At 37.4% G+C, this 72089-nt stretch overlaps 2 long non-coding RNA genes across 2 annotated transcripts; one reads left to right on the forward strand and one right to left on the reverse strand.

Moving 5' to 3' along the window:
* The first annotated feature begins 24452 nt into the window (after positions 1–24452).
* On the forward strand, positions 24453–39090 carry LOC137065112 (uncharacterized). Its single transcript, XR_010901596.1, has 4 exons — positions 24453–24841; positions 25565–25760; positions 31851–31914; positions 38692–39090. It is a non-coding gene; the product is annotated as an uncharacterized lncRNA (long non-coding RNA).
* LOC137065113 (uncharacterized) lies at positions 35090–38770 on the reverse strand. Its single transcript, XR_010901597.1, has 3 exons — positions 38645–38770; positions 37457–37543; positions 35090–35547 (listed from the first exon to the last, which is right to left on the reverse strand). It is a non-coding gene; the product is annotated as an uncharacterized lncRNA (long non-coding RNA).
* Positions 39091–72089: the final 32999 nt, after the last annotated feature.

The raw sequence follows: 72089 nt of genomic DNA on the forward strand, positions 1-72089 counted from the left end.
AACAATCATGTTTCCCGGGGAAATAAAAACCCTCCAGCAAGGTAAAAATGTGAAACGCAGTAGCCCACTTTACAGGTTGTCACCAGTTTTGCAAGATAAAATCCTAAGAGTAGGTGGCAGACTAAGCAGATCAGCTATGCCTGAGGAGTCGAAGCATCCTGCTATCTTAGCAAAGGACCATCATGTTGCACATCTGATTTTAAGATCAATTCATGTAGATGTAGGTCATAGCGGCCGTAATCACATGTTGTCAAAGTTGCGAGAAAAATATTGGATTCCAAAATCGCAAACAGCCATCAGAAAAATTCTGTCTCAATGCACAGTTTGTAAACGTCAGCACGGCATTACAAGCACACAATACATGGCTGATCTTCCCCGTGACAGACTTTTGCCAGATGAACCCCCATTCACAAATGTGGGCATTGATTATTTTGGCCCATTTGAAATCAAAAGAGGAAGGACATTGATTAAAAGATATGGGGTAATCTTTACTTGCCTGACCTTAAGAGCTGTTCACGTTGAGATTGCTAGCTCTTTGGATACGGACTCGTGCATTCATGCACTAAGAAGATTTATTTCTAGAAGGGGTCAGGTTCAAACAATCAGGTCTGACAATGGAACAAATTTCATTGGGGCAGAAAGGGAGTTGCGAACAGCCATACAAAGTTTGAATAATGACAGGATTCAAACCACATTGCTTGCAAAAGGTGTACAGTGGATTTTCAATCCCCCAACTGCATCCCACCATGGAGGAGTTTGGGAACGACAAATACGGACTGTCAGAAAAATTCTGAACTCCACTGTAAAACAGCAGTCTCTCGATGAAGAAAGTCTTCAAACGCTCTTATGTGAGGTGGAGGCAATAATCAATAGTCGTCCCATCACTAAGGTCTCCAATGACCCAAATGACTTAGAGGCCCTCACTCCAAATCATTTGCTGCTGCTCAAAGTAAAGCCGTCCATGCCTCCTGGGGTATTTGACGAAAAAGACCTGTATTCCAGACGTAGGTGGCGCCAAGTTCAGTATATGGCTGACCTATTCTGGAAGCGCTGGATCAAAGAGTACTTACCAGACCTGCAAGAAAGACAAAAGTGGCAAAGCCTAAAGAAAAATCTCAAGCCTGGGGACATTGTATTGGTTGCAGACAATTCTGCACCACGAAACTCTTGGGTTATGGGACGTGTGCTACAAACATTCACAGACAACAAGGGTCTTGTGCGGCAAGCCCAAGTGAAAACCAACACGAGCACTCTTTTACGGCCTGTTACTAAGCTTTGTTTACTTTTAGAGGCAGATTTATAATCACGTACACATAATCCTGTATGTAGTATCTGGTATGAGTCCGATGCGTTAATTCAGGTCTTATTGGAACATTTTTACTCCAATTTAGTGAAGAATATTTTTGCATCTTTAATTTACTTGGCTCTTTAGTAAATAGATTGGTAATTGTTTTGTTGAACACAAAGACAATTAGGGGCTGGTATGTAAGAGCCAATTTAACATTGCAATAAAGTTTATATTATTATTGCAGATTTTTTGCCATTAATAACTGAAAGTATTATGTAACGTTCTTTGAGAAGCAATTCTGATATTTCCTGTGGTTTATATATTTCAATATTATTTCCTATGTTTATAATGTATAATTTTGTTCTGTTTCTTTAATGGTTTACGCCCACTTCGCGTGCGCTGAAGATTGAGTTTAGGAAGAAAGAAGGGAGAAACAGTTTTCTTACCGTCTCGTCGATCTTGTCAATTATGGATAAATCTTGTGTTTAAACGTTTAAGGTAATACAAGATAAGGTTTGACAAGTGTCATAGGATACAGGAAACAATAGGATTTGTACATTTTTGTATTTTTTGTGTTTGATTATTAAACTCCCACTGGTTTACGGATTTTGACTGACTTTTTGACGAGTAAGAAGAACCCATCTTTTTCAGCCACTATAGTACAAGTAAAGTTAAGGACTTTGCATCAACAGATTTTAACATTTGGGGGAAAAAAATAGGCAAAACAAAAGGGAGAAAAAAGTCTGTGATGGACTAATCCACTTGTTTTTATGTGATTGTGATGAATTTGCAATTCAAATTGCAATTCAAATGTAAAAATGCCATCGAATGTGAGCATTTGCACACTCAAGTTGGTTACAATGACAAACTGTAGTGAGGTCGGGACCTCGATTGAGATGACGATCATGCAGATTAGCTTCTCTGAGACTGTTTCTGACAGTTTATGCAGAAATTCTTTGGTTATGCCAAACGATTATTGCAGCAGCTGTCCGCGTGGCTGGTCTCAGACGATCTTGGAGGTGAAGATGCTGGATGTGGAGGTACTGGGCTGGTGTGTTTACATGTGGTCTGAGGTTGTGAGGCTGGTTGGATATACTGCCACATTGTCTAAAAACGCCTTTGGAGACGGCTTATGGTAGAGAAGTAAAAATTCAATTAACGGGCAACAGCTCTGGTGGACAGCATGCCAATTGCACACTCCCTCAAAACTTGCGACACCTGTGGCATTGTGCTGTGTGATAAAACTGCACATTTTAGAGTTGCCTTTTATTGTGTGCAATAATCATGCTGTCTAATCAGTATCTTGATATACCACAACTGTGAGGTGGATGGATTATCTCAGCAAAAGAGAAGTGCTCACTAACACATATTTAGACTATAAGCAAGCTATAAATAAGCTTTTTTAAGGTTTATTCTGCTTAAAAATCTCAACACTGTGGTGTTTTCAAAAACACTGAAATGACAACAATGGCTCAACCAATGGCATGAGTGTTGGGCGGGGCTATCGGTTTGGCCAGCCATTGGCAGATAGGCAGCAAATGTTAGAGAAACCTGGTGGAAAAGTCACTATTTTTGATTTTCTGTTCTTTGTGAAAGAGAGAAAAGCGATTTTAGATTAGCAATCTAATACATTTACACTTTCTTTCAGATCCTGGTTGTGGTTATTTGATTGAGTTTCTAGCTCTGATTTAGTGTTCTTCCCCAGCCCCAAAGATGGTTTCCTCGCGATGAGCTCTCGATCACAAGTCGATCGATTAGACAGCAAGGTGGTGTGTACAGAGTGGAAAAATTTACTTCATAATTTTCCTCCACAGCTGCACGTTGTGACCTAGACCTCTCCTCGTTGTTCCAAATAGATGCGCACACTCCTTAGCCCTTCGACTTCTCCCTTCACCACACTTATCAAACAAAGGCCTTCTATTTCTTCCCAGGCCCTAATGATGTACTCCAGCAGCTTGTGTGGCTAGAATTTCAATTCCAGCCCCGTGGCAGACGTCTTCTGAGGCAGAGCGGAACACAAACGAGGGCTGTGTCCATCCGAGGGTGCGAATTATACACATCTCTTATCAAAATAAGGGATTCGGCCATGACAGGCCCACTCGCTTTGATGCCGCAGAGAGGCTTCGCCGCACACTCCAGCGTAATTGTTCACTTTGAAATAATAGCTTAGTGATGTTTACAGCTCAGATCTCGAAAAGTCAGCGCGTGAGAGAGGAAATCTGTTTTGGAGGCGTGCTCGTTTGAAGAACTTGTAAACAAGGCTCGGGGTCTGAGATGGATATCTGTTAAATGATCCCCTCTGTTTTGGCCCTTGTAGTGGTTTTATCATTGCCTCTTATCAATCTCAGCAGATGTCGATCAAACGAGCGCCTGCTTAGTGCCGTTTCGATGGCAGATCCATAGTTGCTGGAAGGATTTTGATTTATGCTTTTAAGGTATTTCCCCTCGCCGAACCAGGAACACATCCTGGAGCTGCGTGTGGAAGGCAGCTGGTGTTGTTGATAGTGTGTCAGAAATATCCTTTGTCATTTATGCACAACCTTCAAAGTCATGCAAAACACCCTCCACCCATTGCTTCCACGCTCTTATTTTCTTCGGAAGGTACATTTCTAGATCCCACAGACTTGCTTCGGGAAGAATCAGAGGTAATTGTGAGTTTTCAGTGTGTACTAATTGGGCCATTTCTACAGTTTAGTTGATTTTGGACTCTGTTAAAAAATAATAATTATTATAAATTATTATTGTTTGTCTTCTCAGGGGGCGAAAATCTCTGTCTGTCATAAAAACTAGTCAAGCTCAGGTTAGTAAACATTAATTACATTAATTACCGTCCGTTCCACATTGCAAAGTTAAAAAATGGCATTTAACGTCAGGGGCGGATTTAGAAATCTAAACGCACCCTAGCGGCAGCAAATCTAATCTGCCGTGAGTGTCGTCTAGCAACTCTCAATATCTTCTGAGCTGTAAAAACAAACTCTGGTCAGGCCAATCACATCGTGTATAGAGTCGGTGGGCGGGGCTTAACATAATAACGGCATAATAAGTTGCGCTTGCTTCTGGTAAACACAGAAACTGGCGAACGGCGGTCTTCCGAATCAGCTTTGACCGCGACTCTGGAAGACTTGGAGTTAAGCTTTTCTCTGAGAAAATAACAAAGAATGGCACTGAAGTCATTCTTAAGAAGGGAAGATGTGTTCTGAGTTTTGCCGACTGGATACGTCGAAAGTTTAATCTTTCAACTAGCTCTGCCTCACCTTCGTTGCTCTGGTTGGTTGTAGCGCTATCCAATCACGTGCAGAGGGAGTTTGAAAGACAACCGTTTATCCCGCCCCTCGGATTGAGCCCTGTCTATGGTGAGTTTCCAGACCAAACATCTTGATGTGGGTCTGGCTTGTCAGGCTAGGATTTAGTGATTTGGGGGCTAAATATAGGACGGGGTCCTATACAATAGAACACACATTTACTTGGATCATCCTTGAGGTTCCTTTCTCTGTTGTGATGCTTGCTGCTACATGGCGGTGTCCCAAAGTTGTCAACTTTTTCTAAATTTTTTCATGTTCATGTAATTATGGCTTTTAATGTTGTTTGAGATCCCAAATAGCAACAATAGGCAATAGCTAAATGACACATGGAGCTGTCCGAGCAGTGTGATGTGGCTTAGACTTGTCATGTCATCCCCAGTGCGATTACGGTTTTTACGTTTAAACAGGTTGTAGCGGTATTACAGTAGGTTGGACAGTAGGTGTTGCTTTAGGGCAATATTCACTGTGCAACTGCCTCCACAGTGCTGTTATTTTAAGGGCCCTTTTTTTAAAGGTCTAAGCACATAGTCTAAAGCGCACGGTGCAAGTGCTCTTTGGGCATGTCCGAATCCACTTTTGCTAGTTTAATGACGGCCAAAATGGTCAGCATGGTCTAAAAGGGTTGTCCCTATTCTCTGTAACACATATTAGGTACATATTAGTCTTATCAGTTGTGTACCTTAGGGTACCGCCCCAGTGACAGAAATGTACCTTGTTTCTGACAGTGTAATACAGAGCACTTTTTTGCAAAATTAATAATTCAGCCACAATGCAGTAAAAAAAACACAACAACAACAAGGAAGAGGTTACACTCTAAACCATCAAGAGTTCAAAACAGACACAAACACACACACACACACACATGTAAACACTCAGAGACACACACAAACCACAATAATATACACATACAAATGAACTGGTATGGCTGTTATTAATGTGGTAAAATTGAGCCAAAACTCTCAAAAAAGAGGTTAAAATCAGACCTATTATGCGGTGATAAAACATACGTGTTCATTTTTGTTACATTTTCATTGAATTTTGATGTTATATGTTCAAAATGTTCTCCTCTGTGCTCAGGTTTTGAATGTAGTAAAATTAATGCAAAAACTGACATTCAAATCAACATAAAAACATTTTTAAAAATCTAAACCTTGACAAAAAATAGTCTTTGAGAATGTCTAAGTATAAATCCAAATCCACAACTAATTAAAAATAAGTATTTATGTTTATAAACACTTAAGAATTTATAAGCCACTTTATATAGTTACATAGGAACCTAGTGGTCATAACAGGGCATTACATCAGTTTTTCTTTTTTTACTGACACCAGAGGGCAACAATAACTACCTCCAAAAATGATTTATCTTGAATGCCCTGTCTCTGTTTTAACATGGAATACTGTTTTCATTGAAAAATAATAAATAAATAAATAAATACAAAATTATTGTTTTATTATTTTTTAAGGGGAAAATAGCTAATAAACAATGTAATGGGGGTTACATTTTAAGGCTTCGGTCACTTTTGACCAGGAGGAGGACAAGTGTGACCCTTAAACGAAAAGGGAATAACATAGTTTAATATGAAAAAAACGGTGGAGTATCCCTTTAATGCATTAGTTAACATAAACTAACCATAAACAACACCTATTAATATTCACGTTAACAGTGCAATTAGTTAACAATAGTTAATGCTTTAACATTAACTAACCATGATCAATGCCTGTAGCTTTACTGTTTTTGTTAGGTTATCGTACTGTACATATTTACATTAGTTTACGTAGCAGTTGGCACACACTACAGATGAACATGTTTAACTCACCGTCTAAAGGTAAAAACTCTAAAGGTAAAAATTGCTTACATTTGCCTGACAGGTGCTTCAAATTATTATTATTTTAAATAATTGTCAGGTAACCATTATGAATTTGTGTTATATTGCCTGAGGAAGATCGAAAGATCGAGACGTGGCATTAATAAATCACTTTTAATTGCAAGTTGATAGTATGCGGGACTTCCCTTTTCATTTGTTGATAATTGGACTTTTTCTGTCCTGCTCTCCTACGCACCTATCATACACAGGTGGGCGACGTTTATGTGATTGAGTTTTTTTATTAAAATCCACCAGACTGTGGGAGTAACCCAACCTAAGCTATCTTTCTCTGCCGATGGTTGTGTGATGTCACAGGACTGTTATTTGATGCAGGAGATCGCCTGCGCATTTATCCATTTAGCAGACGTGGTTGTGCAGCTGTCCAAGCGACCCCTGAAACACACTTACTGGTTCGTTGTCCGTGAGAATTACAGCCCAATTAGTCACTCAAACTGCTAAATATTTCATAAAGTCATTAGCGTGGCATCATTCTGGGGGTAATTTTCGTGAATGACAATGATTACCACAAATTACCTTTTCCTATTGGTGCATATATCAATTTTTAATGTCACACACGCCACGCCAACATGGTTATGTCAGCTAAATCGCTAATTGTTTAAATCTGATTACCATCAGATAACAGGCCACACATTGACACTGATAATTTAATGATTTTGTGCCATATAAATCAAACAATTTGAAACACAAAGGACATAGTTAATAGTAAACAACTATTTAGTGGTGAAAAACAGTTGTTGCTTCCAAAAAAACGAAGTCGTTTATCTACTTTTATCACCATAACATGAATAAATCATACAATCTGAATCAAATCAGTCAGTCAAGAGAAACACTTCATTTCAAAGAGGAATCTCAGGAAGGAAACCAGTTTCAGAGGAGGATATTATTATTAATATTAATAATAATATTACAAAGACTTTTTATATTATGCACTTTAAGACAAAGAGCATTTTTTAAGAAAATAAATGGTTTACGACATGTTTACTTTACTGTACAGATTGAATTTAGTACTGATTGTTCATCAGTAATGTGTATACACACTGATCAGGCATAACATTATAACATTGTGATCCTAATATTGTGTTGATCCCCATTTTGCTGCCAAAACAGCCCTGAGCTGTCGAGGCATGGACTCCATTAGACCCCTGAAGATGTGCTGTGGTATCTGGCACCAAGATGTAAGCAGCAGATCCTTCAAGTACTGTAAGTTGCAAGGTGGGGCCTTGTTTGGATTGAGATCTGGGGAATTTGGAGGTCAAGTCAACACCTCAAACTCATTGTTCTCCTCAAACCATTCCTGAAGCATTTTTGCTTTGTGGTAGGGCGCATTATCCCGCTGAAAGACACACAGCCACCAGGGAATACCGTTTCCATGAAAGGGTGTACATGATCTGCAACAATGCTTAGGTAGGTGTCAAAGTAACATCCACATGGATGGCAGGACCCAAGCTTTCCCAGCAGAACATTGCCCAAAACATCACACTACTGCAGCTTGATCGGACCACACAGGCCAGCCTTCGCTACCCTTGTGCATCAATGAGCCTTGGCCGCCCATGACCCTGTCGCCGGTTCACCACTGTTCCTTCCTTAAACCACTTTTGATAGTGACCACTGCAGACTGGGAACACCCCACAAGAGCTGCAGTTTTGGAGATGCTCTGACCTAATTGTCTAGCCATCACAATTTAGACCTTGTCAAACTCACTCAAATCCTTACACTTGCGATTTTTCCTGCTTCAAACACATCAACTTTGAGGACAAAATGTTCACTTGCTGCCACCCACTAAAAATTGCTGTGATGAAGAGATAATCATTTATTCACTTTACCTGTCAGTGGTCGTTATGACTGATCGGTGTACATTCTCTTAAAGGGTTAGTTCACCCAAACATTAGGCTTATCATTGGGCTTACCATTGGACGATGCTGTTCACTTGATCACCACATTCAGGCATTCTGCTGGAAGTGCTAGGACGCACTGCACTTTTTGCACTCCGTCAACAGCGCAGGAGTCTGACACAGGATTGAAGAAATTGTTAAATATTTTCGTTATTTTGTTTTTTTTTGCCAAGCGGCAACCTCCCCCAGTTTCTGTTGAAGCCAATACGGAAGTAACTTAAACTGTAATTCGTTGACTGGCCACTAGGGACATGCTCCAGAAGGGAGAAGAATCTCATTGAGCTCCATGTTAAAATGCCCAACTTTACAGCAGAAAAACACATGTCTACAGCCTGGTACAAATTGAGGTTTTGGTCTATACGGCTAATTTTGCCCTTCATGACAACTGTGAGGGGGGTGATTTAAAAAAAATCATTTGTTTACATTATATAAAGCCTTAAAGTTCTGCATAATTAAGGGCATGGCCACTTTGAGTGACAGGTGGATAGCCATTTTGGATAGTCACCTAAGCTCCGCTCTCGCCCCTCCTCTTTGCCCATTTTCTGTTATCTGTGATGCGCTAGCTCGTCTCTACTTTACGCTTCAGAACTGCTCTTCGGAATCCTATGGGTGACGTCATGGACACTACGTCCATATTTTTTTTTTTACAGTTTATGGATTTTGCGCACAAAAAGCATTCTCGTCGCTTCACGTAATTAAAATTGAACCACTGGAGTCACATGGACGATTTTAACAATGCCAATGTTCCGACCTGTCTGGGCCTTGAAAGTGTTAATTAAATAGCTGTCTATGGAGGTGTCAGAGAGCTCTCGGATTTCATCAACAATATCTTCATTTGTGTTCCGAGGATGAGTGAAGGTCTTACGGGTTTGGAACGAAATGAGGGTGAGTAATTAATTTCAGAATTTTTATTTTTGGGTGAACTATACCTTTAAGGTATCATCTATCGAAATTCTACAATCATACAACAAATCCCCCATGCTTATGAACAACATGCTTGAACGGTAACTAATATAATTCATAACTGCAATGGAGTTGTACATGCGGGTAATTGCACAGGCACTTCAGGCAATTATAGTACAGAATAATTAATGTAATACATAAAAAGTGATTCACTTACAAATTTTTTGAGGACTATGCCATGTCTCAAAGTAAATGAAATGTGAAGTTTCTGAGAAATGTTTTAAAATGGAAATTGCCCTCTGAAACTGACCTACAGCCAAATTACATAATCCATATTTGAGATTATGCAATATGCATAGTTATTTAAATGCAACATTTTAGGACTTAAAAATACCATCTTTGCACTCTAACAATTGTAAATTCTGTGCAGAAATCGTGATTGACACCACTGCGCTGCTTCAGTAGGAACGGGGCAGATGACTTCACTGAGGGCTGCTCTCCAGGATGGGCTGTGACATTTCCTCCTGCGTCTCTGCTCTCATCCAAGGCCTGAACGCCCCGGGTCAGAATCTCTTAGATGGAGTTTATTTCTGTTGGTCAGTTGGCCTTTAAGAACACAGGGTCCTTTGAACAAACAGGCCTCAGTGGCGATTCTCTATCTCTCTCATTTCACTCTCAATGGGAAACATTTTAGAGCTGGCAGTGTTTATCTCCTGGTAGCTGCTCCATTGAAGGTACGTTCCAATGGTGTACAAAATAGTGCTTAAGCATAAGCATTAAAAACAAACTTCCAAACAAAATGGGCGTTTGTGACTGCAACAGCATAACTGTGATGTATTTTAAATGCAACACTTATTCAAAATTTGGATTTTTGGTCTTATATTTATGTTATTTAAACACTTAATGAGCTGTAGCCTATTAAAGACGCGTTCTCAGTGAATACATGAATACAACTATTTTTTCATGGATTTTTCTTTTCTTGATTTAGAGTCATGCAACGTTATAGTGCGTAGGAACTATCAATTAAGGTGTTAGTTAAGTGGGACGATTATCAGTGTTGCGCATAGTGTTTTTCGCAAGCCTGCAGTCTCCCTCTAATTTACTGAAGCTTTCGCGCCTCGATCGCCCCCGGTGACCGGTCCCAGTATCGCCGCCCCTCTTTGTTTTCTAATGGACGCAAGACAAACTAAACAATAAAATTACACTTCAAATATTTTTTCCCCAAAGTTAGTTTATGTCACTGAAGGCAGTTATCATCACGATGATTTCATTTCAAGTGTTCGTTTTTAAAATAAGTTTAGTTTTAGTTAGTTATCTGACGCTTTAAAAACGGGGTGTGTGACGTCATGATTGACAGCTGAGATCGATGTCTTCTCTGAGTGTAGTTGTCACTGAGGCACTAACGGACTTTTTTCTGAATTTTTGGGAGCAGATTGGAGCTTTAGCTTTAATTTCTACATTTCCATAACTGTTTATTTCACACCAACATAATTAATATTATACTATAGCATACTAAGGATTTTCTTCTACTGGCCCAGTGGTTCAAATTTTTACTTGATCTACCAACATTTGTACTGGCCCCATCACAATAAAAGTAATAACTAGTAATTGCTTTTGTTGTTTTTGATCCATGTGACCTTAATAAATAAGGTTGACTCCAGAAAAACTTATTTAAAAAATATATATTGTTAAAGAAAGTCTGTAATGAAATACGAACAAATAATAGAATTAAGAGCAACAGCACAAATACAGCAGAACAAATTAAACAATTTTTTTTTCATGTAGGTCTAATCTAGATTTTCAGGTAGGCTACAGAAATAGCAATCAAATGTAAAATATCACTGCATAGTCTTCACTGTATAGATTAACCCTTATTAAACTTATTCAGTCAAGAGCAGTGAGTGATTTAAAAAATAATAATAATAATAATAATTTTTTTTCCTGCCTGTTTTTTGTGATCTCGTCTTTTATAAGAACCAGAGATTGTATAATAGGAAAAAACGGTTCCCTGCCATTGACGAATATTTTCTGGATTTCCTTGTTTTCACTGTTATACAGTAGGGGATGACAGGACACATCTGAACGATTACAGAATCTCCTGATCAGAACACAGGGGAAGAAGAAACAGAAACGTGCTCTCATATAATGTGATGCATATGAAAAATAATATGATCATCAACAATAAACGGCAACTAAATCAAAACTGCTGTTATTGAATGAAATGTCGCCCCAGGAAGCGATACAGGACTGAAGCCTTGATTGATCAAATCGATCTAGCGCTAACTCCATCTGTGTCTTGATTAGGGATGGGCATGATTAATCAACGATTGATAGTTGATCGTTAAGAATTTCCTCTATCACGTTAATTTGTTATCGATTAATCAAATGCATTTTTAATTTATTTTTTAATGCAGGTTGTTAGTGCGAGTCTTGAAGCAATTAAATGAATTTCACTGTGTGGCAGCAATTAAACATTTTACCACCAGGGTGCAATGTTTTTCACCATACTCGGTTATCAGAGATCTTCCGTTTTCGAGCCGCGCAGAGAACGCGTGCAAATAGAATAGAAAAATATGTTTATATGTCATTTTGACACGAATGCACATTAATAAATGACATTATGAAAGTCTTTGGGTTAACATAAATGCAGATAAAGGCCCAATTGTAAAAAAAAAATATATATATCGATTTTGAAAAATTCGGTAGCATATTTTGCCGTCAATGTCTTTGCTGTATCAGTAGAAGTAAGTAAGGCTATAGGGCTTCCCTGTTCGTCACCCAGCAGCAGCGCCGCGTCAGACACGCGATGTGTGCAAAGACATGATAGAAAACGCAGGAAATAAAAACTATATATGTCTGGTTTGGCTTACTGAATGTAGATTACTGTCTGCCACAAGTTGATCTTGTAATAAAGGTCTCCTCGAGGAAAAACACACTGCATTTTTGTATTCATTGCATTTTTTTTATTTTTAAAAGTGAAATAATTAATCTTATAATAAAAATGTTAATGATTAATCGATAGTCGATCATTAATTCTCCCGACGATCGACTAAGAAAATTTAACCGAATGCCCATCCCTAGTCTTGATCATCATTCTGAATCAGATCTGGATGTAACATTAGTATTTTACAAAAACACGATTTTTCTCAGGTTTTTTCATGAAACGTACCCCTAGTAAAGTGTTGAGTAAAAAAGAATGCATGACGCTAGAATAAAGCAGGTCTGTTCTTTCTTTTGATATATTTGCATTATCTGATATTCGGTGGGCCATGAAACTTGAAAATGTTTGCAGTGACTGGCAAACTTCATGTTTACGTCCATTTAAAAGACATAACCGACCTGTTTTACAGTGATACTCGGGGAAAAAAAATTCACGAGCTGTGAGTGGCGTGCCGTGGGTACGTTTACGCTAGTGTTGCTGGGCTGTGCGAGAGCCAAACTGATCAAGTGAGACTTTCTTGTCTATGAATGCTTGAATATTTAAATAGGCAAAGCTTAAAAATGCACAAATTATCTTCAGTAAAGATGCAGCACTGCCCCGAGCGGGCAAGTGACAGTTCTTTCAACTCGCCGGAGTGTCTTTCACACTGGCCCCGGGCCATCGGGCAGTCCTTATTGTCGAGCCCTGGCATAGACATCACATAATATAATATTTATTACTTTCAGCAGTGTTTTATGTATTTTCAGGGTTTCCTGTAAATGATTCTGGGATATTGAATTTATGCCACTATATATGGGGAGACTTTGGGTTTGGGTAGGTGGAAATTACATTTAAAAAAAGATCATATTCATCCCTTGAGACCCATTTGAATAACTAAATAACTGTATGCAGGGTGCTTGAGCACACAGGGCCTGAGTTATACACTTTCAAAGAATTTATAACCAAAAAAAATCAAAAAGTGCTTCTCTTTTTTTGTTGATTGCAGCTCAGACAACACATACTTGCGTGTTTATCAGTGTTTTATGTAACTTCAGAATTTCCTATAAAATGGTGCATTGTAATTCTGATTATATACTATCAACATCTTTACATATATAATTTTATATTTCTTGATCGTTTATGTTGTAATTGTCATTCGCAATGTGATTTTACTTTCCCTGATTAAACCTTTTTTTTTATTTATTTTGAAATAATGTTTTGCTTAACAAAGTTTGCAATGTTGTGATTGACCTTGTAGCTGGTTGGTTTGGTTCATGGCTTATAACTTTATAAGCGTTTATAGGCGTTTTAAATTCAATTTGGGGAAAATGAATGGGAAAATTTGTTCTACAATCAAGTTCTCTAAAATAGTGTTGAGTACTGTTTTTGCCCTTACGGCAAAATTAATTTTACTCAAATCCACATCATAGTTAGTAAGGTTGAGCGATTTTATCGGTTCTGCGATATAAATCGTTATTTTTCCCCCCCAAGAAAGTATCTTTTATTTTATTTTTTTAGCCGTGAGAATCGATACATAAGTCCCATTTAAATCCCATAGGGTTAAAATCATCTTTTATTCCAAACTTACTTCATATCCCTTTATAATTCATAAGTCAAGTGTTTTACATAACCTTTTGTGATCTCGTGACTTCGGGTCAAAAAATCTGACAGAAAATAAAGGCTATGTTGAATAGCATTGAATTATTGGCCTAATCTGTTATGAAAACACCCAACATGGCATAAAGAACACAGACCAACCATATACTTCTTCCTCATTAGTTCCATATATATATATATATATATCATAGACCGTAAAAAAATATGGACGACTCGACATCATCCGTTTCCGCTTGGCAGATTTGAAGCTTTCAGGCGGCCTGCACGGCGCGGACATCTTGGGGTGTGAGTCCGCACAGTAGCGATTTCGGGACTGGAGTTGCGCAGTAGAGCGCAGGAAGTAGAGCAGGAAGTACAGCTGCGATATCAAAAGCCCGCCCACACTCTCACAGATGCAGAACAATTTATTATGTTGGTTTGAAATAAACAGTTATGGAAATGTAGAAATTATAGCTAAAGCTCTAATCTGCTCCCAAAAATCCTGAAAAAGTCCGTTAGTGCCTCAATGACAACTACACTCAGAGAAGCCGTCAGTCTCAGCTGTCACTCATGACGTCACCCCCCCCCCCCCCGTTTTTATAGCATAAAATAACTAAAACTAAACTTATTTTAAAAACGAACACTTGAAATGAAATCGTGATGATAACTGCCTTCAGTGACATAAACTAACTTTGGGGAAAAAATATTTGAAGTGTAATTTTATTATTTAGTTTGCCTCGCGTCCATTAGAAAACACAGAGGGACGGCTATACTGGGACCGGTTACCGGGGGCGATCAAGGCGCGAAAACTTCAGTATCTGAGAGGGAGACTGCAGGCTTGATATATTTTCCTCATATTTCAATATATATGTATGTATATGTGTGTGTATGTGTGTATATATATATATATATATATATATATATATATATATATATATATATATATGTGTGTGTGTGTGTGTGTACGTATATTGACCTGTGCTAGTGCACATTCAGTATTTGGTGCCCTCCGGCTGCCAGTATGAATTGAAAACACAGCACATCAGAGTATACAGCGCTCATAATGATACCTCTGTGGATTTTGGATAAAGATTGAATAAATAATAGTTATCTGTAAAGAAATTTGACTCAAACATATGAGAATCTATCAATATTTCTCCACATCTGCACACATTTGAAGTAAAAGCCCTGAGGGAAGTTGTTTTGTCGCGAGTCTTCATGATGACCACAGAGGAGTTTTTTATGAATTGTAGCAAATGACGTGCATATTACAGTCAAAAGGTACCGACACCGATTTTCATATTCATAACTCCTGGCACACATTAACACAATACGGTCAATATAATACTTTGAGAATAAAACAGGTAAAAAAAAACTCCAAATGTTCTTTTTTACTTTTTAAAACAATACTGGACTTTCTTTTCTTTTCAACGGATTGTAAGCTACAGTTTCACTAATTTTCTCAACACATCTTTGATTCATTTTATCCAGCATTTGCAAGCTATAGACACTCTGTCCAGTCAGAGACATATATTGTGTAATTGATGTTTTTACTTTTCACTTCAATTAATTCAATCCAAGTAAATGGAACACTCACAAGAAGTCACTAAAATCACCCTGTCCCCTTTAAATCTTTCAGAAAATTATGTAAGTGTATCGAATTATATCGTATCATTGGCTGAATATTGTGTATCGTGAGATTAGTGTATCGCTACAGCCCTAATACTTACATTCTTACACCGGCTTTCCTGAATGGATAACTGAATAATCGCTCATATCCAAAAAAAATTGGAGTAATTTGTTTAATTTCTGAATGAATTTCTGACGCTAAGCATGCAAAAAGAATTAGTGACAATCAAGTCACTAATGCCAATGTGGACGAATGGCTAAACCACACACACAGAAATGCACAGCTAGCCGTGGATTATCCCTTATGTATTTGTCAACTTTGTCCGTTTCTGTGAAAAGGGCACTGTGGCGCGCCCAACGTTTTCTTCCATGTGAAGCGTGTGTAATCTGTTAGATCATCCCTTTTCTGCATTTCACCTGAGTAAGTGTCGTATTCTCACCTCATTAGCAACATAATGTTCATAGCGAATAACGTTCAGATCTGCGCCGCTAAAACCACTCGTGGGGCCAAATCCTTTCTCATCTTTCCGTCTGCCTCTCTTTTTATCTTCACCTCACAACCTTACTTACAATACAGCTACCTGATGCATGCAGCCCCAGAGATAATTTATGGTAATTGATGGCCGGTTTTGCTGCGTGACCCGGAGCAGTGTTCAAGATAATTATGAGCTGTAGTAAAGACTCTACCTTACTCAGTGAATACATGCATAAAACTCAGGTTAATGAGCTGATTCAATAAAAAGGGTCCACTGCCACCCGAGTTGAAGGATGTTTCTTAGAAATCACAAGAGGTCATAGCATTTGGAGAATCTCATTAGGTCACGAATTGATTAATCCTGTATCATGGCGGATTACTGTAAAGGACATATCAATTGGGTTTTCAGCAAGAAGTTTGTTCGTTACAGTAATTGCAAGAAAACAAAAAAACGTGTATATATGTTTTTGTATATATATATAGAATACTGCAAAAAAAAAGGCATTTCTTATCTTACCAAAACTCTTCATTTTGAGTTATTTTTTCCCAAAATAAGACCATTACTTTTGCTTGTCTAGTAAATACTTCTTGGTTTAAGAATGTTTAGACGTTTGAACTAGAAACGAGACAAAAATACTAAGTAAGAAAAGCATTTTTGCAGTGAACCTTTTAGGGGTTCCAACTACGTAGCGCCGATTCAAACTTTTAAGGTTCTATATATAGAACCTTTTCTTCTAATAACCGAACTTTAGCTCTGGAGACTTCCTAAAACTCAGTGATTGTACATACCTCAGTGTGCCCCGAACCTTAATTCAATGGACGACTTGAGCAGGACGTTTCTCAGTGATATGCTTCTTGTTTTGATGTACATTGAGATGTTACAACTGTAATTCCTCACCATTTCCAAGTGCGTGTCCATCAATAGACAAGTCTGTATATTTATAATTTAAGTTTGCTAAATCATTTTGAATACTTTCATATTTTTGGTAATTCAACTAAATGAATAGTAGACTAAATGAATAATAGTATGAATAGTAGTAAATGAATTTGGTTGAAAGATTCAACCAAACAAATAGTAGCTAATTAATGTCTACCACAGAAAAAAATTGCAATGTAAAAGCATACAAATCACACAGTATATAGGCTACTGTCATGACAACTTGCCCTAGTTAATATGCAGGCTACAAAAAAGCTCCTTCATATCTGTAGACCCTTGACTAATAAGACAAAGCCTTTATGTTCCAGTGACTGCAAACATTTAAACTAAGTGTTCAATGGTCCCTTGTTAGCACATCGCTCTGTTCCGAAATGCCGCTGTTTGACTAGATACAATAAAAAGTTGGTCTCTTTGAGACAAAGATGCTAAATGTTACTGTATTCTGCTTTTAAATCAAACCTTAATGATCTTACTTAATTTGGAAATCATGTGATTTTAGTCCATTAAAGGGATGTATTGAGCTATTTGATGTTTTTTTACTTTGAAATTAGTGCAACAAAATTAGTTTTCAAATAGGTTCTGCCATGATTTATAAAATGACACAATATCCTAATTTTTCTTTGTCCTAAACCAGGGGTTTTCAAACTTTATGATGCCAAGGACCCCCAAATATGATGAACCTTTTATGAGGGACCCCCTTCCGAAAATCCATCTGTAAATTTTTATGTATGGAAAAAAACACAACAACATTTAAACTGTTAGTAAGTGTGACAGTATAAAAACAACATATTGTTTCCAAACTTAAATTGGCTATAGTTAATGTTGGATGTATAAACCTGAAGAACATTTTCAATTAAAAATGATTTGCAACTTTCACAATAAATGTAAGTAAGCAGCTCACATACTGCATTGAGAATGCTGCCTTACAACCCCAGAGAGCAAGATAAAGGAGACTATAGTGAGATGAACTCACTAAAGATGCAGGGATACAAATCTGGGAAGTGTGTATACGCCAAGAAATGAGAGAAACATTTAGAAATGAAACCGAATATTTGGTAGATTTTATCCATTTTTGCTTTGTCTTTTTATTCTCTCAAATGTTCTGGGGCCCCCTTAGGACCTCCTGGAGGACCCCTGGGGGTCCCCGGACCCCAGTTTAAAAACCCCTGTCCTAAACAGCCACAACTAGTATTTTGTTAGCCCCATTATGCTAGTCCAATGAAATCTCACATAGCTATTAAAATATCGGATTATCTGTGATTTTGCTGTTTTGTGGAGCAAATGTTCCTTTCAGTGAGAGCAGAAGAAATATTTGATGTTTAAAAATGTTTGAAAATTTTCAGACTTTGGAGTAGTTTGGAAGAAAGTGCTAAAACACTGCTTTTGTACTTTCATTGTTGAGTTAAGAAAATAGTTGAAATTATAATTACAGCCAGAGTATAATGGCGTACATTTCACTGTGTTGTTGTACTCCAATGCACCAGATGAAAATATCAAAACACACTACATAAAGGGAAGTTATGGTTGTCATGGCAATAGCAGCAGTGGTGGTGGTGTTAGCAGTTAGCAGTGGATTTGTTAATGGGCAGTCCTTCAAACAAAGACACTGCTCATTAGTAGGCATTACCAAGCTAACATTGGCTATTGATTCCCACACTTATTAGCATGTTCTATAACTCACTTGCCAGTCCTGTCTCAAACAGTTTTCTCACTGTCTTGTTGCCCATACAGTCATAGCATATTTTTTTTTTTTTTTTTTTTTTAATGAATTAATTTACAGCCAAGGTTTTTTTTTCTTTCCGATTCTAACTTTTTAGAGAGGCTCCAAATTGTTATTCAGGTGTAATTGTCATTGCTGATTTCCAATTAGCCTGTCTGTTCCAAGGAGCCAAGGTTTGGCTGGTTAGCACTGATGAGATAAATGCGAATGCTAAAAGATTAGTATATTTTCCAAGTTATATTAAACTTCTTCCTTGTATTAAACCTTGTTCTGTTTAATAAGATACAATCTCTTATCTGAGAAGGCTTAATGGAATGCTAAAGGTCATGATGGCTAGCTCTGCTAGCAAGCACCCTTGCACCCATTAAACACAGTAGAACAGCGGCGATTGGAAATCGAAACTCTGGGCTCAGAAACCCTGAGGGCCGCATGAAAAGCAAATGGAGCAGGGGGTCTTCGGACAAACGCAGCGGGGTGTATCCAACCACCACATTGACGTTGATGATTTTCATTCTTTCAGTGTGCAGATCACTGTTTATGTGTATTGATGTCTCTTGATGCCAATGGTGATTGGTGTGAGTTGTATTAGTTACCAGCCTAAAAGGTTAACCAATTCTTGCTATAGTCTTACTGTATAGTTTGCTTAAAATAAAGCACCTAAGTGGGATCCAAGAGTTCAAATTGTATATCTTAATTTTTTGATATGGAACCGTTTATATTTATCTTTTTTTTAAAAAAGCTTTTAATAAGTAGCAATAGCTGAGACTGCGCTGATTTTGTTTCAAATGCAAAAATTGAAACTCTTCAGACTTTCAGACCCTGAAGGTTTAGTTCACTCTAAAAATGAAAATTGTCATTTACTTGCCTTAATGTCATTCCAAATTTGTAAGACTGTTGTTTACCTTCAGAACATAAATTAAGATATTTTGGACACACTTTACAATAAGGTTTCATTAGGTGATGAATTAACTAACATAAACCATGAGCAGTACATTTGTTACTGTATTAGTTAAAGGTGCACTATGTAGTATTTTTGCATTAAAATATCCTAAATAAAACAGGCCAGTTATATATTTTGTTCAGTTGAGTTCTTACAATATCCTAAAGATTTCCAACTATTTGCAAATTGTGAGTAAATTGCTCTTTTAACCAAGGAGCAGGGACGTCTGAGAGTTGCCTGTCATTTGCGTCATATCTGCGTTACCCTCGGTTTCCGGTATTTTTTATAGAAACGCTTTACTCTTAGCAGTGTGAAAGAGTGTCACAGCAGCCGCTGAGCGAACGCACAGAGTAACGTCATAACATCGTTTTAAACACACTTGTATTTAATGTATCTGATATGATAAACAGAGCAGCGTTACCTCATACTCATGACCGGAAAGCGGAAATGGTGCTTCAACACATGGTTCTGCTCCGCTTCATACTACAGTAACGTTAATAATCACATTCATGAACATGATTTCTGCCCAAGTCCTACCCTGATGCTTTTCCACTGGCTGTGAGGTGCAGACCACAGTCCCAAGATTATGTCCTCAAATTGACGTCATCAAATTACGCCTTTATTTTGAATAGGCACCCTCTAGCGGACGGAATATTTACATAGTGTGGCTTTAATCTTTGCTGATGTTAATTAATAAAAAACAGCTGTTTATGTTAGTTCACAGTGCATTACCTAATGTTAATAAGAATTTAATATTGTATAGTGAATATTGAAATTAAAATTTAACAAAGAATAATAAATGCTTTCTAAGTGCAGTTCATTATTAGTTCGTTAACTAATCAACCTTATTGTTAAGTGTTACTGACTTTGAAATTTGAGTGATTTCTATACATCCAATGACAGTCTATATGCAACTACCACTTTGACGCTTCAAAAAGTTCATAAAAATATTGTAAAACTAATCCATTGAGTGGTTTAGGACAAAGATTCTGAAGAGAAACGCTTTACATGATGAACAGGTTTAATTTAGGATTTTATTCCAATTAACATTCATCAACTCACACATCAGTGGTGGTAAATGGAAGCTCAGGGATGTTCTCTTGACATGTAAGAACCAATGAAATTCATTCTTGTTACGCAGCATGTTTAAGCTTCAAGAACCAATGAGGTTTGTTCTCATGTCACATATATCATATCATATGATATATCACGTCACATCACTTCACGTATATCATATCATATAGCATGACCTAAACACAAGTTAATATGATCTTCTGTTTATGTTCCCTGATAAATGTTTAATGTGACACTGAATAGAAGCTTACATTTAATATGTTCAGTTTCTTAAGATATTTTGGACAAAAGTTAAACCACTTGATTTATATGGATTAGTTTTACAATCTCTTTATAAACTTTTTGATGAGTGGTAGTTGCATGGATTTTCAGTGGAGAGACAGAAATCGCTTAGATTTCAACAAAGTTAATAAAGCAAACAATGCAGATAAAATGTACAAATGCTGTCATTGGGTTGGTACCTTTTCAAATGGTACACTTCTGTTCCTTTTAGGTTCTAATATTTACCTTTTATGGTACATATGCACCCCTTAAGGTAAAGAAGTGTACCTTTTGAAAAGGTATCACCCCGGTGACAGCTTTATTTTCTGAGAGTGTGGATCCAACCCGTATCACTTCTGGACTGCCAACACCGAACAGCAAAAAGTTATTTTTAGTTTATGTAAATCACAGGACTGGACAACAAGCATTAATTGTAGGATTATTTAAAAAAACTATTTATTTAAGTTAAACTAAAAACATTGATTGAAGTTAAATGAACACCATTGATTGGTGAACACCATTGATTGGTGTTCATTGATACAGGGTTGAGTATTTTGGGTTTTACTTGTTTCAATAATATGGAATCATATGGTACATCATATGGTACAGCTTTTCTTGGAGTGTATAAATGCAAAAAAGGACACATTTTCACACTCCACTTTATGGCATAGAATACTTAATATGGTTAAAAATGTGGTTTAAATTGATTAATGTAGCATGCACATCAATAAGTAAAAAAAAAAAACTTTTAATCCTACATCTACAGGTATACTGGGGCAAATGAATTCACCCCAACAATGTGTAAAGCGAGATGAGCATACAGAAGGTACGTCATCACTTAACCTGGCCTCATGTGCTCATATATTGTGCCTGTCCAGGTTCAACTCGGCTGCCATATTTATTGTGGACATACTTGTCCTGTCACAACAACTATAGGTCACTCGGGAACTCTTACAGTATGTCGCTTGTCTGGATTGACTAGCATTTTCCCTTGGGACAAGGTTTAAATAAGCTCTCGTGTGCAATAAGATGTTGCGGGGATGCTGAGAAGGGTATGGTGCTGTACAGGACCCTCGAGACCAGCAGCCGGGTCAGCGAACTACAGCTGAGACCCAGGGTCTGTTAATACAATAGGGATTTCATCTCAATCACAAGACCCCGCTCATACTAATGAACTCCAGAGAGTTCAGCGCTGACCACATGGAGCGGTTGACAGGGCATAACACTGTACAAATAAACTGAAGGACTGTGTGTGTGTGTGTGTGTGTGTGTGTGTGTGTGTGTGTGTGTGTGTGTGTGTGTGTGTGTGTGTGTGTGTGTGTGTGAGAGAGAGAGAGAGAGAGAGAGAGAGAGAGAGAGAGAGAGAGAGAGAGAGAGAGAGAGAGAGAGAGAGAGAGAGAGAGAGAGAGAGAGAGAGAGAGAGAGAGAGAGAGAGAGAGAGAGAGAGAGAGAGAGAGAGAGAGGCCAAACTGAGTATGGTGGAAAGAAGAGTAGGATTTTTATACCTGGTATACCTGGTGTGAGCTTTGCCATTTCCTCAAATATGAAATTGTGACAAAAAAGAAATATGCCTGGCATTTGGAAAAGCTGCTGAATCCAGGCCTCTGTATAAGTGAGAACACTTACTCAACTGTTACAAAAAGTTCAGATAATGTGAAAGGGACTGCTAGCCCATTTTGCTGAATGGTGAAAGCTGGTGCTCTGGCAGTAAAGAACGTGTCCTTATTTTCTGTTCTGACTGACAGAGAAACTTACGCAATTATACATAATGGATTTATATATGATGTGCAAAATGGAGGAGAGCGTAACTTTATTTTTGGATGAAAATAGTTTAAAGGTTGCTTTCTCAGTTTAGAAGAATGAGACGTTACTGAGAGCTTAAATTTAGCTTAGTTTATATATATATATATATATATATATATATATATATATATATATATATATATATATATATATATATATATATATATATATACACATACATACATACATACATACATACACACACACACACACACACACACACACACACACACACACACACACACACACACCTGAAGGATTATTAGGAACACCATACTAATACAGTGCTTGACCCCCTTTCGCCTTCAGAACTGTCTTAATTCTACGTGGCATTGATTCAACAAGGTGCTGAAAGCATTCTTTAGAAATGTTGGCCCATATTGATAGGATAGCATCTTGCAGTTGATGGAGGTTTGTGGGATGCACATCCAGGGCACAAAGCTCCTGTTCCACCACATCCCAAAGATGCTCTATTGGGTTGAGATCTGGGGACTGTGAGAGCTATTTTAGTACAGTAAACTCATTGTCATGTTCAAGAAACCAATTTGAAATGATTCCAGCTTTGTGACATGGTGCATTATCCTGCTGGAAGTAGCCATCAGAGGATGGGTACATGGCGGTCATAAAGGGATGGAAATGGTCAGAAATGCTTAGGTAGGCCATGGCATTTAAACGATGCCAAATTGGCACTAAGGGGCCTAAAGTGTGCCAAGAAAACATCCCCCATATCATTACACCACCACCACCAGCCTGCACAGTGCTAACAAGGCATGATGGGTCCATGTTCTCGTTCTGTTTACGCCAAATTCTGACTCTACCATCTGAATGTCTCAACAGAAATCGAGCCTCATCAGACTAGGCAACATTTTTCTTGGTCATTGGTGACTGGTGACAGTCTTCAACTGTCCAATTTTGGTGCATTTGTGCAAATTGTGTTACCCAGTGGGGTCTTCTGCTTTTGTAGCCCATCCACCTCAAGGTTGTGCGTGTTGTGGCTTCACAAATGCTTTTCTGCATACCTCGGTTGTAACAAGTGGTTATTTCAGTCAAAGTTGCTCTTCTATCAGCTTGAATCAGTCGGCCCATTCTTCTCTGACCTCTAGCATCAACAAGGCATTTTTCGCCCACAGAACTGCTGCATACTGGAAGTTTTTCCCTTTTCACACCATTCTTGTAAACCCTAGAAATGGTTGTGTGTGGAAATCCCAGTAACTGAGCAAATTGTGAAATACTCAAACTGGCCTGTCTGGCACCAACAACCATGCCACGCTCAAAATTGCTTAAATCACCTTTCTTTCCCATTCTGACATTCAGTTTGGAGTTCAGGAGATTGTCTTGACCAGGACCACACCCCTAAATGCATTGAAGCAACTGCCATGTGATTGGTTGATTTAGATAATTGCGTTAATGAGAAATTGAACAGGTGTTCCTAATAATCCTTTAGGTGAGTGAATATTATGTGTGTGACGGTCATGGTTTGATTCGAGAATATGCATGAAGAGGCATGATTGCACAAACCAATCATAGCGCAATGGAGACATTGCCTCCTTTTGTCTGACTTTCCCCCATTCATTCTCAATTACCCCCCACTAAACCCTGCATGCATTAGGGTGTCTGTTTTACATGAATGGGATCAGAGGAGGCATGAGATGTGGACTCCCGCTGTAACTTCACCTGCGGGTGTCGCTGTTGGACACTGTTACTTTATAAAAACAAGTAACTTTTACACTTTATAATATCACATTTTGTAATATTGTGGTGTGTTTTGTAATATTAATTATTTTCCCATGCAGTTTTGTTTAGGAGACACTGCCTCCCTTGAGGAAATGCCCCTTATTTGTGGATGCCGATACTGTGCAGGCCAGGGTTGCCGGTCTGTACAACAAAAGTAGCCCAAAATACTCCAATGCATGTTTCTCCTCAGGCGGCCGAATTCTCAGCTAAATTTGCACGTCTGGGGGGTTTTGAGGGTGGTGGAGCACCGAAATCATATGTAGAGGGTGGAAATAAACCTGCAGAATTTAAAAGTACTACTTGCACTTAAAAGTAGCCTAATGGACTTGACAACACGTGCGTGTACACAGAGTAGCTGCAATGTTAAACTAACACATGACCAGGTTTTTGCCCACAGGTCCAGCATCAGTGAAGATCAGAGTGGGTATTGGATTGATTCCCAAGCTATGGCACCAGAAGTAACACAAGCCGGTCATTACAGGTGAGAGATCAAACTGGATTTCATGCATTCAGTGCACATCAATAACATCTCTCCCGTGGTCTCTTATGCTGTTGGCTGATGTGATTATATTGTGCTCTTGGGGGTTAGTTCAGATGGGCTGAGTCAGATTTGTATGGAGGCAGTATGAGTTCTCACCAGGTGAGATGTGTTTTCTGGCATTAATAATGTAACTTCTGAAGAAAGAACTGCTTTATGGGCTGCTTTGAGACTATTTTCTCTTGAGCGTGTGTGTAGAATTGTTTTCCTCCACCTATCCTGGTGAGGACTTCAACCTAAATGCAGACTCATGGGGACTGTCATTGTGGGGACATAAATGAGGAAACAAGCTTCTTAATCATACAGAATGAGTGTTTGAAAATGTAAAAGAACAAAGTTTTGTTTGCTGGGAAGGGTTAGTGTAAGGGGAACGAATATACAGTTTATACAGTGCATAAACCATTGTGTTTATGGAGATTCCCCACAAAGATGGTGACCTTGCATTATGATTTCCAAAACTTTGAACCATGGTAAAATCACTAACACACATCAATAAGGCACCAATGCTAACTAATTGCTCTTATTACAAATATCACACAATATTATGGTAGCATAAAATAAACATACATTTTTCCTATATTCTATTCAGATACAGTTTGTTTCACACCTGTCTGACATACATTTTACCACAGGGTGTAAAATTCCTCTAAAATCCTGTTGTTTCAGATATGATTCCAATACAGATTGGTGCTGATGGGGTCGGATAGAGGCAGGAAACCGGATCCTTATTCTTTAATCTCTCTGACCTGACTCTTCTCCTCCGGGTCACAGTATGGCGAAAGGGACCGATCATTCTTGCAGTTCTCCATGGAAAACCAGGGTTCAGAGGTCAGAATACAGCTGAAAGAAGTCATATCCACCGGTAAGCGTAGTAGCTGTCAAACCAATAATTTGTTTTGTCATGCATCCGTTTAAGTGCCCAGACAACCTCTGTCCCCAAACAACCTCTTAAACCATTACAATTCCATGTCAGTTCAGCACAAGCAGTTACTTGGCTAATTTTACTCCTAAATCTTTTAAGTAATTTGAGAGCACCATTTCATATGCCATCTGAAAATTATTACGCAGCAATAACTGGGACATAAGGGATTCATTGTCAATGAGTAAAATTAATCTATTGTGACTAAAGCTGATATAAAGTCAGCGAGAAGCACATTTTAATCACTCTTCAGTCATTCAGTTAGGATCTCGCAGCTGTCTGCCAACAAACATGGAAATCACACCATAAAAAAAAGAATATTTAATTGCAAATAAAAATTAAGTTATACCATTTCAGTCTTTCTACAAAAAAAAAAATCATGTTTAATTCAATTGTTACTTGCTGTTTTTGTGTAATTATTTGTAAAAATGTACTAGCAATATTTTAATTCCTACACCATATATATAAATAAATAAAACATAATTTTTTGTTATGAGCCATGTCACGCCATAAGTTATATTTTTCCAAAAAAAAGTGCTGAAAATGTAAAATAAGTGACAAATTGGAAGTCGTAAACTTTGTAATGTAAAAAAATAATCCATTTATATATTATACACTCACCTAAAGGATTATTAGGAACACCATACTTATACTGTGTTTGACCCCCTTTCGCCTTCAGAGCTGCCTTAATTGTAAAACAAGGTGCTGAAAGCATTCTTTAGAAATGTTGGCCCATATTGATAGGATAGCATCTTGCAGTTGATGGAGATTTGTGGGATGCACATCCAGGGCACGAAGATCCCGTTCTACCACATCCCAAAGATGCTCTATTGGGTTGAGATCTGGGGACTGTTGGAAGTAGCCATCAGAGGATGGGTACATGGTGGTCATAAAGGGATGGACATGGTCAGAAACAATGCTCAGGTAGGGTGTGGTATTTAAACAATGCCCAATTGGCACTAAGGGGCCTAAAGTGTGCCAAGAAAACATCCCCCACACCATTACACCACCACCACCTACCTGCAAAGTAGTAAAGAGGCATGATGGATCCCATTCATGTTCTCATTCTGTTTATGCCATATTCTGACTCTACCATCTGAATGTCTCAACAGAAATCGAGACTCGTTAGACCAGGCAACATTTTTCCAGTCTTCAACTGTCTAATTTTTATGAGCTTGTGCAAATTGTAGCCTCTTTTTCCTATTTGTAGTGGAGATGAATGGTTCCCGGTGGGGTCTTCTGCTGTTGTAGCCCATCCACCTCAAGGTTGTGCGTGTTGTGGCTTCACAAATATTTATGTGTATAGATTCGTGTAAAATGTATTGTTTTTGTATGTCAAAAGCCTTGCCACCCATAGTGTGTATATCATCATATTCCATTTTATATAAATATATAACAGTTATATATAACACACACTGTTGAAAAATCTTTTGAAGGGCTACAAGAACAAAATATTTTCTTCAAAACAAAGTATTTTCCGTGATTGGTCCAGTGTATTTTTAGAGGCTCAATTCCAGATGTTAATGGCTTCCACCATGACCATCCTCAGAGAAGAGCTACTTCCTTGAGAGCCTTTAATTGTCTGTAGACCAATCTCACATATGCACTTATCAGTGCACAATCATTTTTATTTGAGCTTTTTTCTGTTATTTCCACGTAATTGCACATAGCTTCCCACTCAATGTAAAAGCCCTTCAAAACACTCGTCTCATCCTAAACATCTCTCCCGAGGTGTCATCACCCAGATCTTTGACAAGATGAAAAACAGGGAGAAGTGACAAAGTAAAATTGCTCTATGCTTCTGTACAGCATCAAGTTTCTAAGCTCCACAGTGGAAGGTGCACATGGATTTAAAAAAAATATATAAACTTTGCTAACGTTTTACTTGCATGTGGTGGTAGATAAATAATTAATTAATAATAAAATGAAGCATTCACACAGGGTTGCAAACAAAAAAATAAAGAACTGATCTATGCGCAGCAGTTGATTTATTAAATACAAACTCAAAACAAAACATAGTCAGAATAATGACAGCCAGTATAATGCGACGTGAACAAGACAATGAACTGAATGAGAATCAGAGCTTAAATAGAACAACCAAACCAATCGATGAAACAAATAACAGGTGTGCAAATTAATCAAACAATGAAAAATCAAAGGGACCGAACCAAAACGCGTTACAAGCTCACCCTAAAAGGGAGTATTCCAGAAAGCAGGTTGTGACATGCGTAGGTATGTTTAAGATTAAGCGGATAACATCAACTTTTGGTTCCGATAACGGAGGTAACTTTTAGGGTAAGTAGCTATAGCAATTTACTCTGAACATAACCTGCTCCAGAGCAGCTCGTGTTCCAGGGTTAGTTTGCTTAAGAGGAATTCAGATGCATGTTATATAATTTATATTCTTAATTTAATAATAACTAAATGTGTTATATAGTTACAGTTATATAATATAAAATATTACATATTAACCCATAAAGACCTAGAACATTTTTGGGGGGCCTGACGTGCCTCTAACTTTTCTTTGTTTTTCCTCACCCATTCTAGCAGTTAGCATCAAGTGCCATATATCATTTTAAACAAGAGAACCTGGACTTTCCATCTAGCTTATTTGATGTCCCAGTTTTACATTTATTTATTCTGAGAATGGATAAAATGAATATCATTAAGAAAAACGGCAGCAAAATGTGGTATTTTTACTGTGAACTCAAACAGAATTCAAACAGGTTTCTTGAACATGACAATGAGTTCACTGTACTAAAATGGCCCCCACAGTCACCAGATCTCAACCCAATAGAGCATCTTTGGGATGTGGTGGAACGGGATCTTTGTGCCCTGCATGTGCATCCCACAAATCTCCAACTGCAAGATGCTATCCTATCAATATGGGCCAACATTTCTAAAGAATGCTTTTAGCACCTTGTTGAATCAATGCCACGTAGAATTAAGGCAGCTCTGAAGGCGAAAGGGGGTCAAACACAGTATTAGTATGGTGTTCCTAATGTTGTTGTTGTTGTTTTTCTTTAGAAAGTTACACTTGGTGGTTTTAGACTTCCAGATGAAATGTTGTCTACATGTAACAATCCCTTAGCAAGTTATAGCCATTTATTATTTTAGGTGTTTCTAGGTTGAGTGAAAACAGGTGTATTTTATTTACTGACAATGTAGATGTGTCCTAAAGAGTAAAGTACACAGATTGTTATATAATAACACTGAAACAAACATTTCTCTTCAGAGAAATATATTATAATTTGAACATGAAAAAACAAATGCAAACAATGCAACAAGTAGTGACCAACAAAACGGTGCAAATCTTCTCAAACACATTGAGGAAAATATACTGAGTGAAAACAGTGTAAAACACAAATTACATACAAATAGAGAAATCTACTGACTATGTGCTGTGCTCTGTGAGAGAGGGCGCTCTGCATGCGTTTTTGTTTTCATGCACGCAAATTCACACCCGCTTTCGCATTAATTTGTCAGAGAAAGTGATTGGTGGTTCAAAAATCAAACACTGTTTTTATTAGGGCTGTTCTAGAATAATCGAATATTCGTTCGGTGAGGTGGCATTCGATTTTCAGTTTTGAGATTCGAATATTCTTTTTTTTTTTTTTCAACACGTGACTTCCGTCGCGGACTCATTCTCACTCATGCTTGAAATAATAATAATAAATTTAAAAAAACACCGCAACATGCTTTCAATAAAAGCATCGTGCATTTTAAAGATTTAAATGAACAAAAAGTCAGAATAAGACAAAATAAATCCCTTATATAGAATAAAACTAATTGTAATAGATATTACATTGTGTCATTTTAAAAACAATTAATTTATTCTTATTCAAGCATGCTACCGTGTTCTTTATTTATTACAGTTCGTTGAAATCACTGTGTGTTACTAATTTAATTTCTGTTTTGGGATTCATATGTTTTAAAGAAAGGTTCGTTATTAATACCTTATTAAAGCTCTTAACAGACTGTGTTTTGTATCACTTGTGCACTGTCCGTTTTCGGAGCATAAACCTGCCCGTGTAATGCGTACCGGAAACTGTTCTATTTAAAAGATTATTAAATGTTTATTAATATTTAAAGAATGTGTGCCACCTGATCATATTGCACCAAATGCAACACTGCACTCCACTGGCTCTGCCGCAACACATTTAAGATGCCGAAGAGTGAAACGTGAAGTCAAATGCAAACCGATGATACAAATGCAAACCGAAACTATTATTATATATTTAGCCCCACCCACCGAAGCTTCGAATATTCGATATTGATTGCCACCTAAGCTTCGAAGCTCAAAAAATGGCATTCGAAACAGCCCTAGTTTTTATTGGTTGAGCTGATGTCAGTTTCAACAAATCTGGGCACAGGGGGTGGGACTAATGATAAAACAAATTATTTAGCTCAGGGGAACAACCCACATGCGTTTCCTTAACAAATCAATGCTGCATATTTTGATGACGCATTCCCGCTGACTATGGAGCCACTGAATGACCAATTATGAGAAATGTAATACTTATGAAAAGCGTAAATTCTTCTCTTTACGGTGCAGTTTACAGCACACAAATTGGATTAGCGGTTGAGAAGTTAAACGTTTTAGAACGATAGTTATTGTTAGCCTCGGGCGGCTGTCTAAGGATTAATTTTAAAGCACTATTAAAAGTAATGTTTAAATTAGGGCCGGGACTCGATTAAAAAAATTAATCTAATTAATTAGAGGCTTTGTAATTAATCGAAATTAATCGCATATAAATATTTGACCTGAGAACAATGAGAAGTAATTTTTTCACATGTATTTTTAGTATACCATTGAATAATGACTGAATACATAAGCTTAATCAACAAAATATTGTTAATTATTTCAGTCCAGCAGACCAGCGCAATGTTTGCCATTAAGTTTAGCAAAAGCATATTTGTGATATTTGAGGCTCGATGTGCTGCGGTGATACGCTAATTCCTTGTTGTATAGCTTGCACACAACCATGCTCGACGACGCTTCCATCCTTTCGTTTTTTTTAAACAAAATTTCCCATCCACGGGGCAAAGCAAAGCTTCTTCGTTTATGTTCACTCATGGGGTGCGTCTCAATTAGCTCCCTAGTTCAGTTTTCAGGGCACTGATCAGAGAGTCAGCCCATTGACTTATGTCCTGATCAGTGCCCTGACTAGTGGACTAGGGAGCTAATTGAGACGCACCCATGGTTTGTTGTCGTCGTGACTCCGGAGCGCTAGTTGGTGTTCCAGTATAATCGGTCCGTCGAAACTCATTCATTGAAAAACGTTCTGCGGTGCAAAAATAAGTGTGGTTAAATTTTTTTTTTTTTTATTTTGCGTAATTAATTAACGCATTAAAGTCACGTAATTAATTAATCTTAATTAACGCGTTAAAGTCCCGGCCCTAGTTTAAATGTTTATTCAATTCAAATATATTTTCTCTCACACGGCTCTGCATTCAATTAATTAGCAAACAAACAATATAATCCTTATTCTCAGTGAATGAAGATTGCTTATTAAACAAAGAGATTGAATGATCCAAATAGGTGGCGATGTATATCGCCATTAAACCAAAGAAGAGGAAGTAGAATGGCACACTTTTTCTTAGCGTCTGTTTCCATGGTGTATCATCGATTCGTCACTCTTTTGAGAATGTCTTGTGTTAACCGGGAACATACCGGGCTGTCTGAACTTGCTCACAGACTTGTTTTTTCGAACCAGCACACCTCGAGTAAGCAAAGGTGGGGTTAATCAACCGGGAGTCAAAGTATATGTGACGGTCAGTTAACCTTGCTTTCTGGAATACCCCCCTGAAACAAATCCAGAAGATTCTGTACACCTAGTTATTTATTTATTTTGAATATTTTTTTATTATAGTGTCATTAGTATTTTAAATGACCTGTATTTGTGTATTTTTTTGTTTATGGAAATTAAAAAAAAAAATGTAATTGTGCTTTATTTTTATTTATTTTTTTGTAATTTTGCACTTTTTGAGTCTTGACAGCTTGTCCCCATTTACTTTCACTGTATGTAAAAGGAGCAGCTGGTGCATCAAATGGCACATTTTGGATTTCACACAAAGACGTTACAGATTTGTCAGGGTGAGTAAATGAGAATATAATTTATTTTTGAGTGAAATTGATTGTAATGTACCTGGCTTAGATGGATGTACTATGTTAAGAATTCATTGTAAAGTTCATTGCAACCCTTTTGTAGCTAATGCTTGATGTAAATTTCTGTGCAAGGCATGTAGATTTTGTTTGCACTGGATTTGTTTGTTTGTTAGCTCTCAGTCTGAGTTCTATTAAGCCCAGCAGAGTAGATATTATTGTACGAGAGCGCACATTAAATGCCACATTTCACCTGGGAAGTCATTCTTGTGTGTGTTGGTTTATGCTGGCAATGGAAAACAATAAAACTAATGCTTCTAGAGCAGGTGGTGTGCTGAAGAAATGTCTTTTAACTGTATCCTAACACAGTGAACGAGAACTAAGCTGCATCCCTACCCGTCTGAGCGGGATGAGTTATCAGTGGTAGGCCAAAAGCAGGTGATTTATTGAAGATATGGCAACCTGTCACTGTGCATCTAAGCTACATTATGAACCAGTGAAAATGTAATAAGTGAGCAGTGAACATATAGCTGGGTAAAAACAAAAGCTTTTCTGGTCAAAAGAGTCATATATTCCAAGACCAACAGTACTTAAATGAACTAAAAGGAATAAATAAAATTGTACAGATTATGTCCAGTTATAATGTAGTTTTGTCTGCTTTTGGTGTTTTTCACTGAATAATACTTTTTATATACATCAAATAATGTATTCAAAATCGCATTTTAGGTGACAGTGGTTGCCAAACCCTACTCCAGTGTTGAAGTGCATATTAAAATACCTTTAATTGTGCTGAAGATATCCTGAATTAAAACATTTAAATAATTGAATTCGAAAAAAAATCGTTTTTTTTTTTTCCTACTTTGGAAGTCAATGGTTCCAGTTAACTGTTTGGTTACTGACATTCTTCAAAATATCTTCCATTGTGTTCAGCTGAAGAAAGAAATTCATACAGGTTTGAAACGACTTGAGGGTGGTTAAAGGATGACAGAACTTTCATTTTAAAGTGAACTATGCCTTTAAAGCATCTTAACTAATTGTGTTACTTTTATGAAAAGTAATGTGTTAAGGCCCTTTCACACCAAAAGTGGGGAAACGCAAATTCACTCCTGTACGGTACAGTGGCATAGGCAGAAAGTGAATGATGGCAAGCCAGATCCCCTAATAGTGTGGGTGGGCTGCCGGAATAGTTCGCATTGCCCCTTAAAAATAATCCCAAAATCCTACTGAAACATAGCTAAAAGTAGGCTATTCCTCATATGTTGGACCTTTATTGTCTATTGTCTTTTAATATACTCTACTTTTACATCTTGATGCCTCCTCACGCCCATGGGGACGTAAGGGCAAAGTAATTACCAGAGGTTCTCTGTGATTTTAGTCCCGTCCGAATATGCCATTTCTGTAATCATTACGGACAATGTTAGTGAAGATTCCGGAAAAAAAGTTCCGGAAAAATTACCTCAGGTAATACTAATCTCGTTTGAATAGACCCGCTGTAAAAATGTATGGTAAAATTCCGTCATTTCCTGTTTTAAAAGAAAAAAACATTTTGCGAGCTTGGAGGCGTATGACGCATTCGGTTGATAATGTCATTATAATCTGTTAGTTCACTTTCAAACAACATCTTTGTCAATACGTGTTTCTTAATGGCAGTTAAGGCATTTTTTTTAAAAAGGTGCTGCTAGTTGGAATCCGAATATTGTCATGAAAAAAAAACATAACATTACTACTGGCGTGATGTAACCAGAGGTGTAGTGGTAAAAAAAGAGGTGGGTAAACTATAAATTCTGGGTGACTGCATCGTGGTCACGGTAAGGTGCCACTGCCTACCGGTGTATGCAGCCCGATCTCACGGCAATTCGTACTAATACGAGGTGGCTAATATGAGCACATTTGAGAGAACACACTAGAACATATTCACATTAAACAAGCTGGAATCAAAGAATTTGACTGTTGTCTTAAAAAATTACTTAAGCCGACTAATCGATTATCAAAATAGCTGTCGATTTCAGTTTTTGCCAATTGCTAATGAGGCAGGTTCAGATTAACGACAGAAGGATGATTTTGGTGCCACATATTTTAATTTAAAGAAAACTCAGTTTCTGTAATTAACAGAAGAAAGACAATGTAAGTTGGACTGTAGTTTCCACAAGTGTAGCCTAATGGCTGCCGACATTAACAGACGATTTTGCCAACTATAAAAACAATAAAACCAAAAATGTTCTATTTGAACACAAAATACACTGCATCATTACAGCTTTTTTACAGGGTTTCGACATGCTCTCTACATTAAACCAGCTGCCTGTGATTAATTAATATCACAACAATGTCCAGAGTGCCTCTTTGTCCACTTGAAAAGTGATTGAAAAGTGTCACAAGCCCATTAAATGTACTACAAATGGATAATTGTCATTTTGAAAATTTCTGGATATCCATTTTTGAATCTTGGTTGCGTGTCGTTCATGAATGATTTGTTCATTTTGAACGAATCTTTAATATGACTCAGGACTACTGAGTTGTCTCAGAGAGTGATTCGTTCATTTTGAACGAATCTTTATTATGACTCAGGACTACCGAGTTGTCTCAGAGTGATTTGTTCATTTTGAACAAATCTTTAATATGACTCGGGACTACCGAGTTGTCTCAGAGAGTGATTTGTACACTTTGTTTTGACTGCACGTGCGCATTACGCAACATAGCCTATGGGTTCTGATTCTGAATCGACAGGTGAGATCCGAGTCTTTTGTTCTTCCTGTCAGTCCCATAGAGACAGGAAGAGAAAAGATTGGTTCAGTTTGCTGAACGAGACTCAAAGATCCGAGTCAGTAAAATGATCTATTTAGAAGTGGATAAACTCTATTTAGAGGTGGATGAACGCACTTTGGAGGTGGGTAAACGCTATTTCTGAATTTTGGGAGGTGCGTAAACGGCATTTACGTGCGTTTAGCCTCCACTACATCCCTGGATGTAACTGAAGAGACTAATTGGCATATTTTTATTAATATTAAAATAGAGTTCTAATGTAATAGAAAATAAATATAATTTAAAATAATTAATTGAATTGTTAAATGTTAGAATAGTATTATTTTAAAATATATATATATATATATTTCCCTGGATCTGACAGGATGGGCAATGTCAATCTGGGTGGGCCCAGAAAAGGGCAGGTAAAGGTTATATATGCATAACTGCAGATTTCTCTCAACATAAGGACAGGAGAAGTGTCTTGAAGTAAATGAAAAAAAAACTTGTGTTAGTTATATTTTGTTGTAAATGTAAAAGTAATGCATTACTTTTCTAGTTACTTGACAAAAGTAATCAGATTACTAAAGTTGCTTGTAATGCATTACCCCCAACACAGCTATTGAATTCACTCCTGAAAAGAAAAGAAAAAAGATTTATGGATTTAATTTTGGGTGACCCTATCTGTATAGTTGGCATGGCAGGTACAGAAAGGCCCAGACTCAGCACTTTTCACCAGTGAGCAAGTGGGCTGTCTATTCTGTGTGCACGAACAGTCAAAAGAATAAGCTCCTCAAACGCTGAAGCAAACCATGGGGAACTCGGTGAACGATGGCAAGAGGTGAAGAGGAGGACATTCACAAACATCTGCTGAACAGAACCCACCTGAGGAACAAGAAAAATAACATCTCCGTGAGATGATAATCGCCTTGACCTCCACAGCAATTATTTTTCAGAGTCTCTCATTCTCAGCCCCCACAATTATGTTCCTAACATCTCTTTCCCCTAGAGCAGTCATTTGCATATAATTAGTGACTGCCGACTGCGACTCTACGCGGGAGTTTGTGTCTGAATGGGATCCGGATCCAAATGCTAATCTGAAACGCAAGTATTCAACTCAATTCGTCAGGTTCAATGCGGACAGGTGACGAGCGATTGCAGTTTTACAGGTGCGCTACGTTCCCCGATCTTCGGTCCATCATTAACTCTTTTCCCTCGCCCTCCTCTTCCACTGATTTGCATAGTTTTCCCCTCGAATTTACAGTGGATTAAAAATGAAATCCTGGCCACTAAAGTACATAAGCTTCTGCCTTTTGTAGGCTTTTTGCTCGTTCTGGTAATCCCTTTTTGACAGGCTCCGAAAGACCCGCAGCGTGGGTGTCCTGAAAATTTCCCTGTCCGTTCCTCCCCTCCTCCTCCCCCCACCGCCACACTTATTGACATCGCCCTACGAGTGGGTTTCATCCAAAGCCACATTTTGCACGAATGTTTGAAGTGCTAATAAATTGCATGCGTGCGCTGTTTATCTTTCTATTTGTTCTCAATTTACATGTGAACAAAACACTTTCACTAAAAATTGAATACAATGAGTTTTTTATGAAAGCAATAAGCCATCAGACACCGTGCGTTAGGTGGTGTTGATTGGCAGCACTAGACAATCTTGCATTCAAGAATAGCAAAACGCAGTCGAAAGATGTGATTTTAAGTTGAACTTTTAAATGTAATGTTGCATCTATAAGTGTTTGATGCTGCTGAAGATGTACTGTAAGTAATTGTTCTTGAGTAGATAAAGCAATGTTGGATAATGAACAAAGTTTTATAGTTAATTTAGCCTAACAATATCCAATTTACTGTTGCCAAGCAATGTGAATATATGCATTAAAGGGGTCATATAAAGGGTACATGCACTTTTGCAAGTGATTGTATGGAAATGTGTGTTGCCAGTGCCTGTACACAACCATCCAATAATGATAAGAATCCATCCATTGTTTTTTTTTAAATCTCTGTACATGTTTTCCACTGTGTCACATCAAGCCGCTCGACCATGTGACATCACACGGTCAGATACCCCAGGTGATTCTCAATTTAATCAGCAATTTAAGCATTATTTTATTTACATTTATTTTATTTTGTATTTACGCTATTTAGGCACATTTTAACATGTAACCCAACCCTATCCCTACCCATTGGTGTATTATATGATCAAACACAGGATATAACAGGCAGACTGAAGGCATAATTTTGTTCAAAAAGCCCAAATATTCCAAGTGTTCCGAGCCCAAGCGGTTGATTTGTGTTAAGAAAATCATGCACGCATTCAAAAATTGCCGGCGAAGAAATATTACCTCAGCTTTGATTTTAAAATATCATTGGCTCTCGTGTGTCTTGTGACTGATGTTTCATGTTAAAGAGTCGGGTGTATCTTTTGAATGAGGTGTGCGCACGCGTTTACAGAGCGGCAGGATCATCATGGCAGCAATTAAAACATTAAGATCAACGTCAGAAGACTTGGAATGCAAAATGAGTTGTATATTGTTGAGAAGTCATGGAAGCTAGCAAACCAACTGGGGTGCGTTTCCCAGAAACATAGTTGCTAACTAAGTTATCAGCTTTGTTCGTTGCAGTGCAATTTCCCATTGCCAACCAACTAAGTTGCTAACAGGTTAACAACTATGGTTTTGGGAAGCGCACCCCTGGGTAAGAGATCGCAGATTCTAATCGACCTAAAAAGCCTCAGCATCCATCTAAAAATCTCTGGGGATGGCATTTCATTGAAACAGAAAAATCAACTTACATTATGTGCGTTTCCTCGCCATCCATTTTCTATTGAGCTGGTTCCTGTTGCATGTCCTCAAACTGGCAACCCGCATGAGCATCTAGTCTGAAAAGGGGGCGGGGCAAACCATAATTTGAATTTAGACTGCAGTACCCATTTCAACCACTAGCTGTTATTCTTGCATATAGCACTTTTAATACAAGCCACTTTAACCACTTCAGCTCTGTAGCATATTTCAAAAAAATATGACGAATGCAAATTTGGACCCAAATGTGGGGCACAGAGCTGAACCGGTTTTAATCAAATACATCTCCAGACTTCTACTTGTTATATGAAGATTGCATTAAAATGGTCTTTGGGACTTTTTAATCACACATTTATTTTTGCTCCTGTTCAAATACCGTTATAGATTGTTCTGTTTTAACCTCGCCATGGACTTTGAAACTGAAAATTATCCATAAACGTTCAAGACTATAATCTAAATAAAGATTAAAAGAAGCCATTTTAGTGTTTGTGTGAAAAGGATTTAGTTGAAATCTGTTCAGATGTTTTCCTGAGGAGCTTTTCCAGTCAAGCTGTAATTTTGAAAAATTGTGCAAAAAGGCTGTAAAATAGTATTTAGGCTATACAAATACACAAAACGCAATTTTCTTCACATAATACTCACAATACTGTGCATGATTTGAAATGACACTGTGGTGATAAATTAGTACTTTAAATCTTTTTCCCTCCAGCATTTTTGATAATTTGCACAAAAACTTAATAGCTCACAGAATATTTTGTTCTATGAATATCTTAAAGGGATAGTTCACCAAAAAAATTAAAATTCTGTCATCATTTCAACAACATGAGGGTAAGTAAATTTGGGTGAACTGTCCTTTTAACATGCAGTAGACCCCATTGAGTCCATCAACACCCAGTGCGAGTCTCCTCACAAAAAAGATTTTAAAAAAATAAATAAAATAATCAATAATGTTGATTTCACCAGTCTAACCTTAGGACCTTTTTCACGGGAATCCTATTAAAGCAAAGCTTAGCATATTGAGCTGAACTTCCTACAGAGCATGTGACAGCAAGAAAGGCCTCGATTTGGGTGTTATTAATTAGTATGCGTTTTCTTTACCTCCGTCCACCTACTGATCTAACAGCCTCCTGTGAATGATGGACACGTCCAAGGTCATATTCAGATATGTGCTGTTTTCTTACCCCATCTCATTTGATCCATTTCCTCCTCTTCTCCCTCTTTTGGACAGATGCTGCCAGGGGCATTAGCACAGTGGCATCACGGTCGCTCTGCCAGCTCCCATCAGCGCATGCCTGGCATCGGAGGCTCACCTTGACCCCCCCGATGAGAAAAGAACGGGCTCTGGCAGCTCTCCCAGATTCTCCTTCCTCCTGCTCTGATCCAGACCATGCATGTACCCAACGCATGTGCGGCAGTCAAATACAAATAGTGACAATCACCGAGCAGGTCTATTACAGTCAGATTTACCACTGCTGGGAAGCACAGCAGGTAACTCAGAGCTGCAGTTGTTATGCCAACTGTGCTCCAAATACCTAATTGCAGAAACACCATCAATTGGCGGCTGCTACAAGGGCGGAAATGTATTTTGAAGGCACTATGTATGATTTTTTGGAATAAAATATTTAAAAAAAAAAAGTTCACTTTCTTATATATTTCACGTAGTTGTGTACTTACGTCATTCTGCCTTGTCACTATCACCTATCAATGACGTAATGTCTGCACTATCCTCGGTTTCCGCTTGTAAACCATGGCATGATGTGACATCTGATAAGGCATAGCTGGGAAATTCCAATTGTACTTAAAGGTGTCATGAACTGGCTTTTTAAAATTTTTTATACTGTTGTCTGAGGTCAACTAATGATGTTCGTGTGGTTTTTACATTCAAAAACGTAGCTAATAAGTAATCGGCTATTTTCTACACTGGTTTTAAGGGTTTCTCCAAAACACTGGGTTTTGATGGGCGTGCTGCACTGGAGACTTGGAAGTAAACGCCCACGGCTAGGATTGGATAATATTTGCATATTTAATTAGCTTAAGCTCCCCTGTCAGTTCACATGAGGGAGAGGAGAGAATGAGGGAAAAGCGGCAACCAGAATAATTATCTCGATCACAGGGCTCGTAAATGTCTTTATCAAACAAACAATGTTTTATTTCTCATCGACCCGCAATTGATTGGACTATTATTTTTATATTACACATAGCCCGCAAGATCAGACGGTGTAAGCGCAAACCGCGCGCACACATACACGTTCGGCGCGCACGCCGCCCTTAAGATGTCACCTTTTTTCTAGATTTTTGGGAGCAGATTGGAGCTTTAGCTTTAATTTCTACATTTCCATAACTGTTTATTTCACACCAACATAATTAATTGTTCTGCATCTGTGAGAGTGTGGGCGGGCTTTTGATATCGCAGCAGTACTTTCTGCTCTACTTCCTGTGCTCTACTGAGCAACTCCAGTCCCGAAATCGCTACTGCGCAGACTCGGTCCCAAGATGTCTGCGCCGTGCAGGCCGCCTAAAAGCTTCAAATCTGGCAAGCGGAAACGGATGTCGAGTCGTACATATTTTTTTACGGTCTATGGTTTCACCTTTGTTTTTGTTGAAGACTGGAGAATTGGTGCTGAAAATTCACATGAACAAATTATATTTTAAAAACATTAAAATAGGAAAAAAATCAGTTTTACTATATCAAGTGAATGCAGCTATAACAGACTTCTATCAAAAACAATAAACCCAACTGTATGCAATGTAATTATAATTGTATAATGTAAGTATAACATGTTTTAATTATACTATTTTTTTTAAACGCCGTGTTTTTGTTTATATTTTACCATTATTTCACACTGCTGTTTCCACTGTCCTTTGAACGGCTCGTCTGCTTCCTGCTTCTATGAAGCCCATCCCTATGAAAAACACAATGGTCTTAGATTGGTTAGATGGCCAAATGTAGTTTAATGTATATTTATTCCCGTTCTTATGCTCACATTCCCGCTATTGTTGGCGCTTTCGGTTTCATCCATTCTAGTCCTAAAAGTTATTGTTTCACAAATATTACACACAAAAAAATCTTTGAATGCCCTATCATGTTCTTTAAAGTAATTCAATCCTAATCAATAACCAACTGCTTAACTAGTGCCAACTATCCTAAACTCAATTGTGTTGCTCTTGCTCGTTATTCAGATAAACCTGACTAGGCGATGTTTGAAGAGCGACGCCCATACTGTAATATCTCGATTTTGCAGCGCACCAGCTCAGCGAGGGCTCGCCGCAGTTAGCCATGTTCAAACGGGCACCACTGTGAGCAGGGCTAGCTCTCCCTGGCATTGTATAATGCTTTAAACGCCATCGGCGGTCTGGTCTAAAAAGGCCCTCACAGGAAGGAGGGCTTATAGCACCCATGTAATCCATTACCATCAAGCACTGCAAACAAACCCGCCCCGAGAGGAAAAAGTGTATGCGTTTGAGGATCTCATGAGGTGGGGTACTCTATTTGTATACTTGTTAGCGGGCCCAAAGGATAAGGCTTATTTTCACCAGGCTTTTAAGACTTGGGAATGGATTAAAACAAAGAATCGGACTCTGAGTTAGCTTTAAGCTAATCTAAGATAAACACAGCCCTACAGGATTTTAATTAGAGTGGCTCCGTGCCTACCACAGGGCCTCCTGATCCTAGCCGCTAATGACTACCTTTCTTCATTTTTCCACTGTTTATATAAAATACAGTTCAGAGTGGCTAAATTGATTGTTTCCATTGAACTAGCCTCCCCCATAGACTTTAACCAGCAGATGGTTACACAGTTCCCCCTAAAGTACTTATATAACACTTTTTCCCCGAAGCACCTGTGTTCGTACCACACAAGCGCACTCTTCTGATTTCTGAAGGATTATGTGACACTGAAGACTGGGTACACTGTAAAAAAAATCCCCGTTAATTTACAGTAGATTGCAGGCAGCTACTTGACCTGTAGAATGCTGTAATTTTACAGTGGACCTACTGTAATCTGAAACAACAGTTAAATACTGTAAAAAATATTACAGTACTGTGCTGTAGAAAATATAGTCTGTACAGTATAATACTGTCAGGTGTTTCCCTCCCGTTATAATGTTATTTTAGTGTTCCTGCTGTAATTTTCATAAATGGTTTAATACTATAACATTTATTAAAGTACTATCAAATGTGATATTTATATTGCAACACTACAAGAAACTGATGATGTATAATTTACATTTTAAAACAAAAAACACTGAAAATTGCTGGCAAACAAATGGCTCAGACAAAAGATAACTTTAAAACGTGCTTTTATTAAAGCTAATAACATAAAATCCATTCATAGAATGACAATATTTCTGCTTCACCAGTGAGGCTAGGCTGAACAGAACATAATGCTGTGACTTTGCCCCACTCCATGAGTTTTTTAAGACGGTGACTAAAGATTCACAGTTGTTGCCTTTTTCTGCACATGCGTCCCTGTCTGCTTGGACACCACCTTTGCCTGGCTGGCTTTTGTTCCTCTCTTGGGGTTCACACAAATAGAGCATCTACAATATAATTACACAGAAATATAATATATTAGTGAGGTAAGTAAATATTAATTGCACTTTAGACATAAACACACTGCATTCAAATATAGGCCTAAATATTCTAGGTTGTTGACATTATGACAGTATTTGCATCAAATTTAGTTTAGGTTTGATCTGAGGCATTAAGAGACCTGAGTATCTTAGAGAAATGTAGACAGCACTTTATAACTTTGTCAGCAGTATTAAAGGGATAGTTCACCCCAAAATTAAAATGTTGTTATGATTTACTCATCCTCATGTTGTTCCAAACCTGTATGAGTTATTTTCTTCTGTTCAACAGAAAAGAAGATTTTTTAAAGAATGATGGTAACCAGACAGTTGACAGACCCAAATGACTATCATAGTAGAAACAAAAAATACAATAGAAGTCAATAGCTACTGTCAACTGTCTGGTTACCAACATTCTTTAAAATATTCTTTGAATACATAAAAAGAACAACTAGAGAGTATGTTTTATTCTGTTTTATTGTTTTATACTCCATGCTTGCTTGTGACACTTACCTAGCAGTATCAGTGGACGCAGGGAGGGTCAGGGTGTGCGCAGCATCTGCTGCAGTGGCAGATATCTGTAGAACAGAAAAATGGTGGCCTATGTAGTGAAATGAAAATGTGTATACAGTCACAATAGGCATGAAGTAAATACTAAACAAGTGGAATACTAAGCAAAACTCACATCAGCACGGAGTATCATTGCCTCTATGTGTGACACTTGATGGCTGAAAACATAGAAAAATGTATTATGCACTCGGGGATACCACACTTTGCATTCAGCAAAAAACTATGAGCATTGCTGCGGGTCTTACCACATATGTTGCACATTAGCATTTTTATAATACAATCCACAGACCTACACAACAAAATAATCTTACCATTTTAACACAGACAATCTTTAATCTCTCAACGAATGGTAGGACTATGTAAAACAGAGGCAGCCAGCAGTGACTGCTAGTCTCATTGCTTTAGTGCACATTTAAAACAAAAAAACAATACCTGATGTAGATTCGATAATAAATCAAGTCAGTTACAAAAGAACACTTTTTTTTCAGTTTGCATTTACCTTGATAAATTGGTGAAGTGAAAGGCCACATGCTGGTGATGCACCGTCGTCTGATCTGTGCTGGCAGGGCCACAATCGGAGCAAAAATTCTTCCTTAATTTAATCCTCTTCTCATTCTTCTTTTCTCACAATAAATTATTAAAGTAATGTAATGTTAAACCTAAATGTTATGGTAATCCTTTTTTGTTGCACGCCTGTTGATGAGATGTGATGCTTCCTGATTTTCCTATGAGTTGTGAGCAGACTCAAGCATGTGACTATAATATAAAATATACTGAATTATCCCGTAAAACTGAACAGTAGCTTGCCGTTATTCATTTGCTCGTCAAATTCTGCCTCATTTACAGTATTCAGCTGTATTAATGAAGAACGGTAAATTACTGTACAAAATGTCCCGTATTTTTACAGTAATTTTTTACAGTGTAGTGTATAAACATACAGAATATTGGCCACCCCTGTGTTATGCAGTTCCCTCTAAAGTACTTGGAATTAACACACATTTACCCCAAAGCACGCGTTTGCACCACACAAGCACACACTTCTGATTTCTGAAGGATCATGTGACATTGTACACTGGGTAGTGTAGGCTATATACATAGGCTACAGAATATTGGCCAGCCGTTTTATGCAGTTCCCCCCAAAGTACTTAGAATTAACACGCTTGTCCCCCCAAAGCACCGGTGTTCAGAATATTTTTGGAATTTGGAATTGTTGAGTAAAAAACCCAAAGAAACACGATCTTAAAGCAGGTCGTTAAAAACAGGTGGCTTTAGACATTCATCTGTGTAAATTAACCACTACACACAAACTCCCGCCTCAGGGTAACAGTAAATGACTATTAGCGAAGCGTGATGACCTTGGCACAACATAAATGCTAAATAGTGCACATGGATACTTACAGTAGCTACAGGGCATGCGTTGTAAAAGACAGGGAAATAATATACACAAGTGTCATTCTACCCGCTTGCTTCATCTTCCTGGAGCCCGAGGAGATGAGTGAACTACACTTTGTCATTTCGTGTCAGCAGATATAATTAAAGTTTGGCAGAGAGCTTCTCCAGAACGTCCATGTGTCCCACTGTTGTAGTATATCTGTCACGCAGAAGAGTTCGACCTCAGGCTATTAGCTCCAGATATCACCCTTCCATTTTCACCCATTAAAGCTCCAAAAAAGATGAAACTCGCTAAAAGTGTGTCACCCCTGTCCACGGTCAAACATATCCTGTGTTTTAATGCATTGGTTGGTGAGCTTCATTACAGCTAAAATGTTCATGTCCTGTGTTTAATGCATTGGTTGGTGAGCTTCATGACAGCTAAAATGTTGCAATCTAAACACACACACACACACACACAGAGAGAGAGAGAGAGAGAGAGAGAGAGAGAGAGAGAGAGAGAGAGAGAGAGAGAGAGAGAGAGAGGTTGTATAATAAATACAAAAATATACTTTAGGGTGCTTTCACACCTGCCTCATTTAGTTCGGTTGAATCGTACTAGAGTTCGTTTCCCTCTTTGGTGCGGATCGTTTGGTCAGGTCTGAAAGCAGCTATCGCACTCGGGTGCGCACCAAAAGCGAACCAAACAAGCGTACCGAGACCTCCTTGAAGAGGTGGTCTCGGTACGTTTTCAAACGAACTCTGGAGCGGTTTGTTTGTGGTGAGAACGTGATCCGACCTCGAACAGAACCAACTGCAAAAGTACTGATCATTTTTGGACTGAACCAGCTGCCGTAGTTAGCTGCGCTGACATTGTGTGCACGATATTATTACCTGATAGATCGTTGGCAATATTTTCGGAAGATGGAAGCATGTCAAGAGTTAATAATTAATGCACGCCTCCTCTTGAAGTGACGAGCGATGCGCGCTCGCCGTCTGCAGTGCATTAGAACGTTGTTTTCATGTCGCATCCGCGCTTCATCATAGAAATGTTTTGTTTGCATACTGTGGTAAATACACACCGTTTAGTAGATTATGGCCAGGGACAAAACTGGCCCGCGCAGTCGTCTCTCCATAGAGTTATTATAGTTTGCTGGCTTTGCCTCGCCTGTTGGAATTTTCCCACACGTAAATTCTGACCAATCGACAAGCAGTTGAGGAAATACGCCATGGCCAATGAGTGATGTGGATGTTGTCACGTGCCTGCGTTTTGGTTCGTTTCAACTGGTTCGGAACAAAGCAATCAGTGTGGTGTGAAAAGGAACCAAAAAATCTGAAAAATGCAACAATGTATAATTGTTTGCCCTTGGTTCGGACCAAATGAACCGAACTAGAGATGTGAAAGCACCCTTACTTACCGAAAATGCATTAAATTGATCAAATGACAGTAAAGACATTCCTAATGTTACAAAAAGTTTTATTTCAAATAAATGCGGTTCTTTAGTACTTTCTATTTATCAAGGAATCGTATCATTTTCCAAAAACAAATAAAGCAGCTACAGCATGGAAGCTTGTTTCCACTACTGCATAAAAAATAAAATGGGTAATCGTGACTCGCAATTGGAAATTTACATCTCACAATTATTACTTTTTTTCCCCCCACAGAATTGTGCAATATAAATACGCAATAGAAAGTTATGCAGTCAGAATTACATGACAAACTCACAATTCTGAGAAATAAAGTCAAGTGTTTTTTTCCTCATAATTGGTCTTCATAACTCACAATTGTGACTTAATATCTTCACATTCTGTGGCGGAAACAAGCTGTTTATAGTGGTGTATAAAGAACCCACATAATGAACGTTGTGTTTGTTTTTTCAACCTTAGAATGAGACATTTCTATCTACACACACAATGGGTCACATTACAGTAAAGTTACCTATGTGTGCCACTCGGTCTCCTCTCCGCCAATCAGCTGGTGTGTGGTGAGCGTTCTGGCGCAATATGGCTGCCGTCGCATCATCCAGGTGGGTGCTGCACATTGGTGGTGGTTGAGGAGATTCCCCCTTCTATGTAAATCGCTTTGAGTGCCTAGAAAAGCGCTATATAAATGTAATGAATTATTATTATTATCATGTTTCTACAGTAACCCTAAACGGACAAACTTCTCCACAGAGCGCTATTCACTCTATCATCTCCGCTGACAACATCTTTGTCCTGCGTCGGCCACCGTAGTTTCTCTATGTGCTTCTAAAGGGAGGGGTGAGCGGTGGGTGATTGCAATTCACAACCTCGCCGCTAGATGTCATTAAACTTTACACACTGGACCTTTAAATCCTTATTTAATCTCACCAAATTTTTATTTATTCAACAAGTACCCCTTCCCCCCAAAAAACTTGAAATGTTCATGGTTGTATTGTGACAACAACGATGTACTAAAAATGTGTTGCTTATTGCTTACAGGCAACAATGCTGTTATACCACTGTAGTTTGCGACGTTACTTTTTTAGAGAAATACTATGCACCTTCAGACTGAACATGACGCCACAGTTTTTACAAACTCACGTTTCGTAGTTTACATGGAGAAGATAACGGTATCGTTTTCTTTTAAACTTTCAAAATGTTGCGTTTTCAGGCCCCCAAAATGCTGTTGTCATGTAAATTAACAGCTAATACATTTTTTTTTTTTTTTAGTTGGAAACAGTCGCGTAAGCATGATGCCAAACAAAATGAGCTGTGATTGGTTGCTTTACATGTCTGTGGTCTACACAACTGTGGTCACCTTTCTGCTGGATAGCTACAGTATAAACTTGAACTTATAGTTCTCCAGGTTGGTTGCTGGAAAGTTCTATAGTCTGACTCTTATTCTATAAGTATGAAAGTGTGTAGTATGGATACAGTTCGAACTTTGTGGAAAAAATGGTATTCCCTGGTGGCTGTAGCCTTATTCAGCAGGATAATGCGCCCTGCCTCAAAGCAAAAATGGTTGCTTTACATGTCAGTCAGACGGCCACTGGGCGGTCCTTGGCCATTGAAAGCTGCTATAGAGGCCAGATCGTCTGCCGAGACTAGATATTATAGGACGCAGTTTCCAATACATCTCCCCAAGCATAGTATGCAGCTATCTCTTTTCTTTAATTGGGTCAACTGTAACATCATTACCTTGAAATGTGTTATTGTTTGATTGAATTTAGTTTTCGGTGATTCAAAAATATGCAAATGCTGAGGAATTACCATGTGTCAAACACAGGAGTGTGATGGTTAGTTTTATGAAAGCTGACATTTAAGTGATAACGGAAATTGCCGTTTTGATCAAATGAAACTAAAATGACTATCCTGTTCTTTTTATAAACGTAATCAGTTTTAGTGGTCTCTTCTCCAACAAATGCTCTTAAGTTTGTTCCGAAGTGTATCTGTGATGTATTGCTGAGGAAATGGCCACGAAAACACTATCAATCACAACTGTGGTCACCTTTCTGCTGGATAGCTACAGTATAAAATTGAACTTATAGTTCTCCAGGTTGGTTGCTGGAAAGTTCTATAGTCTGACTCTTATTCTATAAGTATGAAAGTGTGTAGTATGGATACAGTTCGAACTTTGTGGAAAAAATGGTATTCCCTGGTGGCTGTAGCCTTATTCAGCAGGATAATGCGCCCTGCCTCAAAGCAAAAATGATTCAGGAATGGTTTGAGGAGCACAATGAGTTCTCAACAAGCATCTGTGGGATGTACTGAACAAACAAGTCTGATCCATGGAGGCCCAACCTCGCAACTTACAGGGCTTAAAGGATCTGCTGCTAACATCTTGGTGCTAGATACCACAGCACACCTTCAGGGGGTCTAATGGAGTCCATGCCTTGATGGGTCAGGGCTGGTTGGGCAAGAAAGAGGGACCAACTTGGACATGGAGATTGTCTGATTAAAATGTAAAACAGTGCAGTATACACTGTCAATTTATCAAGTTTAAATAAATCAATTTAAATAAAATGTTGGTTGCACTTTATTTAAAGATGACTTAGTTAAGTTGTACTTAAGTACTGAGTAATATTAATTAACTACATGACCTCGCTAGAGTTAGGGTTTGGTTTACAGTTAGTTACCCTATTTTTTATATATTTGAACATATTTATATGAGCATACTGTGCACAACGTGAAAAAACTGATCGTCATGCCAGGCTTTTGCCTGAGCTTTCTGCTCTTTCTACACAGTTAGCCGCCACTGCAGCCGTCCTCTGCCTTGCTGAGTGGGCGGCTGCTTGTTTCTGCAGTTTGCATGCTGTGGTTGCCTACTTTGGACACGCACCTGGACTGATAACGCTGTCAGCTTGTGTCACACAAGACCACTCCTGGCAAGAGCCACTCCTCTGACCAGCCAAGCAGATAAAATGTCTGTCTCCAAACATTTGTTCCCTCTCTAATAGGGATGGCGATAGGCTCTCTGGGAACAGATTAGGGCACTTTCAGCAGGCCAGGATTTGCCCCGAGCCACAATGTTTTCACACTGCACGGGCTTTATCAGCAGCACCCTTGATGACGGCTATGTTCATATTTTCAGCGGGACTGTTTAAGACCTCGTAATCCGAGGGCATTTTGCATGCAGTTAGGGCTGCACAATATTGGGGGAAAAATACTGGCATTGTGATATTTTTTCCCCTACAAAATATATTGTAATATAAAATAATTAAAAAATAATAATAATTAGATGACTTGAATAGCTATATTGAATGGGGGAATTTTGTTAAAGAGGTCATCTGCATAGAAAATAAGTTTTACTCTAAAGAATTTTGAATGATGAATGATTTAGGAAAAGCAGTTATAAAGTTGCAAAATAAAACAAATTATTGTGCTTTACACACAACATTTTTGAAATTAGTGAAAATTAAAGTTTTTCGCAAGGACAACAACAACTTTTACATTAAGTTAAATGTCACTTCCTCCTGCCAGTTAATTTTGTTTTTTTACAGTAAGTTTTTTTGTCACTTGCTGTCAGTTAATTACTGTCTTTATTTTACAGTAAGTTTCTTGTCAATTGCTGCCTGTTAATTACTGTTTCTATTTTACAGTAAGATATTTGTCACTTGCTGCCAATTAATTACTGTTTCTATTTTACAGTAAGATATTTGTCACTTGCTGCCAGTAAATTAATGTTTTTATTTTACAGTAAGATATTTGTCACTTGCTGCCAGTTAATTCATGTTTTTATTTTACAGTAAGACATTTGTCACTTGCTGCCAGTTAATGTTTTTATTTTACAGTAAGTTTATTGTCACTTGCTGCCAGTTAATGTTTTTATTTTACAGTAAGATATTTGTCACTTGCTGCCAGTTAAGTAATGTTTTTATTTTACAGTAAGTTTCTTGTCACTTGCTGCCTGTTATTAACTGTTTTTATTTTACAGTACGATATTTGTCACTTGCTGCCAGTTAATAAATGTTTTTATTTTACAGTAAGATATTTGTCACTTGCTGCCAGTTAATTAATGTTTTTATTTTACAGTAAGATATTTGTCACTTGCTGCCAGTTAATGTTTTTATTTTACAGTAAGTTTATTGTCACTTGCTGCCAGTTAATGTTTTTATTTTACAGTAAGTTTATTGTCACTTGCTGCCTGTTATTAACTGTTTTTATTTTACAGTAAGATATTTGTCACTTGCTGCCAGTTAATTAATGTTTTTATTTTACAGTAAGATATTTGTCACTTGCTGCCAGTTAATTAATGTTTTTATTTTACAGTAAGATATTTGTCACTTGCTGCCAGTTAATGTTTTTATTTTACAGTAAGTTTATTGTCACTTGCTGCCTGTTATTAACTGTTTTTATTTTACAGTAAGATATTTGTCACTTGCTGCCAGTTAATTACCGTTCATTTTACAGTAAGTTTATTGTCACTTGCTGCCAGTTAAGTAATGTTTTATTTTACAGTAAGATATTTGTCACTTGCTGCCAGTTAATTAATGTTTTATTTTACAGTAAGTTATTTGTCACTTGCTGCCAGTTAATTACTGTTTTTATTTTACAGTAAGTTTTTTTGTCGATTGGTGCCTGTTAATAACCGTTTTTATTTTACAGTAAGTTATTTGTCACTTGCTGCCAGTTAATTAAGTTTTTTATTTTAAAGTAAGTTATTTGCCAGTTAATTACTTTAATCAGTTTTTTTTACAGTGTGTAAATGCCAAAATTCACTCTGAAACCGTTGGTACATATATTTATTTAATTACATCGCAGCCAGTGCAATTTGACAGTCATACTAAGCCGTATGAAAATGTCCATTTTATTTTCGATATATTGTGCAGCCCTACATGCAAACATCTCTGCAATTCCTGAACGTATTTGTCGACTCGAGCCAGTCCTGCTGGTGCTGTTGCAGTTTTCCCATAAGTGTTTAATGTGGCTGTGGTGTATTGTCTGGCCAAAAACAAGGAAGCTAGCAAGCCCAGCAAACACTTGCCAAACTTGCTTTCCAAGTCAACACTGTGTCACCGCCACCCGCCGAGCCAGGAAGGGTGCCAGGGCTCACGAAGCTCGGGATCTGAACTTCAAACAATGCCATCTGAGGGCAGCCTTCGAGAAGGAAGACGCAAAAGCCAATTGCCATGAACTTGTGATGCAAAGTTAAGCGCTGAAGATCAGCCACGTTCCCAGATGGAGGAGAACGGCTCGGGGGTTTAAACCCTTGGCGGTGTTACACAAAGACGAGTTTTCCAAGGCCCACGGCTGTTTATCTGAAGGCAAGAGAGCAGACAAATGGATTATGCTGAATGAATGACTTTCTGAATGGAAGAAAATATAAACGGATTATGACACAATGCAGTGTGAAACCGACGCTCCAGTCATTGGTTGGTTGGTTAATGTGTAGATCCCTATGTGCACATGCAGAGATCCGAGACCTGGTGTTAGAAAAAAGGTGTTTTATTTTTACTATGCAAACCCGATTAAAGTAGAACCATCCAGGAGGATATAACCAGCGGAGTGGGAGTGTTGTCGCCACGGAGCATCGCAACAAAGTCCCTCTGAGATTTGTCACTTCTGTAAATCAATTTCACGCCCTGCGAATGTACAAATATTGTCAGCAATCAAAATATTTGTTTCTCAAGGAAATTTCTTTGAACATCTCGGTGGTTTGATTTATCCTAGGGCTCAGAGATATCTTTAAAGGCATCTTGAGCGTCCAAGTAAGAACAAAAACGTGAAATTAAAAATACAGTGCCAACAGAAAACAATAAAGACAGTTCTTTTTCATTCACTGAGCTAAATCTGTTTTATGAACACAGTTCATTTAGATTCATTTATTTAGATTAGATACATTTGAATGCATTTATTCATTTATTTATGCCGCATTTGTGGATGGGCATAATGAGTTGTTGCCTCAAAGTTTAGTCCCATGATGACTAATAATATATAAATCAGTGGTTCTCCACTGGTTTTACTTCACTCATGTGGCGGCCCAAAACAAATTACCAATTTTGATTATCTTTGTAACTAAGGTGATCAAAAACATAAAACATTATTTAAAAAAATTAAGTACATGTGAAATACTTTTGAACATATAAAGACAATATAGCCTACTATATTTTAATAATAACAGTAATTTTATTTTTCTCTATTTTAATTTATAATTAATAAATATATTCATATATAAATATATAAAATAAAATATATAAATATATACAGTTATACTGTATTATTAATATTAAAATAAAATAAATAATTAACACAAACTACCATTAAAGTATATAATTTATAAATGTTATATTGTTATTAATAAAATAAAAAAACTGAGTTTTGAAGTGTCATTCATTTACACAGCATATAATTTATAATAAATGCATGTGTTATAGTATTATTGTTATTATTAAATTAGTGCTTAAGACACAATCTTAACATAGTGGCTAATTTTATGCAACTAGCCCCTGGTCTTTTTAAATAAACAAAATAATAATAATAAAGTAATAAAATAATAATAACAACAACAACATTATAATAATTATTAAATCATAATAATAATATTAACAACAATTATTATTAATAAAAAATCCAAAATGTCATTTACTTTTCATATTACTGTTCTTATATTTAAATCACATTAAAACTTTATTTTGCTTAGTGCCTCTTATTATTTTATTTTTAATTTAAACATTAAAAACAACTTTATTTAGTTATTTGCATTTTAAGCATTGCTTTTGTCCTAGTGTCCGACCAGAACAGACCGACACTGTAAAGAATCCCTCTTTTATTGCTTGGAAATCGGGGATTCATTAACGTCAGGACACGCGGTGACAAAATCAAAAGAACAACCAGCGGAATGCTGAAATGCATTAAATTCTTTGTAATTACTATGATCTGCATTTTTGGATCGGACATGAAGAGTGGATGTTTTTGAGGAAATAATGGATAAATGCTATTTGCATGGCTTTGTTTGTAAAAGAAAGGGTAATTAGGTTAGAGGGAGAGAAGACACCGCATCTGGCACTGAACGAGAATCTCTGTGTATGTGATTAGTTGCCAAGAGGGTCCCCAGATGGCATCTATTACCTGCGTGCATTAATTAAAGATCCAAGCGCGGACCCCATTAAAGCTCAGAGTGGCCCTGAGGACACGTGAGTATACGTTCTGGAGATTTGAACTTCACTGAAGATGCTTTTCATGCACATTCTGGAATGAAAGTAAAGGACTTATGAAAGAAAGAAGGCGGGATAAGAAAGAACACTAAGGACGCGTTTCAAACATAACGCATTATGTTTTCATGTCGGAGAACAGTGAAAGACACCTTTCAAGCTGTGCATTGATTTATTTAGTTCATTTACTCAGCCTCGTATCATTTCAAACCTGTATGACTCTTCTTTCTTCTGTCAGAAATGTCTGAAATTACAAAGAACTAAAGCTTTTAAACTTCAAAAAGACAAAAGTGTTAAAAAAGTTATATTTGGTCTTCTGAAGTCATAGCTTTGTGTGAGAAACAGACTAAAAATTCAAGTCATAAGTCAACTAGTCACACTAGTTGTGTCCATCCACCTATTTTATGCAAAATTTGGGATATTAAAAAAAAAAAAAAAAATGCGGGTTGGACATGCCAAGATGATCATAATACTAAAATTGTGCATAAAATGTATGTACTCAGTTTAGGTGTATATTTTAAGAAGGCATGCACATAAACTACGATGGCAACACATTTACCGAATTCGATTCGATTTCGATTCACAAGCCCTCAAATCGATTTGATTTCGATTCTCGATTAGATTTTCGATTTCTTTTCCATTCTTGATTCGACTCAAATGAATATAGATTTAATACAAATACTATAGGTATTTATAAAAAAGAACAGTGAACATAAATGGGTAATTAAAAAGAAATGAAAAGCCACAAACCTGTATATTAAAATTTTTATTTTAGGTACACCTGAGTACATTAAAACAGAACGCATCTCTATATTTCAAATCCATACAATTGTTGAATACAATTTTGATGCAAATTTATTCTAAAAAAAATGATCTGAGAAGTATTTTATGAATGTTTTGATATATTTATTCTAAAACATAAAAAGGATATTGGATGATTTTTTTTTAGCAATTTTCAGTACATGACAAGCTTTTCTTGCGATTTTGCCGCTCGTCATGTGTGCATTTACTTTTCATACATGAGAAACGCGTTCATTATTTTTTTACAGTCTATGGACAACAATGCTGACTTAAGTTGACTGTGGACTAACTTATTTGAGGAAATCTGTTTATAATATAAGCTATTAGGGTTTGAATTATTGATCCTGTGCTGCAAATGGACTATAATTTGAATATGTCTATAATGGCTAAGGTATGTACTTAAGTGACTGCTCAAGTTTGATCCTAATGCAAGGCAAGCATTAGCGTGTAAGTTATGTGATCTATTTTTAGCGGTTATGTGCTCGGCTGTGTGTGTGTGTGTTGTCACATCAAATGCTTCCGCAGATTTTTAGTATTACTACAGCACTTCACCTCAGCATTATAAAAGTTTATTCTTAGCTAAAAACACTTAGTTCTTTAAAAAAATATATGTGCTCATTAATGTATATTTACTTTTTTCAAGCAATAAAGTATTCCCGTAAGTTTATAATATACCATTGAAAATACATACGGGTGAGGGGTTCGAATGCCGGTCGCCATGTTGCCCCTCCATCTTGAAAGTACATTAGCAAAAGAGGGACATACACGTAAATTCAAGCTTCGCCTTTCGCGTTTTAACACTCGATGGCACCATGTCGAATGTGAAGAGGGGGATTGCCGTGTTAATCTTGGACTAAATCGGCCACCGTAAGAGTTAAAACAAAATCAGAATGGAGAGGAACAGAAACTATTATTCACTGGATGGTCATATACCTTTTCACTGCTAGATGGGGGAAAATATCACAGTGTAGCTTTAAACACTGAATGGATAAATTATGTGCGCCTCTAGCTCCTTTGTAAGATCACGCAAGGCAAATGGGTGACATCTAGTGGAGAAGAATAGTAATTAGATTTATGTTAATCTTATGTTCAATGTTAGCGGAAATAAATATGGAAAAAAACTATTCGTGGCCTTTGAGAATCGATTCTGAATGGATCAGATTTTAAAAAGCGATTAATCGAACAATCTTTTTTTGATTTTTTTTCATGCAAGATACCATGACAGCGTTTATAGAGGGTATGCATTGACAAAAAGAAAGAGTTAATGCAGAGTCTTTCTAACCATTTCTCCTCAAAAACTCTTTACAATACAGTATTCTGTGCAGAATTCAAATGGTCCGAGCCGACTCGGTGCTATTGTGTCTCTGGACCGGAGCAGACGTTTTTTTGTTTTTATAATACTCATACACAGGCGTTTGACGCATGCGCTTTTAAGTTATCTCTCGCAACAAGTTATAACCCATGTAAATACTGAAAAAAAAGTATGTACATATGCAACCTGCAAGTTCAAGTACAAGGTTACAAAAAAATCAGTTCAGTAGATGCAAACTCTTCTGATGACAAAATGTGCGTCACACACACACTGTACGCTGACCCTTGCGTACGCATAAAGTGTCCTTAACGTGAAACCATACTTTATTCGCCCCAATCAAATTATATTTACACTGAACTAGGGATGCACCGAATCCAGATTTTTGAGGTTCGGCCGAATACCGAATCCACTGGTTTAGTTTCTGCCCAATTCCAAACCAAATACCGAATCCAACTCCCATCCTCAGTCCATTATCACAGTAAACACATTAATGACATAAACAACGTCCACAGCAGTGTATTTTTAATTTAATTTTAATTTTAAAAAAAGGCAACATTATGCCAGGATGACTGTGCCGTATTGCTGTCTGTAGATTCCTTCATGCACAAAAAAACGGATCACCGCTTCTTTTACGTCCTTACGTAATGACGTCATTTCTATCATACTGGCGGATGAAAATACATTTTTTTGGATACGTTTTTTAATTCATGTTTTGCAAAAGCACTCAATACAGCCACTGTCGTTCAAACACTGATGTTTTACACAGATTAAATAAATGTACATTTACATAACATAAACTTACACAAATCCTTGGTTCACCCGTGCTCATATATTATCAGCATCCGTTTTCCGAGAGAAACAGCAGCCGTCCCACTCCGAGAGAAACAGTTCTGTTCAAGACGCATGCAGTATCTCAGCTCACCGGTTCTCACAGCAAAACATGTCTCAGTTCAGCGAACTGTTGAAGTTACAACATATACTTCAAGATATTAGTTTATTTCTAGTCTGAGGGACTGTCACTCAGGTCAGAAAGCGAGTAACTATGGTAACTTGTGAGATCAGCGCTGATTTTAGACGCGAACCGTTTAGAACAATTCAGTCCGATTTGGTGAACTGGTTCGACCGGATCACTAAAAAGATCCGGTTAAAAAGAACGATTGTTCGCGAACCGGACATCCAGGGGCTATTGTTTAGGGTTTCATGCCACCACGAGACAAATCGGCATTGCAAATTGAACATATAGCTCGACTTGAATTGCCTTCTTGTGACTGAAAGTACTGCCAAACAACACTTTCTGTTCACAAGTTCCATTTTCACTTTCTCACAGCCTACTGCATTCGAAGGGTCCACCTAGTAAACACATTGCAATAATCAACCACGGCATCATGTTCGACCAGTATCGCGTAGTGCAAGCGGGTTTGGTAGAAAAAAATTCTAAGGTTCGGAAACCGAACCCAGTCAAAAAGCCCAATATTCGGCCGAATCCGAACCCGAATCCTGGATTTGGTGCATCCCCACACTGAACCCTATATAGTCTCCTATTCACCATGTAGAAAATACATGAATACAGAAAACACATCCTTTTGTGACCAAGTGGCCAATTTCAGCTACAGCTTTAGTGTCTATTTTTAATGTAGGGGGCGGGGGACGCCTTAGATTTTAGAGAGCATTTGATTGGACAGAAAATCTGATGAGAAGCTGAAGTGCATGAAGTGATGTCATCAAAATCAATGATCCATATTGGCAGAAGTGAGAGACTAAGTTTTGAATGCTTATGTCACTGTTTCATGTTGCACAGTGTAAAGCCTCTCAGCTTTCATTTACCTTAAAATGCACCGAAACCGAACAGTTTTCCTGCTTATCACAGATTTTGTACATCAACGGTGGTTTTGCACTCAGATTTTGTTTTCCCCCGGTAAGCTCTTGGCAGATCGCAGGGGTTCGGCAGTGTGTGGGTTCACATTCGCCGTCTCTTAATCTCTCATGGCACTTGTGTTTTTACAGATAAAATGAACACGTGTAAATATGCTCGTGAAAACACATATCATGTACTTGACATGCGTGACTTTACGTTAAATCTTAAATTGCATAACGTAACCTCTCCAATTACCCTACTCGAGTAAAGGAGGCTGATGCACACGCTGAAAACAAGATGCGACGTTTACGTCTTGACACAAGTGGCAAAAACAGATGCTAAATCATTCTCTATTCCACAACAACTGGAGTGTGACAATTTAGGAGTTTAAAGGCATTTTTAGTAACAGCAGTTAGCAAGACAATAAACCAAAATGATCTTTGAATGTCAGCATGTGTCCGTGCAGTTAAGCAGGCCACAAAATTGAGAAACGAAAGTCTGTAAAAACTGGATTTGGAGAGTAAATACATTTCAGTTGGCCTGTAACTTTTATTAGAAATTGCAAAATGTAATCGTTTTAAACTCGAAACTAAAACTGACACTGTTAACTTGTCACGTAAGCAAGGTTTAAACTATCAACGTAATTCAAACGCATACAAATCACCAACGGAAAACATCTGCTGTCTGTGAATATACAGGGGTACAAAAGGTTCATTATTTTTTCAAAGTCCCCTGTAGTCAATAATTGTATCCCTATAAAACTCATCTTTGATCACCAAAATGGCATATTTAAACTTTTTTCCTGTAAAAAAAATTCTTAAAATAGCTTTAGCTCTACACCCTCGCTTCATTTAGTGTACGTGGATTCATGAACATGCAAATTAGCCCCGCCTCCACTCACTCGCACGAGCTCAGAGATCAGCTCGCTTAACTTTACTCAAGTTACTGTAGTAAACGCTGCACAAAAGGTGTCGCTCTTTACAACGTTGTACACATACGTAACGGTGCGTATAAAATAACGGTACTTAAAGCTGCGCCATGTAATTTTTCCGTCCGCTAAAGGGCGCCTATTCTAAACAAAGGCGTAGTTTGATGACGCCAAGTTTGAGCTCAGAATCTTGGGACATGTGGTCTTCACCTCACAGCTAGTGAAAAATAATCAGGATAGGACCGAATTGAATTATTCAACGAACATTATTTGGTCCCTAGACTTCCACAGAAGATATACATGTTTTAATTTTTATACCATTTCTATTTTTGATTGTTAACAGGGTGTGAAGAGTTTTTCAACCAGTATAACAAAAAGGCATGCTTTAATGGCTGGTACAATACATTTACAACCCGTGAATTTTCCCAATGCACTTGCCATTTGGCATGTTTGGCCAAAAGTTAATTTTGGATCCCTTTTTTAAGGGGGCGTGTGGGGTTGAGCCCAACACACAGCTGTTTAGTCAAAGATAACACATTGTCACAGTGCAGGTAACATGCAGAGGGCCACTGCGGCATTCATTTGCTAATTCCTCATCTTATATCCACACAGCACACACCAATTTCTTTTTCTTTTTTTTTTAGCCTCTATTTTTTTGTAAATAATATCACTTGTTTTTGTGTCAGGGTGGGAAATATGGAAATTTAGAAGCGCTTTGAAGCGCTCCAGTAACAGTGGGTTTCCTCCTATTCTTGAGACGGCAGGAGGTGGACAATATCCAGCACCCCTCCCTCTCGGACGAAAAGGGCTGTCGCTCACCTTCTTGTGCGTCTGTCTCCCTCGCACAAGGAAAATGAGATTACTTTTGACAATGACTGATGGGCTAGCCATGAATACATTTGTTACTGAAAATGAAAATCCCTGTTAAATCTCATTTTAATGAGCAATGTGGACGGTCGACACCAAATTTTGGTTCAATAGCAGCGTGTGCCGTCTTTGTGTCGTCGCTTAAATATTAATAGAGGAACGTCGAAACTCATTCAACATTCATGTTTTGGGTCGGTGTGAAGAACTGTATGTTTTGAAAGTTGATCAAAAACTTGGGTTGCAGTATTTTAGCGATTTTTAGTTCACTAAATCATCCTTAAATTATCCTTTCCATTAACCTCTTTTTTTGCAGTCTGAATTTAATGCAACATTGAGGGTAACTAAAAATTAGGGATGCAACAATACAGTTAGTTCACGGTTCAATACATACCTCTGTTTTTAACCAAGGTTTTCGGTTCGTTTTTTTTGCTGTTTTATTCTTAGGTTACAGGAACAGAAAGAGGTTAAGGAGAAAATGTTTTTATTGTAAAATTCTTTCTTTATTTTACTTAAAAGACTTGAAAAACCTTACTTAAACATAACTTGTAGACATTCCTAGTGCCTTATAATATATATATATATAAATATATATATATATATATATATATATATATATATATATATATATATATATATATATATATATATTTGCTTATATCAACGCATAGACTCATAGACACACTCAACAGGCACACAAGCGCGTATTGAACCATAAATGCTGTACCGAACGGTTCAATATTATATTAAGAATTGTGGCATCTCTACTGAAAATATTGTGATGTTTATGCTACAGGTGATGATATGATGTAAATTGATCTATGTATACAAGCATATTTTGGCTGTTGCATCATCTCCATGATAAAAATTGAGGGTAAAAAAAAGAGATCAAATTTTAGGGTGCATCTCAACATCCTAGTGTTCATATATTAATTCAGATATGAAAAAACAATTGTCTTTATTTACAAGCAACAGATTTGTCTAAAACTATATATATATATATATATCTCAAGTGACCATAAAGACATTATAATTTATATTAATACAAAAATGTTATATCTGAAAAAAAGCTCAAATAAGGTTTCATGGTTTCCACAAAAATATTAAGCAGCATAAATGTTATCAACATAGATAGTAACAATAAATGTTTCTTGGAATTTACCTGAATAAATTAAGTAAAGTTTCCAAAACTATTTAGTCTATACATGATTAGTGGAATGTGCTTTTATAATTTAAGTTGATTTTAAAAAAGGGTACACTTAAAAAAAAAAAAGTGATGTGCTCTTTACTTTAAAAAAAATATGGTAACAATATTACACATAATATTTTTTAGTCGTTTCTAAGGCTTATTTTTAATGGAATCTAACTGAATAAATCATTTAAAATCTCTTTAATTATTTAGTCTACGAAAAACAATTAATTTAATATTTTTAGTGAAATGTGCTTATTTTAAGTTGACTTTTAAAAAAGGGTATACGTTAGAGTGAATGGAATTGACCAGTTTATATTTAACTGAGCAATTATATAATTATAGACCATGTGCTGCTAGCACAGCACAAGCAGAAACAAACTTTTTACTATACTGACATTAGCAAAGTTATTGATTTATAATATTTAGTATGCATGCAGTTAACCATAAACTCTAATCTTCTGCACAATGGTAACAATCAAAACTTCAATATAAGCAGAAACTCTTTCAAATGTCAAACATAACTGAACATTAACAGATATTTCCCTTAACTTAAAATTACATAAAATAACATTTCATTTAAATATTAACTCTCAATTTCCAGCCATATGCAAAGCATGCTGGGAACTAGCAATGGTCTCTCTAAATAAAACTGCACATTTGATCTAAATCTCTCAGAATAAACAGGTAGCCTTTTTCCCTTAATTTTATCAGCTTAATCAGTTCCTCAGTTCAAGCCTCAAAATTGTTAAAATTTCCTTTAAAAAATTAGGAAAATGTATCTCTTGGTTTTATTAGGGAAATTTTCTCAATATGTTCTATACAACACTGAACCACAATTTTATTAAAAAAAAAAAAAAAAAAAAAAAAAAAAAAAAAAACATTTTGTGAAAATTACAAGACCAGGGTATATGCAGGAATCCTGAAGTTAATTTCAATACCTTTCTAAGACTTTTTAAAGACCTTCTCAAAATATTTTAAGACCTTATCGCACTTCAAGTTCTAATCGGCAACAAACCTTTAATAAACAGTTGTAGTCGAATGTAGACTTAAAATCTCTATCGTAGGCCAATTTTGTATTGTTTATATTGCATATCTGTTTCACAACGTATGGAGGGCGACACATTACCTAACTGCGCATTTCGCAAAATACATGACGTCACCCGTAGACGGCGCTCGCCAGGGATGGAAATTAACTTTTTTCAAAGTCTACCACTCAAAGTATTTACCAGCCACTTTTTTGTTTTCAACAAATTAATACTACAAGCTCTACAATACTTAAGCAGTTTATTTAATCTCAAGTCTCAATGAAATACTGACATTTTCACGATGATTTGTGGTCTTTTATGGCTTCCAGTTTTATGGTTTTTAGTTCCAAGAATTAAACTATTCGTTTTGGCATCTTTGAAGCGTGTTGACGACATACTGAGCAGAACATTGTCAGTAGGGATGCACCGAAATCAAAATCTTGGCCGAAACAAACAAAAAAAAGAAACCAAAGCCGAAAACCGAAAAATAAAATTCAAAGAATGTTTAACTCGACCTCACTCATGCATGTGTACATTAAATAATAATGTACAGGCCTACTGGCCTGCAGAAAGGTACAGAAATTGAATAAAGTAATCAAATGTAAAATAACTGCATATTTAACTGTTTAAATGAAAGATTAATCCTTATTAAACTTACAAAAGCTATTCAATCAAGAGCATTGTTTAATGTCAAACTTAATATAAGGACATCACTCAGGCAGCAGTAAAGGCTACTGCGCCTTTAAGACCTGATGCAGGGATATGCTTGTCTTTCTCGACTGTGCATACTATACAGTTCACTTAAGGCATATTCAGACTATATCTGCTAGGATACTCATCAAGATGGACATGTTGACACTTCTTGTGTGAGTTTGTCCATTTAAGCACAAGACTTGAAAGAGAACTCAATATTTGCGCGCTGTGAGACTCGCGCTCGCTCTCGGATGATGCACAGCGTCAGATCTTCTCACAGCGCGTCTTCATGCGAGTGATGACTGGTTATATGCGCACATACGGCAGCACTCGCATGCATTGAACAAAGTTTACAAAGAGGTGAAACAGCTCGGTAGGTGAAGCGAGTTTACCCGCCACAACTCAAAATCAGCCGCATTTGGCTGGTGGCTGTGCTAATTTCCATCTCTGGGGCGCGCGCTCGGAGCCGATCTCAGACTGAGCACCCCATTGTTTTTTAATACTTATGGGGATGAAAAGAAATATATTCATAAATACTTTTTGGAGTCAAACTCTTTTGACAAAGCTTGAACAAAATACTTTCAAAATTTAAGACTTTATAAAGCCGTGATAAGACTTTAATACTTTATAAGGGTCTTAATTTTCCCAAAATTGATTTATCACCTTTTAAGACTTTTCAAGACCCCGCGGATACCCTGAAGACCCATGATTCATTTTTTTGTAACTCTTCCGGTTTTCCCTTACCTGTGATGTCACAGTAGGGATAATCCCCGCCCACTTGTGGTGATAGATCCCATCCTAAGTGAGCTACACACAGTCCGTCATGTTTATATCCTCTCTAGAGTAGCTAGTGACAGAATGTTTTAGCTACATAAACATCTTAGCTACGTAAACACATAAACAACTGTTCTGTTGTTGGCTGTAATAATGAACACAGTCTTCATAAATTTTCCGGCATCTGAGCCATTGAGGATACAGTGGATTTATTTAATTTATGAAGGGAATGCATCCAAGAAAATAGTTAAATTGGTAAATGTGTGAATCATTTCACACCGGAGTGCTTCGCAAACGAGGGTCAATAAAAAGCATGATTTGCAAACAAGAGGATTCTCAAAGGTGGATTAGTACCAGCTGTTTGAGATCAAACTTCATAACTAGAACACGTAAGAACTGCACTTTATTTGTAAATATCTGCAAATAACCTTTCTGAATGTGCTTGTAAACAACTGTATTCACAGAGGCCAGAGTTATACTATATTGCCTCACATCTATGCCTCACATCACCAAGTGCAATGCAAAGCATCGGATGCAATGGTGTAAAGCACGCCGCCACTGAACTCCAGAGCAGTGGAGATGTGTTCTCAAGAGTGACGAATCACGCTTCTCTGTCTGGCAATCTGATGGACGAGTCTGGGTTTGGCAGTTGCCAGGAGAACGGTACTTGCCTGACTGCATTTTTCAAAGTGTAAAGTTAGGATTTCAGTGTGGGGTTGTTTTTCAGGGGTTGGTCCCTTAGTTTCAGTGAAAGGAACTATTAATGCTTCAGCATACCAAGTCATTTTGGACAATTTCATGCTCCAAACTTTGTGGGAACAGATTTGGGGATGACCCCTTCCTGTTCCAACATGACTGCGCCAGTGCTCAAAGCAATGTCCATAAAGACATGGATGAGGGAGTTTGGTGTGGAGGATATTGACTGGCCTGCACAACCCGATAGAACACCTTTGGGATGAATTAGAGCGGAGACTGTGAGCCAGGCCTTCTTCCAACATCTTCCAACATCAGAGAACAGGATTTCAGAAGAATTCCCATAAACACAGTCCTAAACCTTGTGGGAAGCCTTCCCAGAAGAGTTGAAGCTGTTATAGCTGCAAAGGGTGGGTCAACTCCATATTAAACCCTACGGACTAAAAATGGGATGTCATTAATATTCATGTGCATGTAAAGGTAGACGTCCCAAAACCTTTGGCAATATAGTGCAAGTTGTAGTTTTATTCCGAAAATGCTCACTATCTGTATAATTAATAAAATACAACTTTTTACTTCTTAAAAATAGAAATAACAGCAAAACTTTGGTCTCTGTGAGTACAGTCAGACAACACAAAAAAAGACATAGGCTCCCTTTAAAAATCTTACTGATGCAAGCTTTTGAAAGGTAGTCTATCATATTTAAATTAAACTAATATTATTTTTATTATTAAACTATATATATTCTTTTGATCTGGTAAATCTAAATAAATGTTCAAATGAAATGATACACAATTAATTAAACTTCCCAGTGCTCTTTTGAAAGAGAGAGAATTAAAATTGAGAAAGCACATTTAATCACCCTGCACCTGCTAACAGTGCACTCCTTTAGGCCATTTTTTTTCCCCAAGTGTCTTACGAAGATAATTGTTCTGATTCTCCTCCCCTTCATGTCTCCTCTCTGCGCCCCAGAGCTTCCTTTTTCTCCCTCCTGAGGTGTGGCCTCCTCCCACCCCCATCCCATCTCTGACATCAACCTGACAAACATCAACATTGTCAAGTCCCCAACGGATGACAAGCCAATCCATCTTCACCCCACGGCAGCCCTTTAAAACAAGCCCTGTCATCATTCTCCGCCCTCCGCCAAGGAGAATGAAGATGGGGACACGGATACATTTTATACATGCTGTCGACAAATTGCCTACAGATGTTGACTGTAAAAGTTCACCTTTCTGTTAATGTAAAACACCTTCAACAGACAGAGAATTATTAAACTTTCAAATATTTAAAAAAATAATAATATTAAAGAAAATAATGTTAAGTGGATACAATAAATGAATTGGCACATACATAAGGAAAGAAAAAACAAGGGTTGTCTTTTGTACGGCACTTGCGCCACAAATTCCCACCGTTGTTAGTTCAAAATTGTTCAAGCATCCGTTTAAATGTGCTTTATGTAATTTGTTTTTTCTCTACTAAAGCATAAAAATGCCCTGTTTTTCAGATATTTAAGAGACATGTTAAGGTTACGTACTGTTTTTTTTTTTTTTTTAATGCTACAGCCAGTTATTCTACAATGAAATGTGTGTTTTTGTTTTGGTCTGTGTGATCCCACCCACTGAAAATTTACCCAATAGTATTTCGACACACTGGTTTGCCGGTTGGCGGCAAACACAACATATTTGTAGCCATGGAAGCAAGTAAACAAACTGGGTCAGAGATCGCAGATTCTACTTGTACCAAAAAAGCCTAGGAATCCATCGAAACCTTTATGACCAGAAGTATAGGCCTAATAATAACCTGATAAATATTGGAGATGTGTTTGAGAGATTGAGCTTAAAGCTTGAAAGGTTTTGACAGCTTAGCTGGCTAATTTTCTCCTTGATAAGTAGGCTGAGCATTGAGCTTCAGCTAAAGTTAGCTAATTTATCTGCACTATTAGTAGGAACGGATAGCACAGTGTAAAGCTCAACGCTTTCCATTGTCAGTTGTGCTCTTTCATGTTGGTGTCGTCAATCTGGCAACCCCACGCAAGCGTCGAGTCTGAGGAGGCATACGCATTGCGCAAGAACTAGCAACTGTTCCTCCGTTTCTCAGAATGTATTGGAGTAACGAACAATGCTAGCATTTGGGATAGTACAATAGTTCATGAATGAAGGTAACACTGAGAAACTCACATTTTATTGCCAGTTGTGTTTTTACAACAACCCAGGAGACAGAACGTTAGTATTTGGTTCCCTTTTGGTTATTTTTCTGAGAAACATAATGTGTTTATAATAATGTTCTAGGCACGTTCTTTTTTAGGTTTTATTTTTGCAGCCATCACATAACGTTCACACAACGTTGCAGGGTAGTTAATTTTTAATAGCCTAAAAATACCTTAAAGCTACACTGTGTGATATTTTCCCCCATCTAGTGGTGAACAGGTATATGACCATCCAGTGAATAATAGTTTCTGCTCCTCTCAATTTCGATTTGTTTCAACTCCTACGGTGGCCGATTTAGTCATGGCTTCCAGTTCGACCTCTTCGATGAGTGTTGCTTCAAGTGATGAGGTTACTTTTGAAAACTATTATAATTTGCAGTTATTTAATTTGCCAAATGATCTTTGATCAAATTAATCTATGTTAAATGAATAATAGTTTTACGTTTTCGTTATTTTTTACCATTTCATTGCTAACATCAGCTATCAGGTTCCCAGACGAATGCAAGCTAATCTTAGTAAAGTAACTTTTATCAGTGCTATCGTTATTCTGTATATTGTACGACATCACTAGCGTAAGGCAAACAAATTATAATGCAATTAAAATATTAATCTCATGTTATCCGTCATAGAACACGGATGTATGTCATAAGGTAAACAATACTTTTTCATCATTGACACGAGGAAAACTATCCTAGACGTCGTTCTAGTGTTATGCTCAGCACACCATGATATAGTTAGCCAAGCAACAATAAAACTTCCAATATACACAAATAGGCTGAATTAATATTACCTGTCGAGAAGAAAGCAGGCAACATCGGCGTTCTTTATAAAATCGTTGCTCCTCATGAGCTCTTTCCATCTTGGAAAGGCCACTCCAATATTTACTTTTGTCTTGTTGATTTGCCCGTTGCGTTGCCGTCTTAATTCTCTTTTCCGCTTCCTTGGCGACTCTGATACATATCCCGCAATGTTACTAGGTCCCCGACCCGGGTCGAATTCGGTAATCAATTCCGGGACGTGGTTGCTTTCACACAGAAGGCGACCCGGCAATGTTCCGGGAATATTGCGGGTCCGATGTGCAGTGTGAAACGGGCTTAAGAGTGATCCTCCATCATCATACAGCAGCCTCAAGCAATCCCCCTCTTCACATTCGACACGGTGCCATCGAGTGTAAAAACGCGAAAAGCGAAGCTTGAATTTATGGGTATGTCCCTCTTTGGCAAATGTACTTTCAAGATGGAGGAGCAACATGGCGACCGCCATCCGAACCCTCACCCGTATGTATTTTCAATGGTATATTATAAAATTACGAGAATACATTATTACTTGAAAGAAGTAAATATAGATTAATGAGCACATATATTTTTGAAAGAACTAAGTGATTTTAGCTAAGAATAAACTAAAAGAGTTACGCAGTGTAGCTTTAAAAATAACCATTAGGAAATGTTCTTTACAAATTATTTTTTTGCAACCATAAAATAACATTCCTAGAACGTTGCAGGTAGTTAATTTTGAAATAATTAACAATAATGTGTACAGAACGGTCCCTACTGTTTAAATAAGGTTGGAATGACATTAGGGAGGACGTTAGAATAACATTAGAATAATGTTACAATAATGTTCTACAAATCAAAAGCTAAAGTTCTATTTGTGTTCTATAACAAAACTTAAAAAAGAACGTTCTGGGAACCAAGATTGTTACCTGGGAATATGCTGTAGATTCAAACCATTACGCAACAGCAATTTGTTATTGGCAATCGGTTAAATGAATGATTTAATGACTCATCATTTGTTGCCACCTACTGGCATAACATTATAGCAACGTTTACATTTTCTAAAATCTTATATATTCCCGTTTTATATGTTTATAAAATTTGATATACAAATGTACAGCATGCATACCAGTACATACAAAATATGTTATAATCATTACATAACAAACACTATTCTTCATAATTTTTTTTTTGGGGGGGGGGGGGGGTTCAGGGCAGTAATTTTAAAAGAGCAGCATTTATTTTAAAAGTTTGTTGTAACTCTATCCTATAGGCTAAATGCATTTACTGTCACTTTTAATCAGAAAAGTATTCCTTTCACAAAACATTAGACAAGCTATAAAACATACTGTATCCCACAGACCCTACACCAGGAAAAAATAAGATCACTTCCAGGCAGTTCATTATTAGAGGAACCAGCACTGCACATTCGCTCTGTTTAAGAGCTGCATCCACCGAAGCTCAATCTCACTCCGTCTCTCACCCACAGATAAATGGCAAACAAGCCTCAACAACACAGATAAACACATGCCGCACACATGTGGCGGGCCACATGCTCCGTTTTTCACACGAGCAAAGGGACAGCAAATACCCAGCACATCATTTAGGCCAAAAGGATAATCAATAACTTCCTTAGGATCGTTGGCGAAAACGGTCCCCAGTCGGATCTTATCCTGACAGTGCGTCGTCTTATGGCTTCACTGCGAATGGATTTTTTCAGCTATATCTCAAGGTATAGCCCATTATAACTGGATTTCACTCCCACCATAAACCATTCTCATTATTGTTGTGGTTTCTGCACCTCACCTTGATCTCAGGAGATGTAAGGGAATTCTAAATATTGTGGAGAAGTGCAAGAAATGAGAAGTTCATTAGTATTTATTAGGTACGTGTAATCAAAGCCCAGACAGATTTCTGACGCTTAAAAGAGATTTAAGAGGGTTAAAGGGTTCTTTGATAGGGGAAGATGTAAAATATCACCCTTTTTGAGACACATGTGAATGAGCACATCTATTTGATCCTATAGTTGGACGCCTAGAGTCTTGAATACTGGCAATGGCCTCTGAATATTTTTGGTGAATTAGTTTTCACCTTTTAAACATCAAATGGAACCGATTCACTAAAATGATTCCGTCTCAATATATCTTACTGTTGTTTGTTATTAAAACAGAATCATTTCAGTGAATCGTTTCACTCATGTGAATCAAGTGGTTCACTACTTGAATGCACTAAAAGGAAGCCGTTCAGTTTGAATTCATTATGACAGATTTATTATGCTGAGTTTAGAACAAACCCCAAAACACTATGCTTGTGGAATATCAATGCATTTCTGTATTAAAAGCACTGTATGAATTTTGAATTTCAGGAACGTTAATTTCAGGAACGTTGTACCAAATTCTCAATTTCCTCTTCCATGCTGATTTTTGTGGTCATTGCTAGTCTGGTTCCTGATAAACACGGACAATATTGGGGTCTGTAGTCGGGCTGATTAGAAACAATAATGAAATACCTGCTTGAGAAACCCCTGCTTAAATACTCAATAACACATGAAAGAATGAACCACGAACCAGAATGCTTTCAGAAGCCCTCCATCAAAGCATATATTATTGCTTCATATCTCTTTCACGCTTGTTTTATGGCTCTTGCATTAATTGCTGTTTCTTTTTCTCCACAACAAATAGAGTTATAAGCTCAGAAGTAAGTCTAAGAAAGGTACTGTGCCAAAAACAAATGCCTATAACGATTAATGATCTAATTACATAGTGTTTTTTTATTGTTGTTTAACAAGCCACACTTTCAATGTAGCCGTTCCTGAAGGTTACATTCTTAAGCTTGGTTTACGTGGCATTCACGTGGGTCGTCAGCGTCAACCATATACTGTAAAAAAAAATATGGACGTAGTGTCCGTGACGTCACCCATAGGATTCCGATAAGCCGTTCTGAAGCGTAAAGTAGAGGCGAGCTGGGCGTTGCCATCTTGGCAGCGCGTCATGTCGCGTCACTCCCGGATAACAGAAAATGGGCAAAGAGGCGGGATGTGGGCGGAGCTGAGGCTACGCAATGACTATAGAAGGCAGATAAATATGAGATATTAGATTTAAAATGATTAATACATGCACGCACAATTATCCATTAACTTTGTACAATCCACAAACAAATGCCTTTAAACTTGTATGTGCAAATCACTTTTTTTTGTCATTTTTGTGAATGCAAATGTTTTATTTTGCATTTGTTTATCATCATTTGTGCATGCAACAAATGAGATGTGCATTTGTGGATCATGTGACGCGCATGCATTATTTGGCATCTTTTCTGTGTTGATCTCATTATATTCATTTGGATTTTGACTTTCATTTAGCATTTTCAAGCATTTCACAACCCACACACAAACAACTACCCGTGAATACGTCCGGTCCTGATTATAAATATATCAACAAATAACAAATGTGCATTTCTACATTCAAACTAATACTTTACCACTTGTGTGTGCAAAATCCAAATATACACACTGTAAAAAAAAATTGGTTGTTTTTTGTTGGTTTAACTTAAAAAAGTAAGTAACCTGGTTGCGTTAAAATTTTGAGTTTATTGAAATTAAAAATTTGAGTTGATACAATGAAGGAAATTTGTTTAATAAATAGAAACTCAAAATATTATTGTATCTGAACCACATAAAAAAATTGATAAATCATGAAAATAGCACTATTTGGCATGTTTCACTGCGTCATCAGAAATAAAACACACACAATTACCCAATATGCTTACAAAATCTTTTAATAATATTTTAATAAAGGTTGTCAAATCTCAAAAAATGTTCATTGTATTAACTCAAAATTTTAATTTCAATGAACTCAAAATTTTAAGGCAACCAGGTAACTTTTTTTCTAAATATTTTTTACAGTGCATGAATGTGCAGCATTTTGTACAAATAGAGGCATAACTGTAAATACAAAAATTTGAATTAATGTTGAATAAATTTGAATTTTGTATTAATGTTGGCCAGAATTTGCACGTGCAAGGAGTAAGATGTGCATTTGTGGATCCGGTGACGCGCGGGCCTTGCATGATCCACAAACACAGCTGTCTAAGAAAACATGCTACCACTAGATGGCGGTATCCTGCCGAAACAGACTCCAGCACCGTAATCGTTCTTCTGCCTTTATAACGCTTAATGTTTCCGAACCTCCTTATGAAGACGAGGAAACGATTAACAGTAGGCCCCCTCACAGTTGTCATGAAGGGCAAAATTAGCCGTACAGAACAAAACCACAATTTGTATCAGGCTGTAAACATGTTTTTTTTTTTCTGCTGTAAAGTTGGGAATTTTAACATGGGGCTCAATGAGATTCTGCTCCCTTTTGGAGCCCTAGTGGCCAGTTTAGGAATTGCAGTTTGCATTACTTCTGTATTGACTTCAAGAAAGATCGCGGGAGGTTGCCGCTTGGCGTCAACACAAGTGTGTCGGAAGTTTGGTACTGACGTGACTGCCATCGTGATAACAGCCAATCACATTACTTTTCCAGTTTTTCATGAACACAATTGGCTACGGTAATTGCATAGGCTTTTTTGGTTCAGCCTGACCCAGAGTCTACCTCCAGCGGCCCTCATGTAAATTGAGTTTGAGACCCCATGGTAGTGAAGACTGAAGAGCTATATGCATAGTTTTAACTGTGGTTATCATGATCTAAATGTATGATACTATAGGAGACCTAATATATGAACTCAGAATTACTAGAAACAATATTAACCATTAGCACATGCAGAAACTAATACATTATTTTTCTATAAAGATATTTCATTTAAAGGAAAAAAAAAGACTGGAAAAGTGTAAGAAATTCAAAAACATGAAATGTTTGTCATATTCTGACAATAAAGAGTAGTTAAAAACCACAATTATGTAACAGTCTGGTTTCTACCTTCACTTGGGAGCAAAAAACCTACCTTTAAATTTTAAAGCAATAAATATTTGCCATTTATCTAAATAATTATCGATAACAACTGATATGAAAAAAATTATCGAGATCACTTTTTGGCCATAACGCCTAGCCCTAGTAGGAGTGGGTAGTCACGCTGAGTGCAACCTAAAAGTCCAATGAGTTCTGGTTGGGGAGTTACAGACGGCATGGCTTGGCAATCTCATGTTGCGTGATCATTGGAGTTCCCACCCCCTATTTTGAGAGCTCCACGCCTTTCCATGCTCACGGCTGTATTGTTGATAATACTCTCTTTGAACCCGTCCTTCCTATTCAGGCCTGCTTCATTACATGTTCCTGTTCCCTTGATTTCATTATACTATTTCCCTTTCTATTCTTCTCTAATATTTTTATGCTCTCTGCTCTAACAGCTGGCAAGTCACTCAATTACTGTTACGCAAAATCTTTGTGTCAACTTTGAATGCAAGCATGTTGTATGGATCATTTTCTAGGGCGGGAATTAGTGGACGGATGTACTAAAAGCCCCTCTCTTGCTCGCCATTGTAACAAGACGCAGTAGGGGACATGAGATCTTTAGATTGAAGCCTAACAGTTTTATGGCATGATGGACTCTTTGATAAGACGCCCCTAATGGGCTTCATCCATTTAAAGACAAAGCCTGCGCCTCTTTAATTGATTTTGAAGTGTTCAATCACTAATGAATGAGAACTGGCTACAATAGAAAGTCCCAACAATAGCTCTACTTTAAGACTTTGTAATGCAAGTACTTTTATGTGCTTCCTATAAGTAAGTCCCCTGCTCAAAATATTTTATTAATAATAATGATGATAATAATAATATATACTAATTTAATAGTAAATTAGTACTTAGTACACTTTTCATGTTTTGAATTTTGTTCTTTAAGTTTGTATTAATTATCTACATTTTGGAGAAAAAAAAAGAAATGTACATGCAAACTTGTTGAAAAAAAAGAAATGTACATGCAAACTTGTTGAATCATGCTTCCTTCTGAGGCCTAGTGTCGCGAGTGTGCGCGAGAAACAAAACATTAACGGTCGCGTTTGTAAAACTGTGTCGGCTGGCAAGATTTTCCTCCTGTTGAGAGCGTTAAACCCAAGGACCGCAGATTCAATCTCAGATGTGGCGTTGTTCCAAAATGTCTTTTATCCGGCAACAAACTGTCTGCGGTCACTCCCAGCCCCCTGTACGACGCCTCCTGCCAAGTACTGTGAATATTAGCGCTTGAGGAGCTATACACGCTGCGTGAAATGCTTTCAAAAAACTTTTAGATGAAGTGCTGGACACATCAGAGACCCCAGACAGAGGGTTTTATAATATAATAACTCCAAATATAAAAGGTTAAAACTCAGAAACAGTTCATCGCAAATTAAATTACATTCTGTCATTATTTGCTCACAAGTCTTTTTGTCCTGTGGAACATAATAAGAAAT

Source organism: Pseudorasbora parva, chromosome 25 (genome assembly GCF_024679245.1).
Source record: "Pseudorasbora parva isolate DD20220531a chromosome 25, ASM2467924v1, whole genome shotgun sequence".
NCBI lineage: Eukaryota > Metazoa > Chordata > Actinopteri > Cypriniformes > Gobionidae > Pseudorasbora > Pseudorasbora parva.